General features: G+C 36.9%; 2 protein-coding genes across 4 annotated transcripts in view; one reads left to right on the forward strand and one right to left on the reverse strand.

Moving 5' to 3' along the window:
* The first annotated feature begins 2,193 nt into the window (after positions 1-2,193).
* TBC1D9 (TBC1 domain family member 9) lies at positions 2,194-59,982 on the forward strand. Of its 3 annotated transcripts, XM_058193086.1 has the most exons (22): positions 2,194-3,378; positions 17,158-17,268; positions 23,078-23,196; positions 25,416-25,644; positions 26,615-26,876; positions 29,946-30,153; positions 31,251-31,457; positions 35,367-35,537; positions 36,204-36,354; positions 38,198-38,412; positions 43,137-43,254; positions 43,896-44,181; positions 49,012-49,141; positions 51,636-51,734; positions 51,821-51,889; positions 53,046-53,286; positions 54,623-54,688; positions 54,972-55,070; positions 56,726-56,800; positions 56,906-57,006; positions 57,863-58,333; positions 59,629-59,982. In XM_058193086.1, the coding sequence occupies exons 1-22, from the start codon at positions 3,252-3,254 to the stop codon at positions 59,635-59,637; spliced, it is 3,564 nt and encodes a 1,187-aa protein (XP_058049069.1). In that variant the 5' UTR covers positions 2,194-3,251; the 3' UTR covers positions 59,638-59,982. The 3 variants fall into 3 exon arrangements, with proteins under 3 accessions (XP_058049069.1, XP_058049067.1, XP_058049068.1); XM_058193084.1 differs by having other exon boundaries at positions 2,195-3,378; positions 57,863-59,982; XM_058193085.1 differs by having other exon boundaries at positions 2,195-3,378; positions 54,972-55,058; positions 57,863-59,982.
* A 5,044-nt stretch (positions 59,983-65,026) lies between these two features.
* The window catches only part of ELMOD2 (ELMO domain containing 2), a 104,047-nt gene continuing 96,984 nt past the window's right edge, over positions 65,027-72,089 (reverse strand). The window contains exons 6-7 of the mRNA XM_058193149.1: positions 71,716-71,849; positions 65,027-70,097 (exon numbers count right to left, since the gene is read on the reverse strand). Coding sequence (XP_058049132.1) covers positions 69,946-70,097; positions 71,716-71,849 — 286 coding nt within the window. The 3' untranslated portion in view covers positions 65,027-69,945. The remainder of the gene's footprint in view (positions 70,098-71,715; positions 71,850-72,089) is intronic.

Here is a 72,089-nt window from a genome sequence, read left to right on the forward strand (position 1 = left end):
CACATAGTCAGATATTCAGTTTCTGGGGCAATTTCTTTTATTTATAACTCACACTTCTTTGAAGATCTCCTTAGGTGAAGATTCACTTAAGGACACTGATGAGTGGGGTATCCTGAGGAGCTCAGGCATAGGGATGAATTCCATGCCACTAGTGACCTGGAAAGGGGTCAGGCCAGTGCTGCTATGTACGACATTATTGTATGCCACTTCAGCAAACTTCATACCCAGAGTCATGGGGAAGAAAAGCAGTAGGAATGGAAGCAATTTACAGGAGCAACTAGTGACTTCTATGCCAGCAATTTTGCTTGGGGGAAGACAGAAGGGAAGGCTAACATGTCACCCAATATAAATCAGTTCAACCTTAAAACACTCACAAAAGAACTATGAAGCTGGAACCAAAGTTAAATAGTTTAACCTCAAGGGTATTTTATAATGATTTACCTAGAGATAAACGTTTCCATAATAAAAAAAAGTAGCTAAATAAAAATATTCCAGGATTTCTCTAATGGGAGCTCCCTATCTTAAAGAAGTTTATTTATTTATTTATTTATTTATTTATTTATTTATTTATTAGTTTGTCAAACATGTACAAGATAGCAGGTATGAATATGATCATGGACATGAACAAAAGAAATGAATACAAATAAATGGGGACAGTAGGACACGACGGTAGGCACGCTAGTGCACTTATGAACACACCCTTTATGGAACTCTTAGGAATGGGGTGAGGTCCACGGTAGACAGTTTAAGGTTGAAGCTGTGACGGTTTGAGGATATAACCATGGAATCGGGTAGAGCATTTCAGACATTGACCACTCTGTTGCTGAAGTCGTATTTTCTGCAATCGAGTTTGAAGTGGTTTACCTTGAGTTTGTCTCGATTGTTTACCTGTGTATTATTGTGCTTGAAGCTGAAGACATTGTTGACAGGTAAGACGTTGTAGCAGACAATTTTGTGTACTATGCATAGTTCAGACTGCAGGAGGTGCAGTTTTTGGTCCAAGCCCAAAATTTTAAGCCCGGTGGCATAAGGGATTCTATTGTGAGTAGAGGAGTGACGTACTCCTCTCATGAAATACCTCTGGTATTGCACTGGCCTGACCCCTTTCCAGGTCACTAGTGGCATGAAATACCTCAATCATATTAATGTCTGATATTATTGCACCTTAAAAAACTATGAGTGAAATCTTCTCAAACATATGAACCAGTGGTGAAATACAAATTTTTTTCCTACCGGTTCTGTGGATGTGGCTTGGTGGGCATGACTTGGTAGGCGTGGCAGGGAAAAGATACTGCAAAATCTCCATTTCCACCCCACTCCTAGGGGAAGGATATTGCAAAATCTCCATTCCCATCCTCTCTGTGACCAGCCAGAGGTGGTATTTGCCAGTTCTCTGAACTACTCAAAATTTCCGCTACTGGTTCTCCAGAACCTGTCAGAACCTGCTGGATTTCACCCCTGATATGAACTATTATGTAGGAATCTTAGCAAAGACACAGAATCTTAGCAAAGACACAGGATCAAAAATTGCTAGGTGTTTCCATGCATAGAATCGTAGAAGCTGTTACCTTGGGCTACAAGAACAGCTATGATTCAGACCGCCACCAGATGGCAGTAAAGACCTTGGGTTTCAAGGTCTGCTTCTACCTGGGGGTGGTCTAATTTTTCTCGTCCAGTGACTCCAGTCTAATAATGCTGATTAATTGTATTTGTGGATGACGAGGGCTTTGTGTGCTTATAGGGTTTTTGTTGTTGTTGCAGCTTTTCCTATGTCAATATATTTTATCCCTTGCCAACACCTGCTTTGAAGAAAAAGAAATGACTTCGAGAAATTAATCGGGCTTGTAGAATAACCGACTGGCAAGGCAGTCCGGCTTAGAAACCGAAATGGGCGATTACTTCGGACTCACTACCGTCCCGCCGGCACCTTCTGCGGGCAAAAGAGTGGGGGAGGCTGGCTGGGTGGGTGGGAAACGTGCCTCTTGTTCCGCATTACCCTTCACGAAACCACCAGCTCCTACCGGGGCTCCACAGGAGGCCCTTCACCGGACTCCCGCCGCTTGGGTGGAGCTTGCGGGCTTGGAAGCCAAGGCAGGGATGTGGAGACCGCGTGACCAGCTCTTGGGATTGCAGGAAGCGCCAAGCCAACCACCGCGCTCTGCGCAGGTTGTGCCAGCCGAGGCCACGCCTCTTTGGAACCTGGCGCGTCAGCCCTCCGGAGGCGATAGGCTCGGCCGGGCGATGGAGATCCGCAGCGGAGCAGAGCGGGGCGTTCCAGGGTGTTGCTGGTCGGTGCCATCCCGGCCGGGCAGGGATGGGCGATCTAAGCGATCGCGAGTTTAGCGACCCAGCGGAGGATGCTAGGGCTAACCTCTTGCGGCTTGGCGTGCGCATGAACGAGGACAGCCGGTGGGCTCCTTAGCCGCCTTTGCGACGTCCTTTGTCGGACGGTGTTGGACAGCGTCCCCTTTCGGGGGAAGAAGCTTTATCGGGGCCAGTCCGGTGTCGCTTGGCCGTGCGCCTCCCAGGCGGCGGGTTTTTAACCCGGAGAGACCAGTTAGACGCCGGGGCGATAGGACGCGATCGTCCGAAATCCCGGGGTGTTTTCGCGTCAGTCGTGCCGGGGACACTGCGGGGTTTGCCAGCTCCGAAAGGACTCTGGCGCACTGAGAGGTGGAAGAGGAAGGACCGGTCGATTCGAGCCGGGCAGCTCTCTAGCCGCCTCTGTCCGTATACCTGACCTTGCCTCCTTCGCATATAAACGACGGGGAACAAGCGGTCTTTGCAGGCAAGATTTTCTTGGCTCGGGAGGTAATTCCGAACCGTCGCCCGCTTCCCTCGTCTGGTTCTGTGGTCGGATGCGGTCCTCGCCCCACCGCCGCATCCTTCCCGGGGCTCTATTGGCATGAGCCGGCTGGGAGATGGCGTTACCGCCCGGCAGGAGTGAGGCTGGGCGGGCTCAGCCGCCGCGTCGGCCGCTCTGAGGTCACCGCTCGGCTTGTTCCCGCGTCCCCACCGCCGTGACTCCCGAGCGTGAGAGCTGCTTCTACTACCGAGGACGCGGGGAAGCGCAGCGGGCATGCCGCGGCTCTTTCTTGCTTCCCTCCTTCCCGATGATCCGTGCTTCCGTCGAGCTACTGGCGGCGCCCCACCGGGCTGGGCCGGGCGCTGAGGGAGAACGGAGGCTGCGTTCTTGAGAAGCGTCCGCCGAAAAGAAGCTTCCCCCGGCTGCCTTTGTCTTGGCCGGGAGGATGTGGGTGAACCCGGAGGAGGTGCTGCTGGCCAATGCCTTGTGGATCACGGAGCGGGCCAACCCGTACTTCATCCTGCAGAAAAGGAAGGGGCACGGAGGAGATGGAGGCAGCGGAGGGATCACTGGTAAGAGCGGAGGGCTCCCCTCTGGGATAGGGGCGCTCAGCTCTTCTTTATCCAGAAGACAAGTAGTCCTCCTGAATTCACGGGGACTACTGGTGAATAGGCCCTTGTGAATTCCATAGCCTGTGTTGATCTAGCTCATTTTGGGGGGGGGGTGTCTTATTACCATTGATGGTGGGGGGGAGGGGGGCTATATATGAGGAGTTCTTGGTTCTCCCTGAGCTCGGTTTTTTGCTTGCAGAGCTTACATTACCAACAAGGTAACAGTGAGGTAACAACTGGACAGCAAAGCCCACTCACACTCACACTGATGTTACACAGTCAAGGCATAGCATAGCATAACCATTACCATACCACACCACACCATACCATACCATACCCCTTTACTGTCACTTTGAATATACACTAATTGGCATACGTTAAAATGAAATGTCATTGCATACAGCTCTCAAAGGGTGACCACCTCCAATATACACCACATAATCATGACAGAATAAATATATAAAGAATGGAATGTCTGCAACCTAACAACCAAGCCCAGACAGCACCAAGCACTTCACAATTCAACCCTGAGCTACTGAGCTGTATATTATCTATAGGCTATATAAGATTTCAGCATTTCAGGTTGAAAAAGTACACATCTCTTAAACCAGAGGTGGGGAACTATGGCCCCTTTATGACTTGTGGACTTCAACTCCCAGAATTGAAGTCCAGAGGTCATAAAAGGACCATAGCTTCCCACCCCGTTTTAAATAAAACTGAAAATGACTGCTATGTTTTCTTCCATTATGTCTTTTGGATATATTTGTACGCTTTGCTAGAGCTTCTGCAATCTAATGCCCTTCAGATATGTGGGTCATGAAACTCCCAGCCAAAAGCTCTGGTAGGGACTCTGGAAATTGTCATCCCAATATTTTTGGAAGGCATTAGGCTATGGAAGGTTGTAATTATGTACAGTAATTACTTGCGGTATTATTTTGGGCTGACAATTTTATTGCTAATTATTAGTTCCTTTGTCATTTCACAGAAAAACATTGGGCGGGGAATTTATGACAATTCCATAAAACTGTTGGGATTATTATTGACCTGTGTAGGAAATCTTTAAAAGCTCTTTTGACCTCCCTGAGAGGTACTTCCAAGTATTTATACAAAGCGTTTGGTGTACTTATTCTGCTTTGAAATTCTTTTGTAGTTTCATCTTCCAACGTTCTCTGTGAAAGTTCCTTGTCTGTTCTCTTGCTGTAAATGTGGTGCATCGGGTATAAAATTGCCTAAGGTCACAGAATTAAAACTGCCTTGTAGAATAGACAAAAATCAATTCTGAACATCAGGGTTTAAAATGGTTTAGGCAGTGGTGGGATTCAGCCGGTTCGCACCACTTCGGGAGAACTGGTTGTTAACTTTCTGAGCATTTTGGCAAACTGGTTGTTGGAAGAAATCATTAGGGCAGGGAACCAGTTGTTAAATTACTTGAATCCCACCACTGGGTTTAGGATATTTTCTGTTTCTGTTGGCTACACAAATAAATAAGGGGTACACTCTTTTTTTATTTCGGTAATTGCAGTGTCCCAAAAGTGCTTTTTCAAGAGCAACTGGACTTTCTGGTTTTTCTTTGAAGACCTTTCGCTTCTCATCCAAGAAGCTTCTTCAGCTAAGAAGCAAAACGTCTTCAAAGAAAAACCAGAAAGTCCAGTTGCCTCTTGAAAAAGCATCTTTAGGACAATCATGACCTGGATGACTGAGAATCTCCACGGTCATGAAGTTGCCGTGGTTCAGATCCACTTCTACACTTGGTTGGTGTTACAAGCAAGAATCCATTACTAGAGAACTCTTTTTGATTTAATGGTTTATTTCGGTGGTCATCATGGCTACCATGTTTAGAATTTCTATTGAATAATTTTGCTTCCAGCATTGGGAAGTCAGAAAGATAAATACATTTCAGTCTTCTTGTATTTATGTTCAGTCTTACATAAATAGCCATGATATTACTAGCTTTACAATACAGAAAAAAAAGGAATACAATTGTCTAATTTTAGCCCAGGTAAATTATGTAAGAGTAGCAGAGGCCTAAAGGAACGTTAATACTGTTATTCTACTATTTCAGGTAAGGTACCCTGTTTTCCCCAAAATAAGACCACCCTGGATAATAAGCCCAACGGGCTTTTGAGACCATGAGCTTAAAATAAGCTCTCCCTGAAAATAAGCCCCCCCCCAAATAAATCCTCCCCGAAAATATTTAAATGCATCTGCAGCCGGTCCCCACCATTTCCTCTGCTTAGGCTTAGGGAAACAGAGCTGGAAATCAGGTAAGACAGCAAGAGGCGCCCCAAAATAATAAGATCTCCGTGAAAATAAGGCCAAGTGCTTATTTTGGGGTTCAAAAAAATATAAGACTTGGTCTTATTTTTGGGGAAACACGGTAGTACACATGTTTTACGCATATGAGTGCTTTTTTTAAAGGAATTTTAATTTGGGCAGCTTGGAAACCTTTGAAGGAACATTCTTAATTTGTCCTTTTCATTTTGATATTACATTTTCTTTAAAATGGCTAATTTATCATCCCTTTCACTCGGTGTGTTATTGTTATTATAGGCAGTTATCAGAATGGAACTCATGGGTATGCTTTAAACTGTTTCTTTCTTGTTTCTTGATCTGATTTTGTTTGTATAAAAACCTTAATGGTAGCAATAAGATCACAAAATATTGCTGTTTTTTCTTTAAATCCCTTACCGCTTCAAATCATATCCTAAAAATTAGGATCATCATAAATAATTCAAGAAGTTCTTCAAGGTGACTTCAAGTTCTTACTAGAAAAAAAAATGTTCAGTTTATAGCAGTTGTCCCTGTCTTAGATACCTAGCCAAACTGAACAGTGATTCAAACAGTGCCATGCCTATAAATTAAAGAACACCTCCTCTGCTGACTGCAGTATTGTATTTTGTTTTTAGTGTTTTATTAATGTATTGAAAATAATATAGAATTCTACAGATGAATAATTCAGTCTATTTCTGACCGTTATTGCATAATATAAAAAGACTTGGAAGACTCTGGCTTGGTTTCCTTTTGAAAAAAAAAACATCAGTGATATTCTAGGAGAACATACGGTAATTGTTAAAATAAGAGTTTACACCTAGATAAATGTGTTTCTCTGTTATATGAAAATGTTGAAATATTTGAATGAATGAACAAAAGGAAGGATCACTGAATCTGAGAGGTTTAATGTTTGAGGGGAATTTTTCAGAATTTCAAGTGAAATAGATCCTGAATGTATAAAGTGCATTTTTCATATAATTTTCAATTAAAATGCAAAGGCACTTGCTTTTCATATAAAAGATTCCAGACTTAGCCTCTGATGGTTTCTAGTTAAAGAAGATTTTGGATAGTAAAAAAGGGGAAGGTGGTTTACTTGTTAGAGCTGATACCTAGAGACACAGTATTCAAATCTTTCCCATAATCTTTAATAGTACATTCAAAGTAAAAATCAAACAAAGTTTTAAATTATGTACGCTTTGTGTTTCATGGAATAGGATTGTATTTTCAACATTTGGATTTTTAAAAGGGCTGTCTATCTTGTACATAAAGTGCATGTACTGTTCTGGTTTTATTGTAGTGGATAAAACAAATGAATAATAATTGTACATATTAAGTTTGAGGTAAACTGGAAATTAAAATAAGAGTTTGACATAGATATCTCATTGTTTCTATTTTAGGGATTCTCAGCTGCTTTCAAATATTGAGTACAGGCAGTCCTCGACTTATAACCCCAATTGAGCCCCAAATTTCTGTTGCTAAATGAGATGGTTGTTAAGGGAGTTTTGCTCCATTTTATGACCTTTTTTGCCACAGTTGTTGTGTGAATCACTGCAGTTGTTAAGTTAGTAACAGTTTGCTAAGTGAATCTGGTTTCCCCAGTGACTTTGCTTTTCAAAAGGTCACAAACAGGGTTCACATAACCCAGGGATACTGCAAAGGTCATAAATATGAGTCAGTTGCCAAGCATTTGACTTTTGATGGTGTGGCCATGGAGATTCTACAATGGTCATAAGTATGAAAAAGTCATAAGTCACTTCTTTAAGTGCCATTGTAATTTCGAACAGTTACTAAATGACCTGTTGTAAGTCAAGGACTACCTGTAGTTTATCTGCCCAAATCTATGTTCAATTTAGACTCGGACAAAGGCCTCTATTTAGAGGAGCCATTTCTTTAGAATGAATGGTCATATATACTTCCATATATTTATGATAGCAGCTGATTCTCATCGTCTGGACTATGAAGTAGTTTATTATAACCTGGGTATGTTCCAACAATTGACAGCCTGTGAAATTATGCCAGAAATCTTTCAAATGCATTGTGTAGGTATGAAGCAGTAATTAGGACTGAACTGTTTCCTTCTGTCTGTCTATGGAGATTCTCAGTCATCCAGGTCATGATTGTCAGAAAGATGACAACCATGATTTGATGATTTTCAAAAGGCACCTGGACCTTCTTGGTTTCTTTCGTTGAAGATGTTTTGTTTTTCATCCAAGAACATTCTTCAGTGCTGACTGAACGGTGGGGGGGATGGAAGGATTTATATTCCTTGCAGTCATCTGGTTGCTATCACTCTGGGAACATAATCATGTGAAGTTTTCAACACATGAAAGAAAGGTGAAAAAATTATATGATCTGAAGAGAGTATATTCTGCAAATAAATGAAATATCATATTTTTTCCCATTATGCAGTCAGCATCATTTTAAAAGAAATTACTGATAAACACTTAAGAGAAAAATCCAAAATTGTTTGGAAGGATCTGCATCTCTGTAATTCAACTATTTTCCCAACCGTAACTTCCCATTTTCTGTGCAATCTGGATAGCCTCTGAAGTTGATTTTAAAAGAGAATATGTAGGATTGAGAGAGAGAGGAGCAGAAGAAATCACTTCCTTACAGTTCTGCTGATAGACAGTTATCACAGCAGAAGCTGACACTGTATATTCACATATATTCAGTTCCCTTTTCCTTGCTGTTTTGAATTATTTATATTGTCAATTGACAATATTCAGTGCTCTTCAGTTTATTTGACATACAAATATATGACTGCTCTAATCCCTCCTGCTTCTGAACAATTTTTTACCCAGGGAATACACTAATTCTGTTCTGCTCTCTCTAATCTGCTAATAAAATTTTGAAATGCCTGTAAACTTTAGCAGAGAAATTCAAATTCTATGTTTCATAAGCCATTTAATCATGAATGAAACCTAGAAGATCATAGTTATTCTATACATTCCAATGGCCTTTTAGCCTTATTAGGCATGATATTTTCATATTTTCATTGCATGATGGTTCCATTCCAAATTATTTTTATTTTTCCAAGTTCGCAACATTTGAAGGCAAACAGTAGATGTATATGCAAATTGCCAATCAATCAAATTTTGTACATATTTCTGTGATTTGTAAGGCAAATTATTTTATATCAGCTTTCAGATATATATTTGAAATCATCAAAGTGGAATAAATTGCTGAAGACCAAATAAGTATAAAGTCTGGCTGAAACCTCTAAAGCTTTACGCTTTAAAAGAAAAGTGAAAGAGCTTACAGGAAATATTTTTTGTAACTTGTTTGTCTATTTCTTGTTACAAAATGTTGCTTCTGCTAAATGGCACATTTTGCAAACAGTTGTTTTTGCTTCAAGTAAAACCCAAACTAGCAGATTTGTCAGTCCTAAACATCATTATGTTTTCCTTCTGACTTCCTGATTGACTTTGCTTGTCAGTTCCCCAGAACACTGCAGCCGTCCTAAATACATGCCAGTTGCTGAGCATCCAAATTTTGGTCATGTGACCCTGGGGATGCTGCAACAGTAATGTAAAAAATTTTCATGTCACTTTTTCAGTGTTGTATCTTCGAACAGTCACTAAACAAATGGCTGTAAGTTGAGGAATACCTGTAATAACTTCCATATTATTTATTCATAAATAAATAAATAATATTCATATGGAATACTGTATTCTATGTTATTTATTACTTATGAACACTTAGTACATTAGGAAGTTTCATGTACAATCCCATGAAAAGATGTCTTAAAGTTGCCAAGGTTGAAAAACATTGGATAAAATTTTCCCCACCTTTTATTTGTAGCTGCAGGTTTCTCATTACATGACATCATAATATTTTGTTTTCATCATTCCATACATTAGTAGTCAATAGGACTTTGGAATGCACATGTGATTTAAGACAGTTTTAAGTTTACTGTTTATTAAAACTAGAGTAGATATTATAGGGAGGGAATAGATTATTGCTACCCTGTTTCCCAAAAATTAGACCTAGCACAATTTTTCAGGATGTTCATAATATAAGCCCTATCCCAAAAATAAGCCCCAGGTAGGATCCAGGGGTGAAATCCAGCAGGTTCTGACAGGTTCTGGAGAACTGGTAGCAGAAAATTTGAGCAGTTTGGAGAACTGGCAAATACCACCTCTGCCTGGCCCCAGAGTGAGGGTGGGAATGGAGATTTTGCAATATCCTTCCCCCAGGAGTGGGAGGGAATGGGGATTTGCAGTATCCTTCCCCTGCTATGCCCAGCAAGCCACACCACGCCAACCAAGCCATGCCCACAGAGCCGGTAATAAAAAAAATTGGATTTCCCCACTGTTAAGATCATCAGCCAGATGGACACATTTAGTACCATATTTCCCTGGAAATAAGACCCAACCATAAAATAAGTCCTAATGTGTGTTTGGAGCAAAAATTAATATAAGACCTGGCTTTATATTCAGGAAAACATGGTACTGTGTACTTTAGACTTTCAGATTTTAGATTTCTTCTTTGTAAAAAATATGTATGAAAATACTTTTACCTTTTTTTAATATCCTTGGATAGACATCCTTCCTTTTATCTACAGAATTGTCTAACGATGCATAAACTGATACCTTGGTATGAAATTATATGTAATAATAATTAGCTGTATGAATGTACAGCTTAGTAATTTTTTCTTTGAATACTTGGTGAATGTGTCTATGTGTCATTTGTTAGTTTCTAAAAATAAAATGTTACACACTAAAAAAAATAAATGATGCTTTTGAGCAAGAAAAACATGTTTATCAGTCATAACCTGGATTTTGTGTATACTAATTATGTGTACAAAATAAACATTACGTGCAGCCCACCCTTTGTAAATAGGCTTGAGAAATTACAAATAAGAGTCCACATGCCTACTAAGCCTACTAAGGCTGCTGCAAAGTTCAGCCTTGGACACTCATTTTTATCTGTATTGGAGGCAATCACTAGGACAGGAAGAATGCAACAAATGTTATTCTTTCTCATTTTTCTCATATCTTGGAAAAGAACCTGAACTGTCCAGTTTTTCATTCCAATGAAGATGAAGCTTCCCTCCAGTTAAGCTTAATTCTTACTGATTTCAGGTATTAAGTAGGTGCAAACCTGCTTAGTGGCGTTAGATAGCATTCCATATTTTCAGTGGAAAATACAATGTGGCCACTATGTTTGCCCTCTGAGCAGCATAGAGAGGGTTCATGTGGTACTAGCTGGACGCTCGTGCTTTGCTATGAAACTATGTGTTCGGGTGTGATAAATTGACACTTAAAGCATGAAACTTAATGTACTATGTGTAACTCCATAGCATCAGAGGTGTTAATATAAGGCAAGTGGCAGTTGGAACAAAGGGGGAGGGCTAGTAGAATTCCCAGCCCGCAGGCCTGATGAGTCATGTGCTGGCCACGCCTACGCCTGGTTTAGCAAAGATAATATAAGGCAACTGGCAGTTGGGACAGAGTTCCTGTCAGGTGGGGAGGGGGACTAGAACATCTAACTCCTTAGCATCAGAACATGTGAATATAATACTGTATATGAAATAATAATGTTCTGATGGTCATTTCAAAAAATCCTTTCTTAGTAAGCACCTAGAAGCCAAGAGGAGCATAGATGCCAAATTTCAAGTTTGTAGGCTTTACTGTTCTGGAGATTTCATGATGATGCGTGAGTGGTTTTCACTTTTATATATATAGATTAAACTGCTGTCATCTTCTCTCCTCCAAAAACATGCATAGAAATGGTAACAGTGGATAAACCTGCAAAGAGGCATGCTGAAAGAATCTGCTAATCTCTGTTACACCTACTGCACACAGCAGTAAATGGTTGGATTGGCTCCATCCTTTTTAGCCTTTCAGAAAGCTTTAAAGACATGTCTCAACTCTCAGGCATTTGGCCTGGATGTTAGATGACTGAAAATATGAGCTATGTAGATAGCCTCAGTTATAGTGTGTTCTGTTGCTGATAGCTTTAGTAGTGTGTTTCCAATTTTAATGAATTGTGAACTGCCTAGAGTCACATGAATAGGATGAGCAGCCATGTACATTGTTTAAATAGATTAAAAGCAATAAATTATTTAGCAATAAATTATTTAGCAATAAATAAGTGGGTTGAAATAGCCTTCATTTCCACTGTTGTTATTTTTTTTTAAATTCAAAAAAAATGCATACCAATTTTGAATCACCATGTAGTTAAATTTGGCAACAAGGTCTTGGCCAGGCGACAAATGAGGGCCTCCGGGAGCCTTTCCTGATCTGGACTGTATATTCTTTTCAGCCAACATCACTTAGTTTGTTGGAATCTAGCAAGGATGCTGAAAAGGTTTTGGCAGTTTTTATGCCAGTGGCTGCCCATTGAAGTATTTTAAGAGGATTATGATCTTATGATACTTAACATTGTATTTCATCTTCAAAATGATTTTACCATTTTGTAGGATATTTTGTTATTATTTTGTAAGTTGCCCAACATCTAAAATAATTTATTCAATCATTTCTTGAGAAGCACTTGAGGCCAAACTAAATATTATGTTAGTTACATGTATACATTTAGACAGAATGCTTAAATGGGAATACTGGGGGAAAAGCAGGCAGGGTATTTGCTCATAATATCCTCTTGGACAGGATCCCTTCATTAGTTCTTCATTGTAAATAATTGCTTCTTGTTGTGATTTTTGCTGTGAAAATGCTGATCCTTGGGCACAAATAACTATCATATAAATAACTTCAAATCAAGAACTTGTGGGTTTTATGATATTCTTTACATCTGTACTAAAAGTTATCAATGCTCAAAATTTGCTACAAGATGAATGTACAGTACTCAGTGTCTCAGTGATCAGCAAATATAGGAAAACAAGGGGACTGTCCCCTGTTCTTGATTCAGAAACGTAAGGAAAATCTCTCTACACTAGGAATTAAGAATATTGGGCAGAAATCCAATATTCTTCGATTCTTGGAAATTCTGTCTTGTCTTCCCATGGAGCCTAATTTTCCTTTTAGCCACTGAGATCAGATTGCAGCCATAAAGCTTGAAAATTACTTTTTCAAGTGAAAGCTGATATTTTCATAATATTGCATAAGTGAATTAAATGTTTGGTGTTCACTCACAAGCATGTAATCTAGCTCAAGATAAATTGTCTTGCTTGTATTTCTGGAACAGCTATTGACTTACTTATCCCATTGATTTCCAGTGGGTCGACCAAAGTTTTTCTACAGTTACGATATATAGTAGGCTAAACTGCAGCCTGTGAATGTCACCTATAATTGTTAGCTTGTGGGCGGGCCAGTGACCATTGTTTTGGTTAACAATTCTGTATGTGCCCAGGCAAAATGCGCTGCTAGATTTGGCAAACTACAGAATAGCAATTTGTATGGCACAAAATAGCTAACACCAGACACCTTTCTTGTTCTTTTGACTCATATATCATAGGGATATATATAATATCTTGATCCCAAGACAAATATTTCACATGAATCCACCCCCTAACCTTCATGGTAAGCTAGCTCAGATACCATCTTTCTCCTCAACTAGGCTGGATGCTTGAGAGTGAGTAATAAAGAGTGAAGGGTAAAATGGATGTTTTTCCACACTGTAGCTGTAACAGTGGGTTTGAATGCCACAATGGCCTCCCCTTACCTCCTCAGGCACCATCAAGTATCTTTTTCTGGTTGGGGAAGAAATGTTGGTGGGCAGCAGGATTAGTTGACTTGGAGTATGGAGGTGATGGTTGTAAAAGCAGCAGCAATGATGTCTCTCTTATTTGCTCCAACTACACTTGCTCTACAATTGTTCATGACAGCCAAATATCAAAGAGATTAGCCCATGGAGCTGCATTAACCTCTGCTGCCTGATTGATAGCACTTGGTCTGTCCAGCAGCTTCAAACTAGAGTTTTCATCCGCTCAAATTAGCTTAGTGAATATGTTGGGAATATAGTTTAAAATATGTGGATAAAATATCAGGTTGGGGGAAAGTGCAATGAAGAATCACAGGCTTGAGGCTTCCTGTTTGAAGAGTAACAACTTTCAATAGAGCAGAGATATGCAAAGCCCATTTCTGCTCATTGTATATGAGAAATGTGTATATGCGTAGGGGTGTCTGTTGCAAAGGTCATCTTGCTGTTGAATCTTATCTTTGCAATTTGGTTTGATGCCCAGTGTGATTCCTTTGTAATTAGATAAAAAGATAAAGACACTCTTGAATAGAGTTTGACTGTTAATGACTCCATGGAGCCGTTTACATTGTTTTTTAGCAACAATATGGAAAAAGGTTGTCATTGCTTTCATCCAGGTTGTTAATTTCATAGCCTAGCCTAGCCTTACCTGTAGCCCTGGAATTCCTGGTGGATTTTCATCCATATTTTTCCAAATCCAGTTGTGCTTAGATATTTCAGGATAGTTTAGGTTGGTTGTATGTTACCATCTACCATGATCTAAGAAAAATTTATATCGGGGGCATTTACTTTTCCAGACAAGCTTATGTAAAATTAATAAAAGAGAAATATATTTACTTATTTTCCTTGAAAATTTTTTAAATAGAAGCTTCGGCTCTCATCTGCTAGTCCCATATCACTATCTGTTGGTTATGTTCTCCCTCCAAAATGGCTGATAGGAAAATGTGGTCTGTGGGTTGTTCTGCTTTGCCATAGATGTGATGAGTCCTCAATTGATATCATTACTTCTCAATGGTGGCACCAAGTGAGAAAAGAAATCAGCCCTTTGCCCAGGATATGTTTTCTTGTGCTTTTTGCTGGCTCCTAAAAATACAGTAAATCTCTGATAAATCTCCACTCTAGAGAATTGCTGCCAGTAAAAAGTAGCTGTAACAAAAGCTACAGATATACTATTTAAAGAGAGCAGGAGCAAAATATGAGAAATGTTGTCTTTGCCAACAAGCTTTTATTACTGTAACTGACTCTGAACTTGACTCCATAATAGATTGGTGGTATGTAGTAGTATTAAATCCTTTGGTGGGATGTATGGTGGGATTTTGTATTGTATGTCTCAACATGCCAAGAAACTATAATGTCTGCATTCAACTACTGCATTGCCAGAATTCAGAAGTACTGAGGAACTTCACAGTCTGAGGAACTTCACAGGAACAAAAACACATTTTAAAAAGAATTCTATTAATTGCAGATTCTCAGACAATGATAAAAAAAAATTGCTGCAAAATTAATTCTTTGGACATTTAGGTGGTAAACAATATAGATTTATGATGGTTACAATCCTTTGCAGTCATTTGATTGTGATTTGCAACCTTCCCAGCTGGCTTTCAACATGCAAAGTCAATTGTGAAAGCCAGATTTGCTTAACAACAGTGTTGTTCACTTAACAACCATGTGATTTGCTTAACAACCATGGTGACTCACTTAATGACTATGATAACAATGGCTGTAAAATCAGGTCCAGTCAAATGGTGACTGACTTAATGACTGCATCACTTAGCCAAAATTCTGAACCCAGTTGTGGTTGTAAGGCTAGGACTGTCTGTAAAAATAACATGCTCAGTTCTGTGGTTCAAACAATTTCATTGTTGTCCTACGCCAATAAATGTATATTAGATGCTCTAACTGTATTTGATGTTTTTAAAATCCATGTGGACTGAAGAATCTATCAGAATTGCATCATTTGCTAACCCAAATGATAAACTTAGATAATATCAATTTAATATTTGGTCACGCAATTACTGTTTTCCATAAAGCAAGCAGACGACAGAGGCCCTGTGCTAGATTTAAACAAGAAGAAGGATGTGGCAACAATGACAGAAGAAAGAGAAGAAAATTTCAGTAAGAACAAGGTTTAAGAGCTGGAGAATTAGGAAGAAGTAGACCTATAAGCCCCATATACTTATCAAATCATTACAACAGCTGACAGTTCATAAGATGGTTTCTTTTGTTTATGCCTCAATATAAAATGGTTTCAAATTTTGTTGGAATAAGAATCTTACATGTTGGGTATTTTAAGAATTTCATTTAGGGAAATGAAATTTGGGGAAGTAGCAAGTTCTAAAACAGAAATCATCTGAGGCTGAATGATTCATTCATTTACATACATACATCTATACATGTAGTCTTTGGCTTGGTACTGGATTTTGGTTGCTAAATGATGTGGTCTATGGGTCATAAATCACTATTTCCAAGGTTGTCGTAACATAAATGAACCATCCTTAAATGAATGGTTTTAAGTCAAGGACTATTCCGGTACTGCTTCATCTAGTGACGTAGGATAAAACTCTTCCTGTATTGCTCATAGTTTGAATAGTCTAAAAAAAGGGAAAGAATGATAGGAATCAGTGATGAGTTGTTAATGAAGCCACTTTTGAACTTTTTGCAAAAAACCTAAGAGAAATGTAATTTTGATTTTGGGATTTGATTATTAGAATTATATGGGATTATAGACATAACGTATATTGTTAATTTTAGAATAAGAGTTGTTTGTATTTTTTATATCTGTATCAAAGAAAGTCAATGCCATTTTTTATTTTTTCTTTACTTTTTCCTTTGTTTTTTGTACTTTTATCTTGCTTTTTGTCTGATTCTCTTTTTTTCTACTTTCTTTTTGCCTTGCTCATTTATTTTTTATTCATGTTTTTGAAAGTTAATAAAATCGTATTAAGAAAAAATTATATCTTACCTTCTAATTTAATTGTATAAAGAATAATAGTGTAAAAAAATATACAGAGCTATTCCATAAGTTATTCCTCTGGCCCAGTACTGTTCATTCTAACTCATTCATTCCAGTATCCAGTCTTTGAAAAGCAGCTTGAAGATTACTAGTGATTTTCTTGGCTGTCGGTCTTGAAATGCTGATAAGAAGAACTGCTAAGCCATCCAGCCAGTGATGGGATTCAGCCAGTTCGCACCACTTCGGGAGAACCAGTTGTTAACTTTCTGAGCAGTTTGGCGAACTGGTTGTTGGAAGAAATCATTAGGACAGAGAACCGGTTGTTAAATTACTTGAATCCCACCACTGCATCCAGCTACTATTCCTCATGTGCATTGAAATGATTGTGTAAAATGAGTTCCAAAAGAGGACTCCAAAAGAGGGTGAGAGCAGAATCTGCCAATGGCAAAGTAACCAGTGTTGAGAAATCAGACTGATCTGGAACTGATCATGGACTAGTTCTGAAATTCTCATGTATATCTGTGAAGATTTTCATTTGCCTTCCATTTGAAAACTTCAGAAATTTGTGGCAGGCATACCCATTATCATATGGACTTCATTAAACATGTTTGTTAATTGGTCCAGATTTTTCAATAAAACAAGCCCAGCTTACTTTATATCTTTTATTCTTCAAGTTGCTCAAAGTATAGATGCAATTTTACAAGGCCAATAATCTAAGTACTGGGCTCCAGTGCTCGCAGTTTAAATATACCTTTGTATCTGCTATTTAACTCTTTCCACAGCTAGAGTATGCTTTAATGTGGCACACCCTTTTTAGTATACAAGTAATATTTGCATAATTCTTTTTTTCCCAGGACTTCTTGTGGGAACTCTTGATGTTATGTTAGATTCAAGTGCAAGGGTAGCACCATATCGTATTCTGTATCAAGCACCAGATTCTATGATATACTGGACTATTGCTTGTGGTAAGTATGTGAACTGTTTTCAAGGTATTGCTTTTTTGACCAAAGATTATTGAATGTAACTAATACAGTTAAATGTATCAGTTTTCCTTCATAATGGTTATTTGATATTGAACACTGGGCCTTATCTAACAAAACGAAATTCAATGGTAAGGAAAGCAAGGTTCTACATTTAGCAAGAAAAACCAAATTCATAGCTATAGTGTAGGTGGTACCTGGCTCAATAATAGTAATTGTGAAAGGGATATTGGAGTCATAGTGGACAATCACTTAAATATGAGCCTGCCAAAAAAGCCAACACTGTCCTAGGCTATATTAGTAGAAGTATAAATCAAGATCACATTAAGTGTTAGTACCACTCTATATTGCCTTGATAAGTCTACATTTGGAACATTGCATTTTTCATTGCCATTATATAAAAAAGATGTTGAGACTCTAGACTCTAGAAATAATACAGAGAAGAGCAGTAAAAATAATTGGGGGACTGGAGGCTAAAACATGTGAAGAATGGTTGCAGGAATTTGGTATGTAGGGTGACATGGTAGCAGTGTTACAATATCTAAGGGACTGCTATAAAGAAGAGGGGACCGACCCATTCTCCAAAGCAACCTGCAGGCAGGACAAGAAGCAATGGATGTAAACTAGTCAAGGAAAGAACCAACTTAGAACTAAGGAGAAATTTGTGGACAGTGAGAACAATTAATCAATGGAACGGCTTGCGTCCAGAAGTTGTGGGTGCTCCAACAATGGAGATTTGTAAGGAGAGATTGAAAAAATATTTGTCTGAAATGGTATAGGGTTTCCTGATTGAGCTGGGAGTTGGATTTTCAAGTTCCCTTCCAACTTTGTTATTATGTTATGTGGTTCCTTGTAGATGTATTATGCTTTGGTTTCTGTAACAATTAGCCAACTTGCACAGTAAATGTGGATCATTTTTTATTTTCTGTTTACTTTTTTTAAAGTAGTTTTCCATCTAATTCTGCAGGTAGATGCAAAGATGAAATGCTGACTTACAGTTCTATTTGTGGTGCCGTTGTAGTTGAAGGGGTTTTCTGTGTCCTCTGTGCAGCCCTAGTAATTCTGGATTCTGGCCTTTATTTTCAATAGGGTTGATATTCCTTGAATGAAAATACATATTTATTCTTTGTAAAATATGGTCCACCAGATCAGCAGGACTTCTCATGCTTATTTTGCTGAACGACAAGTCCTGTATGATTGGCTTGCCTTGTCTTTGGATAACAAATAGTGGACATAGTTATGAGGTTTTGGACTAGGACTACAAAGACCAAAGTTCAACTGTATTCTCAGCTATGGAAATTAAATAAGTGTTGTTGTAGGGATAAAAGGAAGGGAGACTTCTGTGAAAAGTGCCAAGTTAGAACTGGAATAAAGATGGGTTGTGTGTACACTGAACCTGATAAAGGGGAATATTAAGTATTGAATGGAGACAGGAAAAGGGTTTGAGGAGCATTGTTGGTATATCATTAAAAATCTCAAGTTTCCTTCATAAATATGAGGAGTAAATCCTAGTTTCTGTATTGGAAGCTGAAGTTCTAAATTGTCAGATTCATCTTCATGGACTGGATATCAAATTTTTGAATGCTTTCACTCAGGCTTTTGATAAGTTTTTAAAAAATGTTTAATTGCTACTATGAATTTAATCAAACTTACTTAGGTGTTGCTGATATGCTGTAGGTTATAAGTAGAAGATTCCATATTTAAGGGCCCATTTATATACAATTTGGGATAAGTTTATTGCATGCAAATGGGGCATTCAGTGGTTCTGTCCTTCACCCAGATTTTGATTTTTATATATATACTTCTCTAATAATTTATGTTGTGACAAGGAATTAATAACTTACTATTAAACTATAGGACTTTCCCATTAAAATATTACAGGTGTGAGGGAAGAGTTATTTTGAATCTTTGAGCATGCAAGCATATAGAAATTGGAGAAAGACTTAACTTGGATTTCAGAACAACATCCAGTGTTTAACAATATATTTTCATACATTAATTTCAAGCATGGTTCAGTGCACTTATCAGATAAGAGGTTCTGCTGCTCTGGTTCAATTATGCAGGCTTTTCAGAGTGATGCATGTTCCAAGAAATGCCTCTCTGGAAGGGAGACAGAATGATGTCATTCTTCATCAACAGACCAGGATCACATATAAGCTTATGCTTGCAGTTCTTCAGAAACAATATCGTTCTGCAAGCTCTGTAGGAGGTTAAGAAACAGTTTATTTCCGCATTACATCCACCAGTGCCTTTCTGACAGAATTCTAATAGGCTTTTCAATGATTTATAGAATATGTATTGCAGCATTCATATTCATTTCAAAATACTGTAATTGATTGTGAGCACAATTCAGCTATGAACACACAGACTCGCCACACTATATTCTTTCTGGTAAGTATCATTAGGAAGATAAGAGAAAAGGAGTAAGCAGTAATAAGCCAAAAAATGGAAGCCATGGAATAAGAAAAATCGAATAGAATAACAGAGTTAGAATGGACCTTGAAGGTCTTCCAATCCAACCCCCTGTTCAAGCAGGAGACCCTATACCATGTCAAACAAATGGCTGTCCAATTTCTTCTTAAAAACCTCCAGTAATGGAGCACCCATAACTTCTGAAGGCAAAAGCTGGTTAATTATTCTCACTGTCAGGAAATTAATCCCTAGTTTTAGATTGGCTCTCTCCTTGATTAGTTTCCATCCATTGCTTCTTGTCCTGCCTTCTCTTCCTTTGGAGAATAGGTTGACCCCCTTCTTCTTTGTGGCAGCCCCTCAAATATTGCAACGTTTCTATTATGTCACCCCTAGTCCTTCTATTCACCAGACTAGACAAACCCAATTTCTGCAACCAGTCTTCATATGTTTTAGCCTCCAGGCCCCTAATTGTCTTTGCTGTTTTTCTATACACTCTTTCCAGAGTATTATAGTCCATATTATCTTTTTTATAATATGGTGACCAGAATCTGTAGTTTATGCCACCATCAGTCTCTCTCTCTCTCTCTCTCTCTCTCTCTCTCTCTCTCTCTCTCTCTCTCTCTCTCTTTACATTTTTCAAACAAACAATACTTCCTCCAGTTAGAATATTATTGCCATCAACACAAGAAAGTCTTTTACATTTATAAATAAATACCTGAAGTCTAGATGGAGGTATCACACACCTTTGCTTACATCATGTTCAGTGCTGAACCACGCAGTGCACATTCCATTGCTTCTTATGTATGCTTTCCTTCCATCATTATAATTCTTGTCCGTTTACCCAACCAACCTTCACTTCCGTATTTTTGTAAGACCTTCCTTGTAAAGCATATTCACTGTATTGTATCCTTTCTTTCAATCCATAAAATAAAACTTTATCATATTTGTGCATTCCTCAGTGATCTAGGATGACCGATATTCTGCGAATTCAGCAATTAGTTGACTCAGAAGGACTCAAAAGTACCAAACCTGCTTCCTTGGTGAAAATACTATTCCACCTTAGGGCAGGGGTGAAATCTACTTATCTTCCTTACCGGTTCGGAAGTGCACATGCCCTGCATGCGCGCTCGCTTTCCTGGTTTTAACCAGGAAGTAATGACACCCAGGTGGGTGGGCAGAGCTTTGCTTCGCCATCGCTACCGGATCGCTGAACCAGCAGCCGCGATTGCTACCGGATCACATGATCCGGTCCGAACCCCTGATTTAGGGTATAAATGGAAACACCGATGTTTCTGAAGAAAGAGCAGCTCTGTCTTCTTGTGATTCAACTTCAGCCCCTTTGGTCCCAGTCAGGCCTCCACAGCCTTCAGACATGGGTCTAAATTTCTATGGCATCTCCAGTCCTGCCTATAATGGACATTGTACAGCTGGATATCATCCACAGGTTGATAATACCTCATCCTGAACTACTGGATGACTTTTCCAGGTGTTTCATGTAGATGCTAAAATGTAGGAGTGAGAAAAATGAATCCTTCAGATCCCTACAACAACATCCATTGAGCTGGTTACCATCATTCATACCTATAACATCATTTCCCTTACCGTTAGTTTCACTTACACACAATGTACCTATTTTTTATTTATTAATCTCATTTGTGAATTCATGCTCTTTACCACTTACATTCCAAGTCACAATTTTCATATGCCCTAGTCATCACTATGTGGTTGATAGAAGCTGATGATAAAAAGCTAAAATGACTTTTATTGGGATTGCCAATAATAATAGAATCTTGCCAGTTTTGCCAGTTTTGATGTTGTTCTTCCTCCTTGTTCAGTGAATTATGGAGGTGCCTGCCTGAGCAAAGTCATATATAGCATTCCTTGCAAAAGTTGAGGAGAGTATCAGTCAGTTTTGGCTCCTGTTGGCTTGTATGTCACAAATGCAGTTAAAGCCCAGTTTTACTGCTGATATGCTCATGTTGTTTTGGCAAACTAAAATCTCTTATCTACAGACTGCCTTGCAATCTATTGTACTGTACCGGTGGCCTTCCAGCTGCAATTCAAGGTGTTGGTTACCACCTTTAAAGCACTCCATGGCTTAGGACCGGGATATCTACAAGACCGCCTTCTGCCACCGATTGCCTCCCAACGACCTGTGCGCTCCCACAGAGCGGCCTCCTCAGGGTGCCGTCGACCAAACAATGTAGGTTGGCGACCCCCAGGGGGAGGGCCTTCTCTGTGGCAGCACCGGCCCTGTGGAATGAGCTACCTCCGGGGTTACGACAACTCCCTGACCTCCGGGCCTTCGAACGTGAACTGAAGACTTTATTATTCCATCGAGCTGGACTAGCCTAAGAAATATTTTAGTGAAATTTTAAATGGGTTTTAAATTGGTTTTTACCGTTTTAGTGATTTGGCCATCAAATATTTGGTTTTAATTGTTATTTATTATATTGGTATTGTTGTATTTTAATATGGCTATGAACCGCCCTGAGTCCTGCGGGAGATGGTGCGGTATAGAAGTTTAATTAATTAATAAATAAATAAATAAATAAATAAATAAATAAATAAATAAATAAATAAATAAATACTGTTGCCCTGGCTTCCATCAGCCAGTATTTGTATGCAGTCTACACAGAGAATACCTCCAAGGAATTAAAACAATTTTTAAAAATCTTAATGAGAATAATACTCATTAAGTATTAAGCATTAATACATTTTTGATATTACATGACGTTTGGTAAGAATATTGCTTAATAATTTGTAAGGGAATAGAACCAGACTTTTCTACATACCTATTTCTGATTCCATTTCCTATCTCATGAGGTCAGAAAAAGAATAGGAGACATTCTCTTGTTCACCTCTTTCTGTTTGTATTGGGAAAATATTATATTAACCGTTTGCCAGGCAGTTATTTCTCGGGACCGAGTTTGAAAGAACATGAACTCTGTTTGGGACAAGGTGAAGAAACGATGATGCCAAAGAGATACCATTCAAAGATGCCTTTCAGCAGGAACATCCCAAGCTTTAATTTCTAGTATCAAATAATTCGCAGTTCTTCAGGGTGACCACACTTAAAAAAATGTGGCTTGGTTAAAATTTTAATGAGCGAAACAGGGTTTATATTCTGAATTGCTGTGAAATTGTCAACCAAGGCATGGATCCTTGGTTTTTAGTATCATCTGGCTTGTTTAAAATGAGAAATGAACCTTAGTGAGATGAGAAAAAAAAAGAGGAAGATGACCTTTCCAGGCAAGAGCTACAGCAGAAGACATCATTTAAAACCATTTGATAATGACTGGTAATAGTTGTACTAAAACTTTCTGTGCATGAGTTCTTCATAATGGAATAATTTTAAAAATACCTCGTGTTCCTGCCTTAGGTTGCTCAAGAAAAGAAATAACTGAGCATTGGGAATGGCTTGAACAGAATTTACTACAAACTCTTTCTATCTTTGAAAATGAAAATGATATAAACACTTTCGTCAGAGGAAAAATACAGGTATTGTATTTTTTGGTCTGTTCAACATATATGTGACTAGGAAAAGCTAGTATATAATTTTATTTTATATCTGATTTTCTTGTGTGTGTGCATTTTTAAAAATATGATTCTAATAATAGTGTATTATTGTTTGCACTATCAGAGTAATGCCAGTATTAGCAATGCCAGTATTAAATGATATTCGTAGGAAGAGGTTCAATTTGGTATTTTAAACACATGCCAGTTCCATCCCAATTTCTAAAATGTTGATGGAGTAATACTGTCGCTTTCGCTCACACATAACATTCGCTCACACATAACATCCACACCAGGGGTGAAATCTAATTTTTTTTGCTACTGGTTTTGTGGGCGTGGCTTTTTTATTTATTTATTTATTTACATTTATATCCCGCCCTTCTCCGAAGACTCAGGGCAGCTTACAGTGTGTAAGGCAATAGTCTCATTCTATTTGTATATTTACAAAGTCAACTTATTGCCCCCCCAACAATCTGGGTCCTCATTTTACCTACCTTATAAAGGATGGAAGGCTGAGTCAACCTTGGACCTGGTGGGACTAGAACCTGCAGTAATTGCAGGCAGCTGTGTTTTAATAACAGGCTTCTTACAGCCTGAGCCACACCGCGGCCCGCTTGGTGGGGGTTCATGTGACTGGGTGGGCGTGGCTATGTGATTGGGGGATCAAACAACAGAAACTCACTAGCAATGTCCTGCTGGAGCAGGGTTGGACTAGATGACCTCCAGGTCCCTTCCAGCCCTGGATTATCCTCTGAAGCTGCGTCTAGTGCCAGGTTTGTACTCCTTCCTTCCTCTCTTCCTTCCTTCCTTCCTTTCTTGCCTCCTTTCTTTCTCTCTCTCTCTCAAAAATGAACCCCTCCACACACACCCCATTTTCCCTTCCAGCAGGCTTGCTAGGCAAGCCAAAAAATGGGATGGGGGTGGGAAGTCCGTTTCCTCTTCCAGCAGGCTTGCTAAGCAAGCCAAAAAATGGGGTGAGGCAGAGTCCGTTTTTCCTCCCCAGAAGCCTGGGAGGAAAACGGACTCCCCCCCCCCCGTTTTTTGGCTACCACACAGCTGAGCTGCGCGATCATCAAAGGCTTTTTTTTTTTTTTTACTTTTAAAGCATTTTTTCTTTGGCTGAAAAGATGCTTTAAAAAAATCCCTCTGATGATCGTGCGCCTGAGCTGGGCATGGGCGGGGGGGGGCAGGGATTATTGCTACCGGTTCTCCGAACCACCCGCCATCATCGCTACCGGATTGCGCGATCTGGTCCGATCCAGGAGCATTTCACCTCTGATCCACACATACCTTATAGAGTTTGACTATCATTTTTCAAAAGCAGATCTGCCATGCAATTTGGCTATTTTTATGTAGAAGAATGAATCCAGTGTGGTTTAGCAGAGACTAATAAGTTATGAGTAACACGTGGATTTGTACTTTCTCATCCAAAAATTTATTATGTGAAGGATTAATAATGTGAGTCTCTTGAGCTGGACGGCACTCACATGCCTATGAATAGCCTTAGCTTACCTCCAGAATCTTTTTAATAATGACCATAACAAGCATCTTGCAACGTTGTTAAATCTTATGAGACCAAGCTACTCTATTTTCCTAGGCAATCTCATGAAGCTGTAGCATTTGTTTGTTTGTTTCCTGAAACATAATATGTTTGTTTGTTTGTTTCCTGAAACATAATAATAACATAACATTTGTTTCCTGAAACATAATATGAAATTGTGCAGTGGTTTTCCATATGAATAGGTTGCTTGTATTTGGAATATGTACTAAAAGGGAAAATTATAATTACCGTATTTCCCCGAAAATAAGACCTTGTCTTATATTTTTTTGAACCCCAAAATAAGCGCTTGGCCTTATTTTCAGGAGGTCTTATTATTTTGGGGCACGTGGAGCAAGATGGGGCTTCTCTTGCCGTCTTACCTAATTTCCAGCTCTGCATTTAAATATTTTCGAGGAGGGCTTATTTTTAGGGGAGGCTTATTTTAGCGCATGCGCTCAAAAGCCTGATTGGGCTTATTATCAGGGGATGTCTTATTTTTGGGGAAACAGGGTTTTTTCTCAAATTGTTTTATTTCTAAATTAGTGGATCAGTATCCACTAATTATTATAATAGGGATCATAATTTAAATTTAAATACTAGAAGTGAAACACAAAGGGCATAGTTGCTTTGAGAATTCCAAGTGGTCTTGTATGATCTACTTCAGGGTGTCATCGCAGAGTATAACAAAATCAATGGAATTCGAGAAGATGATGACACGGCTAAATTTAAGGAAGCAACAGTGAAGTTCCATAAATTGTTTGGGATGCCAGAGGAGGAGAAACTTGTGAATTACTATTCCTGCAGTTATTGGAAAGGGAAAGTGCCACGTCAGGGCTGGATGTATCTCAGCATTAACCATCTGTGTTTCTATTCCTTTCTTATGGGTCGAGAAGGTAGGAATGAATGTCTTCTTATTGAATTATTAACAGGTTCATTTATTTATACAAATGTACAGTATGTATGATTTAATGTTGTCCTTATTCTCATGTTCAGGAATTGGAGGTAAGAAAATAAGTATTAGAATAACAAGCATAAGGAAAAGTGGCTTAATAAACTAAACACGAAACTGAACATGTGCTTCAATTATGAATATTACCCTATACAGTATGTTATACAGAAGGAGCAGCATACAGTATATACAAAATGCTGCAGCAAAAGTTAATTCATACTTAGCTGACAACATTATTTCCAAAAAAGTTGAGGTTTTGCTCCAAGTAACTGCAGATAATTCATGGACATGCATGAACCCTTTTTTATTGATGTTAACTTTTTTAAGAGGTTTATAGCTTTGAATTTTATTGGCTAATAAGGGCCACTGATATTTGGTCACCAGAATAATTACCTGTATTTTTAGCACCTGAATTGATTTAGCTCTATTTATGACTAGTGGATCTTTATTTAAAATTTATGCTGTAGGAACTAATAAGTGTTTAAGTAATTTAATATTTATATCTTGGTTGCTTTTTTGTTAAGCATTTTTGGTTTAGTGTACAATTATAAAATGATTTGATTCCTTATCAGATGTGTGTAGTGATAGGTTTTTTTATCTGTAAAACAATCTAACTACATTTGCCAGTCAGATAGTGTAATAAATATATAGATTTATCAGACACTGATACAGATGGTAGACAAATCCTTTCAACTGATAACTCCATAGTATTAGCGACTCAATCAGTTGAAAGCACTGAGACTAACATTTGAGCAAACTTTCAAAGGACTGCACCATAAATCGGTATTTAATTGTAGTACGTATGTGAGTCATTTATAATTATTATAGACTTTTTAGATTTTATCATCTGATTTTTGAATTTGGAACTATTGAATTGTTATTGTTTCTGCTAAAGCTGTATTTTTCTTTAATAGCTAAACTTGTCATCCGATGGGTAGATATCACCCAGCTTGAGAAGAATGCAACTCTGCTATTGCCTGATGTGATTAAAGTTAGCACAAGATCCAGTCAGCATTTCTTTTCTGTGTTTCTCAACATCAGTGAAACCTTTAAACTAATGGAACAACTTGCTAACATAGCTATGAGGCAACTTTTGGACAACGAAGGCTTTGAGCAGGACAAGTCACTCCCCAGACTTAAGAAGAAGTCTCCTAAAAAAGTGTCTGCCCTAAAGCGGTAGGATATGGGATCAGTTGCTATAGTGCAGCCCAAAGTAAACAGCTTGCATGCGGACTTCGCATTATGCTTCAGCCCAGATGTACATTTTTACATGGGTTTCTCTCTCTCTAAAGCCCGGGGAGGAGTTGGAGGGAGGGTTTTATGGGGAACATCTATGAAATTGAAGGATTTGGTTGAAAGAACCAGCGCACAACAGCATTCTATTTTTCCTCTTTTTATTCAAACTGCCAATAAAACCCAGCAAAAGCAGCTTTCATTTCTTCAGCCTCCAGGTTCACAAGAATGGTTTACAGTCATCACATTGCCTACTATTCCATTGGAAGCAATGCCTTCCCCTTTCACATAAATAGTGTTTTAAAAGTATGAGATCACTTTTCTCTGAACTCTACCTTCCTACTCTAACCAACTAAATGTGTACAAGGATACGGATTATAGTACATGTTTAACATAACATAGTTCTTCTTTAATATTGATAATTGGAAGGGGCCACTCCTTTGCTAATGCAATCATAAAGTATGATGTCACAGCAGTTCCAGTTGTCATCATTAGGGAAATTCCTTGCCATTGCAGTGTTCAGCAGTGTTCATATGATTGCCATTTGCAACCTCCTGCTGGCTTCCCTACTGACCTGTTGGAAGCTGGCAGTGATGGTTGCAAATGGTGAATATGGGTAGCCCTTGACTTACGACCACAATTGAGCCCAACATTTCTGTTGCTAAGTGAGACACTTGTTAAGTGAATTTTGCCCCGTTTTACAACCTTTCATGTCACCGTTGCTAAGTGAAACACTGCAGTTGTTAAGTTAGTGACACTGTTGTTAAGTGAATCTGGCTTCCCCATTGGCTTTGTTTTTCAGAAGGTCACAGAGAGTGGTCACATGACCCTGGGATACTGCAACCATCATAAAGATAAGTCAGTTGCCAAGAGTCTGAATTTTGATCACATGACCATGGGGCAGGGGTGATATCTACTTACCTTCCTTACTGGCTTAGAAGTGCACATGCCGCGCCCGTGCACGCTTCGCTCACACGTGTGCATGTATCACATGCCCATGCAGACCTTCTGCGCATGCACAGAAGGTTAAAAACACATTAGTTCCTGGTTAAAACCAAGAAGTAATGACACCTGGGAAGGTGGGCAGAACTTTGCTCCGCCATCGCTACCGGATCACCAAACCGCCGGCCACGATCACTACTGGATCGCAAGATCCAGTTAGAACCAGGAGCATTTCACCCTTGCCGTGGGGATGCTGCAATGGTCGTAAATGTGAAAAATTGTCATAAGTCACTGTTTTCAGTGCTGTTGTAACTTTGAACGATCCCTAAACGAACTTGATGTTATGTATGTTGTAAGTCGAGGACTACTGGTATATAACTGTAGAATGCTGCAAGCCATTGTAATTGCAAGCCACTTGCCAAGTACCTGAATCATGATCATGTGACTGTAGAGACAGTGCTGTGGTCACAGCTACAAGGAACAAGCACAAGTCTCCTCGTTCAGCACTGTCATAACATAGAGCAGTCACTTAACAAGTGGTCGCTGAATGAAGACTACCTGTGTTTACTATGCTACCTATCCATCTACTGTTCCACATTTTAGAATTAAGAAAGGGATTATTTGCCTTTTTTCCCCCCTTTTTCATTCAGTCAAATGAAATGACCGCTGATCCTGATCTGGCTGATGATTCTTTCACTTATAAAAACCTTTGGTCTTTTCCCCCCCACTATCTTCAACCCCATCCTCTGCAATTAGATTAGATCCATGTCAGTCCTTTACCTCTTCAGTTCTCTCCCTCCAAAATTATGCCCTTGAATGCTTCATGGACTTTAGTCCATTCACAAAGTAATGAGTCTTAAGCAATGTAAACCTTGCCTAATCCACTGTATTGATACTAGCTACCTTTTCTCTGGTTTGAAACCAACAGTATTCTTTTAGCAGCCACTTAAGCTTCTCTGTCCATTTTATTAACTATTTTAGTTGCACCCTTCTACTCCATTTCCGAACTGTTTTTTCTTAAATCCTCCATGATCGTCTAAAACAAGGGTCAGCATCCTTCCGGCCGGAGGACCTGATGCTGGTGCCACCATTTCTGGGGGATGCAGCAAGGTGGCTGGTGAAACCGTCTCTAAAATGTCTCCCAGAGGAAGTAGAATGTGTTTTCTCTTTCCTGCCTGGGTTGAGTAAATGTATTTTTGGGATCACGAGCCAGATGATTTTGAGTGGTAGGCCATATCTGGTCCACAAGCAATAGGTTGCCGAGCCCAGATTTAAAGACTTCCTCCTTTGTCAATTCATATGTGATCCTTAATTTCTTCAATAAGAAGCATAGAATTCTAAATTAACACCTTATCTTTGCTTTCAGGAAAGTGAGTATAAATTGTTTTGTTTGGGTGTCCAGCAAAAGGCTCATCAACTCAAGCTCATCAGGGTACTCTGCTCAGCTAAAGATATTATATATTTTTCTGATGTCTTATCTTTTCAATAGTTGCCAGTAGAATAGTTCTTATTATTGCTAGGACAATTAAGGCTTTTATTGTAAATGCCTGGAGGAAGAGTCAAAGCAGAGCGCAGTGACTACTTAGACCAGCTTATTACAATCTCTACCCTCCATACACATCAGGACAATAGCTTGTAGTTCTATGGCTTTAGGAATGTAGGTAAGAAATTGTTACAAATTTGCTTATGGGTACAGGTAATCCTCACTTACTGACTGGGTTAGGGTTAGGGTATAGTATACTACTACTACCACTACTACAAAATAGCAATAGCAATAGCACTTAGACTTATATACCACTTCACAGTGTTTTACAGCCCTCTCTAAGGGGTTTACAGAGTCAGCATATTAACCCCAACAATCTGGGTTTATTAGAAAATCTAATAAACACCTTAAAGCAATTTTATATGTTTGTTTTAAGCCCTGTTAATATAAATGTTACTTTTTCTATGTAAAATAGTTCTATAAAGAATATACTTTGTTCTTCATTTTTAATGCTAAGGCAAGAACTATATGAGATGTGTGCGTGTAATTGGAATATTGGCATTGAAATCTGAAATGCTGTTTTTCAGGGATCTGGATGCCAGGGCAAAAAGTGAAAGGTACCGTGCTTTGTTCCGGCTTCCAAAGGATGAAAAACTAGATGGTCATACAGATTGTACTCTGTGGACCCCATTTAATAAAATGCACATTTTGGGTCAAATGTTTGTGTCTACAAATTACATTTGCTTCAATAGCAAAGAAGAAAATCTCTGCAGTCTTATCATCCCACTTTGGGAGGTCAGTACAAAACATGCTGGTTTTATTATATTGGGATTACTATGAGCATTCAAGATATCTGATCAAGGCAGGGACCTAGCCCACAAGCATGGCTTCATCAGTGATACCTGCAGGCTTCTTTGGAATCTTCTCTGGCATTAGAATGTAGTGCTAGGCCCTAATCCAGCTGGTCTCTTCTCCCCTGCTGGTCTGTTTTCGATTTTGTAAATCGAAGAAGATTTTGTGCTTCTCTTATGGTGGACCTCTCAGGGTCTACCACATCCATGAGGTAGCCCATGCGTGATTAATGACTCACATGTTTGTTTAACAGTGTCATCAGAGCAAGCAGAGCATGTGGGTCGTTAAGCAAGGCTGTCTCACTTAACAGTTGTCACCACTTGCAACCATAATTGGTAGGCTCTATTATAGTTGTAGATCAAATATTATTTGTACACATGGCTACTCACTGTTTAGTCAGTAATCCATATATTGTTACCCCACTTATTGTACCACCCATGGCATCACTCAGTTGTCACAAATTTTAATTTTCTCTGTGATCAAGAAATTATAATTTACTATTGGCAAGGTCTAACTTGGGCCAACAAGTTGTCATATTTCTTGTAATAGCTGTGATTTTTTTTCAAGAAGAAGTTGAACACATTCATGTTTATAGATTCATTTATAGACATATTATATAACAGAAGATATCTATATTTTAGATGTACTATTTTATCAATAATTAACAATTATGAATTAACTATTATTAATATTTAAATTTAAAGTACATCTAAAAACTAGTAAATGTTAAAATACAAAGAGTAGAATAATATGACTATGGAGACAACAAAATATTACATATTTGGATTATTTAATCTTTCCTTATGCAATACTTAATACAAGTATGCTGAAAGTTTATAATGCTGCCTGGGTTTCTAGAATTAGCTTCTATAATCCCTGATTACTCATAACAACTTTATAGCTTTTTTCAGTATTTAAAAACTGCAATTATGCTGGTCTGTGACCAAATTAAAGATTCTGTTGATGGAGAACTGCATCTTCCACTGTATCAATTCATTTAGATTTTATTTTGGTCCTTCTATTTCCATGTGTATCATTAGGTGACGATTGTTGAAAAGGCAGATAGCTCAAGCGTCTTACCTAGTCCATTATCTATCAGCACTAAAAACCGAATGACATTCCTGTTTGCCAATTTGAAAGACAGAGACTTTCTAGTGCAGAGAATTTCTGATTTCCTACAGAAAACTACTTCCAAAATTTATTCTGAAAGAGAGATTTCTGGAAGTTACAACAGTTCAGATGATGAGGTGAGTAGATAGTCACTTTAAGTTTAAATTGATTATATAATTATTAACCCAGGTAAGATGATTACATTAAATTTTGATTTGCATTTTTCCATTCTTTTGTTTTGTTCTAGGCCTTTGGGTTGATCTTGTTTTCTGGTGATTGCCTGTTTTCCCTTTTGTTTCTAGTGACTGCAAGTCCGTATTGTTTTCTGAGAAACATTTTTTGGGAAGTGTTTTGTCATTGCCTTCTTCCTAGGGCTAAGAGAGAGAGGGAGAGTGGTGGAGAGTCATTCAACTGGATGTTCTGTGATAAAGACAGGAATAGAACTCATGGTCTCCATGAGTATCTGTCTTGGTGTCTTTAATAACTACATCAAATTAGTTCTGTATACTTGCCCTACAAACCATGATTTACCATTTTTTATAAGTTGGGCTGGGTTTTGTCTTAACATGAGCTAGACGAATGCTAAGGTACATAATTATAAATGCCAAATCATAATATTTGGTTTTGCTTGAAGGTTTTTCAATCAGTCTGTACATCCAATCCAATATAGTAGAGAGCAGATAATCTTTCATATTTAATCTCAGGCTTAGAACCATTTTTCCATAATACATATTGCTTCTGTTTAAAAAGACTGCTTTAAGATTAAATCTAAAGAAAAATACTCAAATTCACAAGCTATCATCTTTTCTGAGTCCACAAAATACCAACCGTTGAGTTTTGAATATTTACCAGATTGCAAATAAAATGCAAGGCAGTAAAATTCAAAGAAGTATATTGGTCAAACGTGTGTATAACATAATATTTCTAAAAGCTGTTTTGTGTGGATTAAAAATGAATTTAAAACACAGAATTAATCTTTAAAGATTTAGACCATTTAAAATGTTTGATTTACTTAATTGCCTGAATGATTTGTTTACAGATTTGTGGCTCTTTCTGTGTGTAGCTGATTTATCAGAAGCTGAAAGTTATAAATAATACTCTCTCAGTCAGGGAGCCATCAATAGCCCTCTGTTTCTGCTGTTGTCTCAACCCAACCACAAGCATCTGCCTAGCTTGTGATGCAGTAATTTAAATACAGTTCACAAAGCATGGTAGCAGATTAGACACTTATGAAAGTCTATTTTGAAATGGAAAATGATCAGAGCATAAGGGTACTTAAAGTAGAGTTCTTACAATATGTAACCGGAGAACTTTTAATTCTCTTAGTCTTAAGATGTTCAAGCTTGTCGTGGAAATGTCACACTAATAGTGTTTTCAATTTGGTGATCTAAATCAGGGGTCTCCAACCTTGGCAACTTGAAGACTTGTGGACTTCAACTCCCAGATTCTGGGAGTTGAAGTCCACAAGTCTTCAAGTTGCCAAGGTTGGAGACCCCTGATCTAAATTGAACCATGATCCTTTTACTCCAGTTGTCACTGATAACTGTAGTTCACATATTTGTTAGAGAACCATGAGCTAACTTGTTTGGTTAAAATCAATTCAGCACTGAATTCAAAGAAACCTGTGCTAGATCTCACTTCTAAATAGTTTTATAAGTAGTGAGACATTCATAGCAATTAGTGGCATACAGCATCTGCAACATCACAGTATAGTATTTCATTGATTTCCAAAATAATTTAAAAATATTTTAATGCTGTCTAATTGTTATGAGATGGAAAACTTGCAACATTCCAGCTTTCATCAAATTTTAGCTATTTAAAAATTTTGTCCACTTATTTAATTTGTAATGTTTATTTTATTTTTATGGCATCCACAATGCAATACGGTGGTATCTTCCATATGAAAGGTTGCTGAACCTTTTGATTTGTAAGTCTTTTTTTCCCCCTCTGCACCAATTATCTTAGAATTTCATGCAGTTTAAATACAAATCCGAAGAAACAATAAGTGCCTGTCATTTACTACAATTACTTTTTCTGAAAATTCCAATTGGACTGAAGTGTTTATTTATTTGCTTATCATTAACATAAGTTGTTGGAAAGCTGTAAGATGAAAAAAATATTTTTTCTTAAACATTCTTGTTCTAGCTTCTTTGTCTTCTTGATGGTCTTGGTTGTTCCCACAGTTTTCCTCCCCCAATTGTTTTCAGGATCATAAGTGGATAAGTAATTTAAATACTACAGGATGCCAAAAAAGAAACAATTAGAAGAAAGTATGGCATTACTTTCCCTAACAAGAGAAGAAATAATAAGGTTGTGAGTCCTCTATAGCAGGGCTCCCCAACCCTCGGTCCATGGATCAGCACCGGTCCGCAGAATGCCAGAAACTGGGCCACGCAAACAAGTCAAGCCCATCCACAGGATGCAGGCAGTACATGAAACCACGGCCTTTTGATCCATGGAAAAATCTCTCTCCAAAGAACCAGTCCATGGAGGCTGTGGCTTTATATCAATTACAGTATGTTTCATAAATATAATGGCGCTCAGAAAAGAGGTGGGGAGGAGATGTTCTGCTGCAAATTGTTCCACTACAGAGCAAAAAATTTTTGCGAAATTACCATAACTTCATTGCTCTTATAATTTGTTATTTGGAGAATGTTTCTGGATATTTAATTTTTGAGAACAAGTTATGGTAGAGTTATTAGGGTGTAGCTGTACGGTATATTAGAAAACGTTCAAAAAATATTTTACAAGAGGATTAAATATTTTGCTTAAAGGGAGAATATGTGTTTCTTCAAGCTTTGTTTTAATGCCAGAACTTTAGTGCTAAAATCCTGTTTCTGCAGTTTATCTGATTCTCAGGGATTTTATATGGATCCATATTTATAAGCAATTACTGTGCAGCCCTCTTAATTTGGATTAAAAGCTGCAGGCAACTGATACAAAGGGTGTGTGGGAGGCAGCCTTCCTGCTTTTGGGCTTCAAACACATTTGGCAAAAGTGCACTTTTTTCTGCCGCAGTGTCTTTCATCCTCAGCTGCTTGAATTACTCTGGCTCAGCACTAAAAGTGGGAGGAAGGAGGGATGGGCAGTGTGATAAAAATATGAGCTAAACTGTTTCCTACCTTAAAGCTTTTAAAACATGGGCACTATTATTGGCTACGATACTGCCACTGTGCAAAGCTTATCCTATCACAGGTCCAATATTGGTCCTCATGTTTGGTCCTGTCCATTCCTGAGTTCTCTATGAAGTATGTGGGTTCCCCATAACCACCCCTCCTCCCCAGTTTCTAATTACATGAAGAGACTGAAGAAGTAGCAGTGTTTATCCTTGAGAAGAGAAGAGCAATAAAGGATATGGTATCACTCTTAAAATATTTGACAGGCTTTCACAGAAGAAAGCTCAAGATCTATTCTTTTTCATGCCAGAATGCAAAACATGGAATCATGGATATAGGAATAGGAATAGGAATAGGAATAGGAATAGGAATAGGAATAGGAATAGGAATAGGAATAGAATAGAATAGAATAGAATAGAATAGAATAGAATAGAATAGAATAGAATAGAATAGAATAGAATAGAATAGAATTCTTTATTGGCCAAGTGTGATTGAACACACAAGGAATTTGTCTTGGTGCATACGCTCTCAGTGTGCATAAAGGAAAAGATACGTTAGTCAAGACTCATAAGGTACAACACTTAATGATAGTCATAGGGAACAAATAAGCAATCAAGTCATATTAGGAAACAGTCACCATAAATCGTAAGGATACTAGCAACAAGGTTACATTCATACAGTCATAAGTGGAAGGAGATGGGCGATGGGAACGATGACAAGATTAATAGTAGTGCAGACTTAGTAAATAGTTTGACAGTGTTAAGGGAATTATTTGTTTAGCAGAGTGATGGTGTTCGGGAAAGAAAGTTACAGGAATGCAGATGTAAATTGTGTTCCTGCATTCAGACAAATATTAGCTGTTTGTCAGGGATGCTTTAACTTGGAATCCTGTACCAAGCAGGGGTTAAAATGCGTTGTGATTCCCTTCAGGTTTATTCAAGAGCAAGTAGCGTCCTTTCATCTAGCCCTCAGAGAAGCCTGAACTCTGAGGTGGATGGAGACCAGCACTTCAACTTGAATGGAAACAGTGTCCCAACTGTAACACAGGCCCTAATGACTATGTATCGTCGGCGTTCTCCAGAGGAATTCAACCCTAAATTAGTAGGCTGATTATTTATTTTTGGGGGCTCTTAGTTGTATAGCAAAAATACTGTCCTTGTACATTTTAAAATACGTGAATGTAAATTATATCCACACCAGTTTCTTGATTAGGATGGTGGGTGAAGCCAGTTTCGAAAAATATTTAACATCTTAATTAATTTAAACTTTGTAATATAATATCTGCCTATTTAATATTTTGAAGAATGAAAACCTAACTTTACTACAAGTGAAAAAAATAAGAAATAAGATATATTTGACAAAAATATATTTTATTGTTCTCTGAATTATTTATGTGTTTTTATTATGGCACGAATGATGCTGTACAGTGATGGTGAAAGTATCTTTTGGTTGAAAAGGATTATCACAAGTAATTGGTCCTGAGATTATTTCCATCATCTGTATCATCAACTTGGATAGTTAATTAATTATGTGGCATCAAAAATGTTTTGTTTGATCAAATAAATATGCTTTTGAAATTAACACACTAAGAAAGCTTTATTGTAAGACTAGCCAGATATAACATCCCCAAATAAAATTAAGGAACATAATTAAATATCAGGATGAGAAGAGTTATTTCATCATATTTGAAAAACAAGATTAATAGATTTTATTACACAGCATAAGTTTCCCTGTGTATTTTATCGTGTCATATCTATTACTTTTAAGGCAAAAGAATTTTTGAAAGAAGAAGCTTGGAAAATGCATTTTGCTGAGTATGGCCAAGGTATCTGTATGTATCGTACGGAGAAAACAAGAGACCTTGCATTAAAAGGTATTCCTGAAAACATGAGAGGGGAACTCTGGTTGCTCTTGTCAGGTAGGTAACATACCTCTAGAAGGCTTTATCAGCAATTGGTTTCTTTGCTCCTGGGGAATTCATCATGTACAAAGTAGGAGATCCAAATGTTGGCTGCAAGCAAGTGGGAAGTAATAGTTGCATTGCTCAGCATTTTTATTCAGGAGAATATTTCTCTGATTTCATCAGAACTAATTTGGTGATACCAAAGGTGCTTTTTTCAAGAGACAACTGGACTTTCTTGTTTTTCTTTGAAGATGTTTTACATCCAGGAAGCTTCTTCAGGTCTGACTGGATGATGGGGAATGGAAGGATGTATGCTCCTTGCAGACATTTGCATTCTTTTAGTGAGACGTTAAGGCCACCTGGAGGTTTATCTGTGTCATCAAGGTCACCTGACTGGTGCAAATGGGTGTGGAGCCTTCTCGGAACTGTTGAAAGGACTGTGTTGTACACTGGAGATAGATGAGGTCATATCCCTCGCCCTCTGTTGAGAAAGGGCTGTTCAATTTTGATATAGATGGCTTCTTTGACCCCTCTTTCAAACCAGCAATCCTCTCTGTCCAAAATGTGGACTTTGCTGTCTTCCAAAGCTTCTTGAATAAGAAGCGAAACATCTTCAAAGAAAAACCAGAAAGTCCAGTTGCCTCTTGAAAAAAAACACCAAGGACAACCATGACCTGGATGACTGAGAATCTCCATAGACAGATAACTTGGTGATAGATTTGTTTAGAAATAAATAGAGATAGAAATAGAGATACAGAATCTAAATAATTAATTACTTTAAAATGTTAAGACCCACCCTTCCCAAATTATGGAATGAGTAGTGTAATTTAAAGCTCTGGATAAACTTGGTAGTATTATCAAGAGAAAAGCACACTTTTTAATATGTGTTTACATTGGCTGATGAAGTAGAGCTCCACTGTTGCCTTTAAATGAATTCATATATACATATATGTGTGCACAATATGCACTTGGATAGTGGATTAGTGTGTGTGTGTGATATTTTGGTTCATTTGGAATAAATATTGTCACCCAACAAACTTATTTTAGGAAAAGAAACAGATTAGCCAATTCACTGGTAAACCAGGTATCTGGCAATAGTTAGTATTAGGGTTAGGATTAGGGTTAGGGTTGTAAAATCTAGGATTTTAATTAAAACATTGTCTTTTCATAAAGTTGGGCTCCCAAAAAACTCTTTAGATGCCCAGAATTTTGGATATATAACCTTTTAAAAAATTTTAAAAAATTTATATAATTAGCATCCTTTCCTAAGATGCAGAGTGTTTCTGTTACCTTTAAGATGTCAAACAATGAATTATATATTCCTAAAAGTCAGCCAATCTCTTGAGCAGGAGAATGGTCTGTGTAGTTAATTGTTTTTTAAAACATTTTTTAATTAAGTTGTAAAGTATTATAAAATGCAAAATACAAAAGTAAATAAAAGAGCAGTGAGAGGGAAGGGAAAGGGGAAAGAGAAGTGAGGAAAGGTAGCCAAAAGAAAAGAAAAAGAAGCATTGACTTCTGACTCTCTCTGTTGCAGCAGAATAGGGCATTAATTCCAAATCACTGCTTTTTGTTTTTCCATAATAATATGAACAAGTCATTTCTATAAAGATCTATCAATCTAATCTATAAAACCCAAAGTCAAAGTTCTATTCTTTTCCACATCAAGAACAAAATTCAGAAGCAGTTTCCATGTGGAAACAAAAGTACTTGATCTGTTGCTGTTAATTTGATTCTTGGCCTACATCTATAATCTCTATCTATCTATCTGTCTGTCTGTCTGTCTGTCTGTCTGTCTGTCTGTCTGTCTGTCTGTCTGTCTGTCTATATTTGCCAATGTACTCATTTGCATTTCTAGGAGCAATTAATGAAATGGTTACCCATGCTGGCTATTATGAAGACTTGGTGGAAAAATCTATGGGGAAATACAATCTTGCAACAGAAGAGATTGAGCGGGATTTGCATCGCTCTCTTCCAGAGCACCCAGCCTTCCAAAATGAGATGGGTATTGCGGCTCTGCGGCGAGTCCTAACTGCATATGCATTTAGAAATCCAAACATAGGATACTGCCAGGTATCATAAAATAGATTCTTTCACTCATTTTAATGCTTTTATTGTTTAGTTCAGTGTTTCTCAACCTTGACAACTTTAAGATGGGTTCCCCATCTTAATTCACCAGCCAATAAATGCTGGCTGGGGAATTCAGGGAGTTGGAAGTCCACCCATCTTATAGTTGTCAAGGTTGAGAAACACTGGTTTAGTTGAATTTTCAGCTGAGGACAGATCTTGAAAATTCAGACTGTTTGTATAACACTGATATATGCTAGCTAATTTAGATACAAATTAATCCATACATTCTGCAGCTTTGCTAGAAATGTACCACTGATAGTAGACTTTGATTCAAGAGGATGGGCTTCACAAAGGCAACACTTCTTTGTATAAGTATATATAACATCCAAAATACTTTTTATTCCCAATAGACTGTGCTGTAGGTCTTAGAGAAAACTGATAAAAGAAAAAACATGGGTTCAGTTTTTGCATATTGCTTCATTGTTGTCTCTGCATAATGGATCTTTTTTGTAGTTTGTTACTTTGCAAGTTTTCAAGGAGCCCTGTAACAAAACAAATGATATTGAAATGTTTAACAATGATTTAATTATCCAGTTAAAAGGGCTTTATTGAGGTTTGCTGGAAGAGGTACCAGAAAATTTAAACTTTGCCTGCCTTGGCACTTTATCTAGATCTGGTGTCTCAAAGTCAAATAATAATAATAATAATAATATTTTAATTTGTATACCGCCCTTCTCCCGAAGGACTCAGGGCGGTGAACAGGCAAATAAAATACAAACAAAAACATACACCTTAATTAAAACAACCCTTAAAAAACTGATTAAATTAGCCAAAAAATTTAAAATAACCTTATACCCCATAAAAATTACAGAATTTAAAACCCACAATTAAAAATTAAAAATTTAGAATTTAAAATCAAGCCAGTCCAGCCAAACGGAATAAATAAGTTTTAAGTTCGCGGCGAAAGGTCCCGAGGTCAGGTAGTTGTCGAAGCCCGGGGGGAAGCTCGTTCCACAGGAGCCCCATAGAGAAGGCCCCCCCCCGGGGGGCCGCCAGTCGACATTGTTTGGCTGACGGCACCCTGAGGAGTCCCTCTCTGTGGGAACGCACCGGACGCTGGGAGATAGAGGCCGGCAGTAGACGGTCCCGTAAGTAGCCCGGTCCTAAGCCATGGAGCGCTTTAAAGATGGTAACCAATACCTTGAAGCGCACCCGGAAAACAACAGGTAGCCAGTGCAGTCTGCGCAGGATAGGTGTTATGTGGGAGCTTCGAACCGCTCCCTCAATAACCCGCGCAGCCGCATTCTGGACTAGCTGAAGTCTCCGGGTGCTCTTCAAGGGGAGCCCCATGTAGAGAGCATTGCAGTAGTCCAGGCGAGACGTAATGAGAGCATGAGTGACCGTGCATAGGGCATCCCGGTCCAGGAAGGGATGCAACTGGCGGATCAGGCGAACCTGATAAAAAGCTCTCCTGGAGACGGTCGTCAAATGGTCTTCAAAGGACAACCGACCATCCAGGAGCACGCCCAAGTTGCGTACCTTCTCCATCGGGGCCAACGACTCGCCCCCGATAGACAGCCGCATCTGCAGCTGACTGTACCGAGGTGCCAGCATCCACAGCCACTCCTTCTTGGAGGGATTAAGTTTGAGCCTGTTCCTCCCCATCCAGACCCGTACGGCTTCCAAACACCGGAACAGCACTTCGACAGCTTCGCTGGGGTGGCCCGGGGTGGAAAAGTACAGCTGAGTATCATCAGCATACAGTTGGTATTTCACCCCAAAGCCACTGATGATCTCACCCAGCGGCTTCATATAGATGTTGAACAGGAGGGGTGAGAGGATCGATCCCTGCGGCACCCCACACATGAGGCACCAAGCTTCAAAAGTGTTGCATTAGCTTTATGCAACTTTAATTTGAGGGCCACAACTCTTAAGCTTTTTAATAGATTGATGTAAAATTTTGTAGGAAATTTAAAAGATGCAATTATCTTTGGTCAATACCCTATTATTTCACAAGCTGAAGAGCTGCTGAGTTGCAATTTCTGTCTTCTATTTTTTCCCCAATTAGTATTGCGATTTGTGCTAAGAATGACTGGCTGAAATTAAGTTTTCTTGTCTGAGAGTGAATTATAACCTGAGTTTCCACAATTCTCATCTAATGTCTAAATCTTCCATTACAACACCTTGCTATCACGGTGGTCCATTCAACTTAGATGTAGTAAATGCATTAGTTTTACAAGCAGATCTTTCTGTGAAAACTGCAAAGAGACCATATCACTTTTGTTACTGAAGTTGTAGCATTTTTCATTAACCAAAATATTATTATTTTGATTATTATTTTTTCAAGGTCATAAATAGGATAATATAATCTAGAAAATCATCCCCACTTATAGCTGCCCAACGCCTCTTTTCCTTTTCCTTTTCCTTTTCCTTTTCTATTCTTGCTGAGTAGAGAGATCTTCCTTAATTCTTTTTCTTATTCTCTTGTCTTCGTGCATGGCTGAATCTTTTCTCTTTCTTTCTTTTCTTTGCCTATCAGAGAGTCTCTGCTTGGTTGTGGCTGTCTATCCCATTACTTGCCCAGCAAAGAGGATCACATGGGAAGGTGCTCATGCGCCTCATGCCAAACCCCGCCTCTTTTCCTTCCCAGGAACCCCAACTTCCTAGTCAGTCATTCCTGAGCAAGCCTCACTTTCTACTGCCTTTGCCTGAGAGTCCAGCCCAGGGATGGGCTTCAAAAAATTTAGCAAGGGGTTCTCTGCCTGGTTGCTGGGTGGGCATGGCCATGGTGGGGGGGGGCGTTTTTGCCCTCCTGGGCTCCAGAGGCTTTCCTTGAGCCTCTGGGAGGGCGAAAACAGCCTCCCCAGGCTCCGGAGACCCTCTGGAGGCCAGAAATGTGCCTTCCTGTTTCTGGCCTTCCCAAACTTCCGGTAGACCTGTTTTTTGCCCTCTGCAAGCCTCCGCATGTGCCCTGCACTTACCTGCATCAAAACAGGTCATTTGAGGATTCCTGGAAGGGGCAGAGTGGGGTGGGTGGGGCCAACCAGCAGTGGTATTTGGGGGTTCTCCGCACTACACAGAATCTTAGCTAGAGGTTCTCCGAAAACCCTGTGAACCCCCAGCAGCCCACCCCTGGTCCAGCCCCACTACAGAGTGAAAGAGTAGACAAGAGTTCCCAGGCAATGCCATTGTTCATTGTGAGATGTCTTGTGCACCAAGGGCATGGTTCAGTCAACCAGGCCCAGTTGTTGCTATGACACCTGCTGGGGTTGGGCAGTGGTGAACTGGTAAGCTGCCACTGCAAGGCTACTTGACTTATTGGATAATTTTCTGTGCCTTAATCTGGTGTCCCTGGTCATGTTGGGCAGGACTTTAGCTCTCACACACTATGATTTTAGGCTACAGAAAATAACTTAGAGGGCTGCATGTTTCAGTCCCCTGAGTTATAGGATTGGTTAGAAGTACATATCAGTTATATAATAAAAATTCTGGGTAGTCTTATGATCCAGGTAACAGATGTTTTAAAATAGAAATTACATCTATTGGAAGAATGTGTGGAGCAACCAGTGGGTCACCTTATTCACAACAGCAGCTCTGAAATATTTCTGTCATAGAGCATTTTAAAATGTTAGGACTACCTTAACTCTAAGGTATATTTTCTTGGACGTATATGGGCATTGTTTGAGCCTCCCAAAATATTCAGCTTCTTTAAAGGGCAGCTGGAATATAGGAAGAGATGTTCACACTGAATTGAAAGTGCTTTTTCCCCAACTTTGCATATCACTTGTATCTTCCTGTCTAGCGGAGGAAGCTCTTGTTCAGGATTCCAGTCAGCCATTTATTCCTGGAAGGATTTTGAAATCTTTATTATCTTATTTTCTTTTCTGCCCAATACCTAACATTCTGTTACCGCTGAATATGCTTTGTCTCCACGAGGCAGTTTCTGTGAGTTACCATCTTTATTATTTTATTTTATGTTTTAATTTCATTTAATTTTCACTCTGGTTCCCTTGAACCAGAGCCTGCTGATACTATCATCCCATTTCTCCACTGCCTGTTTAGATGAATGGCCCTCAATACTTGAAAGTTGTCCTGTTAGAAAGATTAACATTGGACTAACTGAATGCTTTACTACTGACACTAAGAAAATAAAACCTGTGGAGTCCTCTCTGAGCTTGATTGTTTGCTTGCAGACACTAGGTAACATCAGCAAATCAATAAGATATTTTTCCTATTCATGTTTTATCATCCCCGTATAGCCTTTTAAAACGTTAGTGAATCCCTCCCGTGATTTTCCTTTGAGAATGAACGTTTTTTATTTATTTATTTACATTTATATCCCGCCCTTCTCCGAAGACTCAGGGCGGCTTACAGTGTGTAAGGCAATAGTCTCATTCTATTTGTATATTTACAAAGTCAACTTATTGCCCCCCCCAACAATCTGGGTCCTCATTTTACCTACCTAATAAAGGATGGAAGGCTGAGTCAACCTCGGGCCGGGCTTGAACCTGCAGTAATTGCAGGCTACTGTGTTCTAATAAGAGGCTTCTTACCAGCCTGAGCTATTACGGCCCTTGGCGTTGGCGACTTTTGTTTTAAATCTCGTGGGAAATATTTTTTGCAATCTTAAGTCATAGCAAGTTGCTCCTCATATGTCTATTGCTATACAGAATCTGTTACGAAAAATGTATCAAATTAGATAACTATGTGTCTTAATTATTTTCTAGGCCATGAATATTGTTACATCAGTCCTGCTTTTGTATGCAAAGGAAGAGGAAGCATTTTGGTTATTGGTGGCTTTATGTGAGCGCATGCTGCCAGATTACTACAATACAAGAGTTGTTGGTATGTTAATAGAACTAATAATTGGGAAATTATTTAAAACTATCAAAAAGTTACATTTGAGCTGCAGGTTTGGATGTTTGAATCCATTGATATGGAATAATAGTAGAACTAGTTAAGTAAGTAGTGATCTGTTACATTTTTTGCTTTATTTCATATCATAGTTAAATATAAGGTACATTTATTTTGTTCCTACTGTGTAAAATAAATCCATGTTTTTTACAAACTGCAGATATTGCTAAAGTTGTGGTGATTGCCTGATTACTTAAATTGGAAAACAATTATTTAAATAGGCTACTTTTAATAATAACAGTATTTTTTATTTACAATTATGCAAATCAGTTAATGCATGTTTTTTAAAAGGCCTGTTTTCTGAATGAGAAAATAGTGTAGTTTATAGGTAGACAACCTCTTGTCCACAAGATGATTTGGTCTAGAATAGTTTCCACAATTGTTCCCATTGGTTATGTTGATTGAAGCAGATGGCAGACAAAATTCAAAACACCCACTGTAAGTGAACCATCTTAGTCCAAGTCAACATGCATTAACTGGAAAATGCTTTATTTCTGTTTTCTTGGATGGGCATGAATACATATTCTATTGACTTCAGTTTCGCTTATCAGATACTTGATTATTCCTTACAGGTGCTCTGGTGGATCAAGGTGTGTTTGAAGAATTAGCTCGGGATTATATCCCACAACTCTATGACTGCATGCAAGATTTGGGAGTCATCTCAACCATCTCCCTTTCATGGTTCCTCACACTCTTCCTCAGTGTAATGCCTTTTGAAAGTGCTGTTGTGGTGGTAGATTGTTTCTTCTATGAGGGTATAAAGGTGATATTTCAGTTAGCACTAGCTGTGCTAGATGCAAATGTAGAGAAGTTGCTGAACTGTAAAGATGATGGTGAAGCGATGACTGTGTTGGGAAGGTAAGTACTCTAATTGTAGATTTTCCTTCCATTCAATTACATTCAGAACAAGTCACTTCCCCCCTCCTTCAAATTAGTAATTTTGCATTGCCAGAAGCTTTTCATATAACACAGCTTAGCTCTTAGCTCTTAAGTGGAGCCTTTTGGCTTTTAGTGTCCTTTCTTACTAATTAGTCTCTGCTAGCCACTTTATTTGAGTGTTTGTTTTCTTTTATTCTTTTGTAACTTGATTTAATTATAAGAGGCAGTTTTCTACAGAGTTAAGTAATTCCTTTAGTGCGGCATTGTCATTCCTGGCTGCAAGTAATGCCCAAAGAGAAGTCTTGCCCAGCCTTTTTGCTAGAGGTTTTAGAATAAAAAATTCCTGGAATTTCATACATGCAGAGCAGAACTCAAATATACCTCCTTCAAATGTGTAAACTATGTTTTCTTTAATCTTTTTGTTTCTGTTGTATTTAGTAGAAGATTTAATCACACATAGGCACCTATCACTGTCTCAAGTTTCAACTATCTGTGCATCACTCTGGAATGGTTTAAACCAGAAAGCTATTTAAATGTGTTTTGTAAAGACTAAGCTTCAGCGCTGACTTTTCATGTGATTGTCTAAAAATAAAGCATATATTGTTTCTTGAACCACAAGTCAATACACTGCATATATTTCCAAAATGATAGAATGTTGGCAACAATATTTAGCTTGCAGGGAAATCCCTTAGTGTAGATTAGACATACTTAGAATAAAATTGGCCTGTTATTGCCAACTTGGCCCAAATCAGCTGAAACTAACTGCTACTGTCCTTATTGTTAGCAGGGAATGCTGTGGTTAGGTATGACAAAACACTTTCTCTGTCTCTTTACAAAGTGTCGGAGAAAGCTTTGGTTGAACAAATCCATGATGGGTGATGCATTTGTAGCCCATTTTGACCATGGCATATGGAAGACTGTGATTTGAAATATGGGAGTATTAAATGAGCATGAAGTGACAAAGAAAAATAGATACACATTTGCTTTACAAACAAAGAAGGAAAATATAATAGATCTGAATGAAATTAGTGAACACAACTTGATGACATAACAGAAATTTGGAAATCCAAGAATGAATGATGAGTAGGGACTGCATAGAAGTCCTGTTTGTTCTGAATATATAATTTAAATATGACAAAGGAATGAAAATAAATATAAAATTGTTAATTGATGTGATTATTTATTAAAAGAATTGAGAGAATAAGTGAAGCTAGAATATTGATTTGAAAATAAATATATTGGAGACCAAAGTAATTGTAATTGACAGAAAAAAATGGAGTGAACAACCTGTATGTAAATGGTAAAAGGCTAATTAAAGATGCAGAAATGAATACAGAAAGGTTAAGATATGTAAAAATGTTAGCAAATAGCATGTGGTTTGGAATGAACATTTGTCAAAATAGGCAAAATGACTGACCGAAATATTCTTTTGTTTACTTTGTTAAATGGCAGCAAGAATGGTATAGATCAAGGGAAACAGAAAAGTAAGCTTCATGTGATGGGAATGAGTTAATAGTTAAGTAATATGTGGTAAGAAGGGATAGAATCCAGAATGAACTAGTGTTCTAGTGACTAATACAAAGTATGCTGAAGTGGCTGGTTATATAAGAAGAATATATTAGTAAAAATGGAATAAGAAAGCAAGTTAATGAAGAAAATAGGAAGGAGGTAAAGTTGGGTTTATAACTATAGTTCTTTTTATTGTTCATTCATTTTAAATTCTTCAGTCTACAATTACTTGTTGTACTTCTCCACTGTGTATAAAGTTTACCACAAAAGAAAACAGCATGATGGGTATACATGTACCTTACTTTGCCCATTTTTCTTACTTTACATTTTTCCTTGCTTTACATTTTTCTCTTCCTCTTCACTACCTCCTTCCATCATAACATTCAAGCATCATTCAGATGCAAGCTTAATGTGTATTATAAAGGTTATTAAGGTATACCTAGTAAGGTATACTAGGACCTACCTAGTGGCAAGTAATGCCCAAAGAGAAGTCTTGCCCAGCCTTTTGCTAGAGGTTTTAGAATAAAAATTCCTGAATTTCATACATGCAGAGCAGAACTCAAATATACCTCCTTCAAATGTGTAAACTATGTTTTCTTTAATCTTTTGTTTCTGTTGTATTTAGTAGAAGATTTAATCACACATAGGCACCTATCACTGTCTCAAGTTTCAACTATCTGTGCATCACTCTGGAATGGTTTAAACCAGAAAGCTATTTAAATGTGTTTTGTAAAGACTAAGCTTCAGCGCTGACTTTTCATGTGATGGGAATGAGTTAATAGTTAAGTAATTCCTTTAGTGCGGCATTGTCATTCCTGGCTGCAAGTAATGCCCAAAGAGAAGTCTTGCCCAGCCTTTTGCTAGAGGTTTTAGAATAAAAATTCCTGAATTTCATACATGCAGAGCAGAACTCAAATATACCTCCTTCAAATTAGTAATTTTGCATTGCCAGAAGCTTTTCATATAACACAGCTTAGCTCTTAGCTCTTAGCTCTTAAGTGGAGCCTTTTGCTAGAGGTTTTAGAATAAAAATTCCTGAATTTCATACATGCAGAGCAGAACTCAAATATACCTCCTTCAAATTAGTAATTTTGCATTGCCAGAAGCTTTTCATATAACACAGCTTAGCTCTTAGCTCTTAGCTCTTAGCTCTTAGCTCTTAGCTCTTAGCTCTTAGCTCTTAGCTCTTAGCTCTTAGCTCTTAGCTCTTAGCTCTTAGCTCTTAGCTCTTAGCTCTTAAGTGGAGCCTTTTGGCTTTTAGTGTCCTTTCTTACTAATTAGTCTCTGCTAGCCACTTTATTTGAGTGTTTGTTTTCTTTTATTCTTTGTAACTTGATTTAATTATAAGAGGCAGTTTTCTACAGAGTTAAGTAATTCCTTTAGTGCGGCATTGTCATTCCTGGCTGCAAGTAATGCCCAAAGAGAAGTCTTGCCCAGCCTTTTTGCTAGAGGTTTTAGAATAAAAAATTCCTGGAATTTCATACATGCAGAGCAGAACTCAAATATACCTCCTTCAAATGTGTAAACTATGTTTTCTTTAATCTTTTTGTTTCTGTTGTATTTAGTAGAAGATTTAATCACACATAGGCACCTATCACTGTCTCAAGTTTCAACTATCTGTGCATCACTCTGGAATGGTTTAAACCAGAAAGCTATTTAAATGTGTTTTGTAAAGACTAAGCTTCAGCGCTGACTTTTCATGTGATCGTCTAAAAATAAAGCATATATTGTTTCTTGAACCACAAGTCAATACACTGCATATATTTCCAAAATGATAGAATGTTGGCAACAATATTTAGCTTGCAGGGAAATCCCTTAGTGTAGATTAGACATACTTAGAATAAAATTGGCCTGTTATTGCCAACCTGGCCCAAATCAGCTGAAACTAACTGCTACTGTCCTTATTGTTAGCAGGGAATGCTGTGGTTAGGTATGACAAAAGCACTTTCTCTGTCTCTTTACAAAGTGTCAGAGAAAGCTTTGGTTGAACAAATCCATGATGGGTGATGCATTTGTAGCCCATTTTGACCAGGGCATATGGAAGACTGTGATTTGAAATATGGGAGTATTAAATGAGCATGAAGTGACAAAGAAAAATAGATACACATTTGCTTTACAAACAAAGAAGAAGGAAAATATAATAGATCTGAATGAAATTAGTGAACACAACTTGATGACATAACAGAAATTTGGAAATCCACGAATGAATGATGAGTAGGGACTGCATAGAAGTCCTGTTTGTTCTGAATATATAATTTAAATATGACAAAGGAATGAAAACAAATATAAAATTGTTAATTGATGTGATTATTTATTAAAAGAATTGAGAGAATAAGTGAAGCTAGAATATTGATTTGAAAATAAATATATTGGAGACCAAAGTAATTGTAATTGACAGAAAAAAATGGAGTGAACAACTTGTATGTAAATGGTAAAAGGCTAATTAAAGATGCAGAAATGAATACAGAAAGGTTAAGATATGTAAAAATGTTAGCAAATAGCATGTGGTTTGGAATGAACATTTGTCAAAATAGGCAAAATGACTGACCGAAATATTCTTTTGTTTACTTTGTTAAATGGCAGCAAGAATGGTATAGATCAAGGGAAACAGAAAAGTAAGCTTCATGTGATGGGAATGAGTTAATAGTTAAGTAATATGTGGTAAGAAGGGATAGAATCCAGAATGAACTAGTGTTCTAGTGACTAATACAAAGTATGTTGAAGTGGCTGGTTATATAAGAAGAATATATTAGTAAAAATGGAATAAGAAAGCAAGTTAATGAAGAAAATAGGAAGGAGGTAAAGTTGGGTTTATAACTATAGTTCTTTTTATTGTTCATTCATTTTAAATTCTTCAGTCTACAATTACTTGTTGTACTTCTCCACTGTGTATAAAGTTTACCACAAAAGAAAACAGCATGATGGGTATACATGTACCTTACTTTGTCCATTTTTCTTACTTTACATTTTTCCTTGCTTTACATTTTTCTCTTCCTCTTCACTACCTCCTTCCATCATAACATTCAAGCATCATTCAGATGCAAGCTTAATGTGTATTATAAAGGTTATTAAGGTAATGCTGTAGTAATAATGCTCATTTTATAGAACTGGTGCAAGAATAGTGATTTTTGTGAAACATTTAGAGCTATTTAGGTAAAACTTTTAAAAATACTCTAATATATTTTCAACTTTTTGCAGTATGCCTGTGTGAATAAATGTATGAGAAATTGGAAGTGGAATATCATGTACTTTTACACTTGAATTAAAATGTTTTTTATTGTTTTTTCTTGCCACCTGTAGGTATTTAGACAGCGTGACCAATAAAGACAGCACATTGCCACCAATTCCTCACCTTCATTCACTACTAAGTGATGACATAGGGCCTTATCCTGAAGTAGATATATTTAGGCTCATCAGAACTTCCTATGAGGTAATTTCATGAACATATTGGTAATTAAACATGAATAGGAAAAAGTACACTCACCAAGCAAATGATTTTTTTCCCACTCTTCTAACTCAATATTATGTCCCACATTTTTAGCCCAAGCTATCATTGGCCCCTTTACAATTTCAAATCAAAATGTAATAAATACTTATATATTTTGGATAGTAATTTCTCTTCCAGGCCTGTTAATAATTTGTCTAGTTGTGTTAAGTTCGGTTCAAATCCAAATTCCTCTAAATCTTTTTTGTATCTCTATTGTAGCTGGAGATAAGGACACCAATCTATAATTATTCCCTATTCCTTTAATTCTTGGTTAGATTTTAATCTTCCTCTGTTATCCAAAATTTCATTATATTTTACCATTTTACCAATGTCTAATGTATTAGGGTGGATCATTGCCTCATACTGGATAGCCAGCCCAGTATTTTAAAATAGTGCGTCTTCCTGATTCCTTTCCACGTCTGTATCAGCAAATCTTGCAATGCATGTCTATAGAAATATAATTTTTTCTTGTTTCTGGCGCTTCAGATGAAGGCATGTGGAGGGGCTTATTTTAGTGCATGCGCTCAAAAGCCCGATTGGGCTTATCAGGGGATGTCTTATTTTCAGGGGGGAAAGGGTAGCTCTGTCCTCTCTAATCCTTTGTTCTTCAAGATGTGTTGGGATGTCATGGCTGTTATCTAATCTGGCTAGAAATTCTGAGACCTATTCTGTATTTCCAACACATGGAAATGAAGTTGGGAAAGCTGCTCAACACAGAAAGAACAGGAATTACTTTTGAATTATATGTAGACAATCCATAACCTTTAAGAGTATTTCCTTACTTGAAGATATCAACAAAATGACCATGTGGGGGGAAAAGCAGAGGTAGTTTAAATGGGTGCTAGTTCCCTGTTGGCTTTCCCATTACATTTTTGTAGGCAGCTGGCAGAGAGTGTTGAAAATCACAATTACTTAGCTGTGCCAATGCTGCAGTAGCCACAACTGCTGTAAAGATCCTTAAAATTTCAATTATCTGGGAATAATGCAGCCAGATTTTGTATGCATTCTTTTAAATTGGCAGATATGAGGCACTTTAATTCAAAACTTTGTGTGCTATGATACTGTATGTTGTTTGGGTTAATGGAAGATTTCAAACAGACCAACAAAAATGAGAGTTTTAGTAGTATACAGATACCAAATTCCCTGGATGAAATCACTGTTGAAATTAATAGCATGCATTCTTGAATATAGGATTGCATTGATAATGATTGCAGGGTTTATTTTTATTTATTTATTTATATCCCATCAGTATTATTTTTACAAATAACTCAGGGCAGTGCACATATCCAATACATCTTCCCTCTCCTATTTTCCCCACAACAAACACCCCATTAATGGTTTGGACTGAGAGTGACTGTCCAAAGTTGGCTTTCATAATAAAACAGGACTTGTACTTGCAGTTTCCTGCTTTTTAGCCTGGTGCCTTAACCAATACACCAAATTGGCTCTCTGCCAACTGGTTTGTCTCAATTGATGCATAAATAGAAGGGCAACACCAATGCGGATTATCCATGTTTGATAACTTGAATGGAAATCAAGTTTTCATGATATTAAAAAGGCACAATAGCACAGACAAGCATATATAAGGCTCTAATTATTTTCTAACTACATTTAGTATTTATGTAATCTATGCATTAGTGGCTTTAAATATGTGATAGATTTACATCAAAAAGTGAACTGTGAACCTCTTCTACATATCTTTTTTCATATCTTATCCTTATGGAAGTCATACCCAGAACAATAGTAATAATATTGCACTATATATTTTTGTGGTCTCTTATTAAATCATTTAGAAGAAATAGTAGAGGGTTAAAGAGACCTACTGCCTAATCTGTACCTGTGGTAGAGATTTCTGCACCTGCAACAGAATGACCTTGAAATACTGATCTCTTGTATCCTTGCTCTACTCCTTTTCTAGCTGAAGATCGATCGATCTATCTATCGATCGATCGATCTATCTATCTGTCTGTCTATCTATCTATCTATCTATCTATCTATCTATCTATCTATCTATCTATCTATCTATCTATCTATCTATCTATCTATAGTCTATCCTTCCCCACTCTGTCCCTGCTACAAATATATGAAGTTGTGATCTCTGAGATATGCATCTAGAATCTAAATGCTTTTAGAACTGAAATGTTTAAAATATATTGAAATTCTGCCTAATTAATTTTGTCTTAGATATTTGACCTTAGTATTGCCACTAAAATTTCCTGTCCTTTTCTCTTTATATGACTGTTTTTCTGGCATGTCAGAATATATATTTTAACCTGCTATTTAAAAAAGGAAGATGTAACCCCTGATTTTACATTTAGTCATACCTTTAGTCACATCTTAGGTACTTTATTTAGGTAATGTCTAAGTGAAATTGTCTTTTAGTATATTTTGTATCTTAAATTTTGCAGGAAGAATGAATGTATTTTTTTTCTATTAGAAATTTGGCACCATTAGAGCAGATTTGATTGAACAAATGAGATTCAAACAAAGGTTGAAGGTCATTCAAACCCTAGAAGATACCACTAAACGAAATGTGGTAAGTTCTTGGGGGTTTTGTTCTTTGAATTTAAATATTAAAGATAAGTATGTGTGTTTAAAGTTTCGCCTTTTTATATTTTGAAGGTACGAACCATAGTAACTGAAACTTCATTTACAATAGATGAGCTGGAAGAACTTTATGCCCTTTTCAAGGTAACCTTCAAATAGCTGTCTTGTATCTATGTTATTTATAGCAGATACCACACTTCCTTTTTCTTACTAAGTACTACTTGTCAAATTAATAGTTTCTAAACTTTATTTAAAGAGAGCAAAATGTGCTACTGAGAAAATGTTTAATTGAAAAAGCAGAACATTTTCATTTCCCCTTAATGTACAAGGATATGGTATTTAAATTACACTTTAAAATGAGTGAAATGCTTGTCCAGAAAACAAATGTAACTGTTTATTGTTATGTAGACAATATTTTTGGGATATAATCAATAAAACAAAGGGACGCTAGTTAATTGTTTTCACCCTAAAAAATTATCATACCTGCACACTTGCTGTAAAGCCAGATTTGAAGTTACAGATTAAATTGTATCCAGGATACTCACTGGACTTGGAGATTCAACTTTCTTTTAAATCAAGTACTATAGTAAATCTCAAGCAATAATATATCTGAGACAAATGACAATTTTCCCTGTCTGTTTAAAAAGGCAGATATAAACACAATCTATAACCAGAAACACATATTTCGTTGTTTACATGTATAAACTATTATTTCTCTAGGCTTTCTAGGCCAGGGGTCTCCAACCTTGGTCCCTTTAAGACTTTTGGACTTCAAGCAAAGCTGGCTGAAGAACTCTGGGAGTTGAAGTCCACAAGTCTTAAAAGAGCCAAATTTGCAGACCCCTGCGCTAAGAGATAGTAACAGGTGCAAAATGATCCAGTGAGTTCCATACTCAGATGGGAATTTGAACTTGGATCTTTCCATTCCAGACTAACATTTTAGTGCTGGGTAACTTGGGCTTCTAGATTACTCCTTGTCCCAGGTGTATGAAGTGACACCAGTCAGTGAATAAGAGGATAACAGTTTTGGAACTTAATAACAGAAAGACGTGTGATGATAGAAATATATAGATAGAAACATTTCTGGATGGAGTTTATTCTATTTCTGTGTCTATATTTACTTCCAAGAACTGTGACACTGAGTGAATTAATATTATAACTAGAACAATACTAATACCAGGCAAATACAAAAAACATTTTTATATTAAGATGTTTTTAAGATGCATAAACTGTGATGGGAAAAGTTGCTGAAATAACTATAGAGATTATAATAACTTCACATGCCTTGTTTTTCTAACAGGCAGAGCATCTCACTAGCTGCTACTGGGGAGGCACCAGCAATGCTACTGACCGTCATGATCCAAGCTTGCCTTATTTGGAACAGTACCGCATAGACTTTGAGCAGTTCAAAGGGATGTTTACTCTTCTCTTTCCTTGGGCATGTGGAACTCATTCTGATGTTCTAGCTGCACGCTTGTTCAGATTGCTGGATGAGAACGGCGATTCCTTAATTAACTTCCGGGAATTTGTCTCTGGACTTAGTAAGAACAAAATCCAATGGCATTTGGCTCTTTTTTTATCCCCATTACTATAAAATTATTGTCTGGCATGCAGTCATTCATGAGACAGATTTGCATTATAAAATATGTCTGTGATTTTTTTTTTTGCCATTGTTTATAGATAGTGAATATTCTTCAAATCTATTGTTTATAGATAGTGAATATTCTTCAAATCCTCCTATTTGTAATCTATTAGTAGAAATACATCCCCCTTTCTGAGATTAGGTGCTATACTGTATTTGAGTCAATAACTATTGTTTTGGCTCTGACTGCACAATTTATTTAAAGTCAGCACTGAATATACGTGTACAGACAGTCTTGAAATGTATTCTTTATGAAAATAACTCAATTAAAGAACACAAAATATTGAAATGGACCTCAAATCCCAGAATTATTCTATATCTGAATTGGTATATATAGCAATGACTCTTATTTTAAAGGGATATGTAATCAGCTGAACTTGCTTACAGCACTGTATATGCTGCCCAGTTGATCCAATATATCTTATTTCTCCATAAGATCAAAGGTTTACAGATAGGCCTTTGTTACTGTGAGATAAAATAATGTTATTAGTTACTCTAAATCCATGATGGCGAACCTATGCCACACATGCTACAGGTGGCACACAGAGCCCTCTCTGCGGGCACGCAAGCCATCACGCCAGCTTATTTCTGCTGTGCATGCACACGTGCCTCCCACAAGGATGTGCAGGGGCAGGGCACACATGGGGCCCATGCACGGGGGGTTGCAGTGTGCCAGGGTCACATGCACATTGCATTGCACTCAGTGCCGAAAAAGTTAGCCATCACTGCTCTAGATAAATAAGATACTGCATCTTTCTTCACAATACAATTGTAAATTTTGACACTGAATAAAATCCATCTCCTTGCATTGAAATCGTGCCAGGCAAGGAGAGCAAACTTGTTTGGATTTTGCTGGTCACTATACTACCCAGATATGATGGCAAAATATCTCCATCCAAAACTTACAGAAGGGGCGATAACTGCTGGTTAGTGTACGAAAGGGTGGACAAAGTAATATTGCCTGAAGCTGTACTTTTAAATCTAGGTTTTGGTTGTGAATGGTAGTGTGTAAGGCCACATCATTTGAATAGTAAAGCTGTGATTTGCTGGGCTTTAAAGGTTCTTAAAAGCTGTACTAGGAATTTTGCACAGGGGTATTAAGTCTAACAGGTTCAATATCTAGAAGCAAATATCAGTGATATTAACTGTTTCAGAAGAGCATATGTTATGTTAAATTGATGACACTTGGTTGATGAATATATTTAGGATTACTACAATGACTCAATTTCTTCTAGGTGCAGCATGTCATGGAGACCTTACTGAGAAACTGAAACTACTTTATAAAATGCATGTTTTGCCAGGTATGTAAGCATGGGGTAATTTCAGATAGCTTAACCTTAACATATCTTTCATATGAAATCCTATACCATTTTAGGTGATGGTAAGAGGAACTGTAGGGATTGCCATTGCTAAACGATGCAGTCACATGATACCACTGCATCATTTGGCGATGAAAATTCCGGTTCCAGTTGTCATCGTAACTGGAGGACCACCTAGGTAGAATTCCAGCTATAAATGATAGATATGGAGATGCATGTGTAAAATATGAAATTTGTTGATGGTTTCTTATATCTGTTTGTACAGATCCACCTTCTGATCCCGAAGAGCCAGATTCAGCATTCGAAGCAACTCAGTACTTCTTTGAAGACATTACACCAGAGTGTACACAGGGTAGAAAGATGTGTTAGTTTTCTTGTTCCTGATTAAACATATTGATAATTTTGTACAGTCTCCCTTATCTTCAAAAGAAAAAATAACTAGCTTGGCTGGGGAGAGGAAAACAACAGTTTTAATAAGATGTCTTTTAAATTTGCATTATCAGATTCTTACAATGACAGATTCAGTAAGCAAATTTGTGAATTCCACATACAAACTGATGGCTTACCAACAAAATTTATAATATTTGTTTCTAAACCTGTAGCTCATGATAGATCTAAAGATTGGTATCACAAATTGGATCAATATATTTGGATTTATTTATCTGAATCCTGCCTTAATTTTTACAAATAACTCAGCAAGCATACCTTCCTCCCCCTATTTTCTGCACAACAACCCTGTGAAGTGGGCTGGGCTGAGAGAAAGTGGCTCAAGGTCACCCAGCTGGCTTTCATGGCTAAGGCAGAACTTGAACTCACAGTCTCCTGCTTTCTAACCTGGTGTCTTAACCACTAGACAAGGCTGGCTCTTTCGTTGAGAGTTTTTGTTGAGAAGATAATGGTAGATTAAAATATGTTCATGTCAAGATCAATATTCCATGTAGTCACTTTGAAAGAAGTTTAAATATTGAGCATGTTTAATAAAACTATATATAAACATAAATATGAATATAATTGTACAAAAACAAACACAGTTCCTTATTAATGTATTTTCCCAAATTGCTGAAAATACAGTTTATTACAGAACTAGTTATTTATTAATTAAGGTAGAGGAAGAACATAAAACTAGAAATATTAATTATAACTATTCAATAGTAGGAGATACTAAGTGCAGTTCCATGTTCTGCAATTGTTACAGTAAAATTCAATAGCCATTGTTTGTTATAGACTAACGATGGCTTTGGGGTGGCAATCAATAGATAGGTTCTTTCCTTTTAGTATCTAATTCTGGTACAGAGTTGTAGCTGATGCTTTCTCTCAAAGATTTTTCTTTTCTCAGATTTTTTATTAGAATTCTTCCATAAAACATGGATTTAGTATTTAGTCTTGGAAAATCTGCCAGATACAAGCTTTCCTAGTTTGCAGCACTTGGCACAGATCAACCTTGGTTGAGCTTGAGAAAGCAAACCAGGCTCAGGCCTGATTATTATTTGGACCACAAAAAATCCCCAGGCATTAGAATTCTATGGGAAATCGAAAAACATTGAAAAGGATGCAATGATCAATTACGTTGCTGCAAACAACAATAGCAAATAAGGAACCCTAGAAGGTCAAGTTCACGTAGTCATCAGGAATTGACTGATGACTAATTTACAATCTTGACTGTAAATTAGGCTGCTATACCAGTGGTGGGATTCTACCGGTTCAGACCAGTTCGGGCAAACTGTTAGCTCCGACTTTCAGCTGTGAGCGAACCAGTTCACTCCGATTTTGAAGTGGGCCCGCCCGCCCCTCCGTTATACTCACCTATATTTTCATTTCCGAAGCCCAGTTGATCAGCACAGCAGAGTGGATTGCCGCACCTCAGCTGTTTTCCTTCCCTGCAGCAATGCGGAAGGCGAGTTTTCTCCAAACTGCGCATGCACACTTAGCAAACCACTTGTTAAACTGGTAGGATCCCACCCCTGTGCTGTACCATGGCATTTTGAAAAAAGAGTGCTTATATATTCATCCTTTTATTAGTTGTTGCTGTAGAAGGAAGGAACAGACATGGAGCTGAAGAGGGATTTGTTAATGTGAGTTTGAAAACAGAAAAAGGTATGCTGTTTATTATCTTTACCAACCATCACGGCTATTAGGGGAATTGTATTTGGGCCATAATCAGATAAACATTACTGTGTTTTGGATAATTGATTGTAATAGGAAAGAAGAATTCTCAAGAAAATAAAAATTGCCTTAAAATCTGGAGTCAAGAGAATAAACCCAAAGCCAAAACTGCAAAGGACTTACCTAAACTAAATCAGGTAAGTGTTCTTTTGAAAAATGCAAAATTAGCATACGCATGATGCTAAATGTGCATGATGGGATTTCATATCAGTAAAGCATATATATAGCTTAACCTTGGGATGGGATTAAAACTTGAAAGATTTAATTCCAATTGCAGAATACCCAAATTAAAAGGGGGAAGTAGTGGCCTTCCTTGATAGTCTTCTCATGCTCTTTATTAGAGCTGAGCAGCCTCTAATCGGTGGAGCTTCACTTTTTCATTTTGACCTGCCTGGAAGCCTCATATGAGTGGATGAGGCTAAAGAATTAGGACATTTTTAGAGCTACACGTAAGGTAAACAAATTGCCACAACACTTGCTTTCAGGAGGCTTTTAATGGAAGGGATGCAACAAAGCAATCTATCTGGAAAGGTAAAATATTCTATCACTGGGAAAAGTGGGCTTATTGTTCCTTTTTCTTCTACATCTTTTATATCTTTATTAAAGATGAAAGGTTGAGAACTTGGAAGTGTTATATACATATCATGTGCCCAAAAACAGTATGCTTGAATTGGATTGCATGCTAGATAGTTAAAAATCTTTTTTAAACAACTTTGCAAGATTGCACTGGTTATTGTTAATTATTATCTAGAAGCAAGTACTCATCAAAAGCATATGTGTATGTAAAAGTTAAGTTTTCACTATGGAAGTATTTCTCTTGCGCCCCAGCAAATAATCTGGGAACTCTTGACAATGACATTATTGAAACTAGACAGATGTTGTCTAGTCAGTCTATTGGAAGCAAAACAGTTGGGAGCCCCATCTGACAGTTGGATTTTAATAGGATGAACAGCTGCTTACCAACAAAGCATTATATTTATCTTTTACATCTAGGAGCAATTTATTGAACTGTGTAAGACCATGTATAACATGTTCAGTGAAGACCCCAATGAGCAGGATCTTTATCATGCAACTGCAGCTGTGACAAGCTTGCTTCTAGAGATTGGTGAAGTTGGTAAGCTGTTTAGTGTCCAATCTATTAAAGAGGCTGAGAATACCAGCAAAACCATTCAGAATGTGCTGATTCAGAAGAAAGGGAGCCAGCAGTACCGTCTTGACCAACACGATCATTTTCAAAATGGTTTTCTTGATGAAGAAGAGAATATTTGTGGTGACAGTTCGCAGATGGAGGATGTTAAACTGGAAGATTCTTCTCCTAGGGATAATGGAGCTGGTTCTTCCATGTTGATTTCTGATGATGATACTAAAGATGACAGCTCCATGTCTTCATATTCTGTCCTGAGCGCAGGTTCTCATGAGGAGGAAAAGCTGCACTGTGAAGACATCAGTGAAGACACCGTTTTGGTACGAAGCAGCAACCCAACTTCTCTGCCAAGAAGTAGTAGTATTGACAGAGACTGGGCTATCACCTTTGAGCAATTTTTGGCTTCCCTGTTGACTGAACCAGCACTTGTGCGGTATTTTGATAAACCAGTGTGTATGATGGCAAGGATTACTAATGCTAAGAATGTGCGGATGATGGGAAAACCCATAATATCAGCAAGCGATTATGAAATCTCTGCTATGTCAGGCTAAATGGACTGGATAAGTAGGGATTTTTAAAAATTCTTTTAGGTTTTTGAAATATTTATTATAGCTTCCACAGGTCCTGGTGTTCACAAATTTTTTTAGTTATTGTTTATGTAAACATGTTGGGATGTACAGTACATCTATTTTATTTTGAACTATTATTATTTTTCGCTAATGGGAAATATCATTAAAATGCTTGTCTGAATCAGTCGAAGGGAAATCATTGTCATTGGTATACATATTGTTAGTCTTGCTATCCCTGGATAAATAATGAAAAATTGTTCAGTTCTAATTTAATGAACATTATGCGTGTATGTTTTTCAGACAGATCTGAAATCTCTGAATAAGGAAGGAACCTGAATAACTTAGAATATTGCAAGCACAGAGTATGCTGTAGTGTGTCTATAGAGTTTCTTTATAACATTTTCTTTTAAACTTGGCAGAAAAGCACTGTGTTAGTATAGCTTTTATGCATACAGAGTTGCTTCCCTCCAAACTTAAACTAAGTTAAGGGGGAAATGGACAGAAACTCCATGTCTGCACTGCAGCTGTTGTGCTTGTACAAAAACAGATTAAGAAAGAAATAGAAAGGGATGCTGTCAACTTGTTTAGGATTGAAAAGTAAACTGTGCAGCTTACCTGGTAGGTTTCTCCATATAATTTTTTTAAGAAGGCTTGTTATTTTTTAATACTTTTTAAAACATTCTTCAGGGATACTGCCAGGAACTTTTCTTGATACCTGTCAACATCCTGACCTAAACAATTAATGGTACCCCTTTTTAAAAAAGATTAGACTTTTTAAAATTCTGTAGATAATTCTGTCTTATTGATACTTTAATCCTAAACATCATAAATTTAGCGTACTGTAGATGACAAATCCATAACCGAATTGCATAATCCTTCATTAAAACAGTTATTAGCAAGAATGTAACCTGTAAAATAGCTGCAAGAAAATGTAATCAAATGTTTGAAAACCTTAATGAATGAAATTGTCACTTTATTTATAATTAACAGAATGTGTTGAATGACAAATGGAGCACCTGCACTTTGAATTCTTGCTTATTTTTCAGAACCATTAGTTGGACACAACCCAGTAGTAGAGAACATGCAGTACAAGAAACACATGCCTAAGTAATGACTGAATGCCAATAGAGATGTGTTCTGCTCTTTACAACCTGTCTATTCAAGGAGGAGAAGAAATAATGTTTTAAGTAACCCTACACAAATACACTACATGGGCCCAATACCCATGTTAGGACAGAATTGTGTCTGGTCTTTTTACACATTCATAGGTGATTGAATATGAGTAATTTTTATCTACTTTAACTTTGTTCACTGTCTCATTTTTTTCTCTTTATGTATTGTATATTATTGTAATTATCCTTTTTAAAATTAAAACATTGATTTGATTCTTACTTAGAGTACTTAACTGTCTGCAGTGGTTTTTTTCAGAAGGGAAAGCGGAATGTTAGATTAAAATTCTGCTCATCTATTTTCAACAGAATTTTAAGTTAGAAATTTAAATTTGGCAGTGGAGAGTGACAGCCTCCACAGCAGATAATTTGAGAGAAAAATGGAGGGAGGAAGCCCGAGATACATCACTGAATGATACTGCACATACATTAAATTTGCATATCTCCTTGTAAGATCCACTACACAAAGGTGCAATTATCTTTTCAAAAGCAGTTTCTAATACATACATAGCTATGTTTAGGTGCTTTTTAGTGAGCATATAGCTTTAAGCCGAAAGGATAGAATAAGAAAAGACCAACAGAAAAAAAATAGGAATTTTAGTAGTTTATTGAATTACAGGTTATTTGACTTCAACTACTGAGCTGAAACAGAAAACTGTTTCAGGGATGATAGGTAAAATTGTACATTTATAGATACTCACTATTGCATAATATGTATAGCCTGGGATTAATAAAGTTAGTGTTTGAATCAAAAATTGTGGAAAAGTAAGTGACCCCAAGGATCATTTAGTCCACCCCCTCTGGTATGCAGAAAAACCAACTAAATTATTACAATAAAGCTGTCCAGCTTTTTCTTAAACACCTCCATAGGTAGATTGTTCCATTGTTATATACATCTTACCATCAAAAATTTTTCCTTATGTATTTATAAATTACACAATTTTATCCATTATTTCTGGTCCTAGTTTCTGTGGCAATGGCAAATAATTCCTGACTGTTTTTCTTATGGTACTCTTTAATACTGTACACCTGAACACAGATATCACATTGTTGTGGTCCGCCAGCATCCTGTGGAGCTGGCAGCAGAGTCGGACAATGAGAAGGCTGGGGAGGAACATGGGCCAGTCCTGGAGTCTGGGGAAGCCTCGGATGAGGGCTCTGCGTTGGAGGCAAAGATGGGACCATGACCATCTGGGAGTTATGTGCTGACTCTGGAGCCTCCAGACTCTGACGTCAGCGAGGCAGAGGAACAGGGGGAGCCTGTACCCAGTGTGTGCATGCACAGACCTCCCAGAAGGCAAGAACACTTAAGACAAAAGGGAAACTTTGGGAGTAAGGCTTGGAGATGATTGGCCTCTCCCATAAGACATAAAGGAGGAGCAAAGGCACATGAGCCTTTGCAGGAAAAAACTTTGTTTGTGCTGGTCAGTTTAAATTCTGAAGCTCTGTTTTGTCATTCTGTGCGCCGTGTGGCCTTGCAAAGCTAATTGCCAATTAGGTCTTTGGCAGTGTGTCAAGGGAGATAAAGATGGGTGCTTATCAGCCTTATCCCGAAGGACTGTGGCAGACTTGTGTCGCACTCTTTACCAACTATTTGTGACTCATCACGGGCTGTGAATGAACAGAACTGAAATAAAAAGAGGGCTTGGGAGACTAATTGTGTGCTTTTTACTGTCTCAGGAAACCTAGGTCAGAACACACGTCTCTCATGAGTCATCTTTTCTCCAGAACGAGCCTTCGTAGGATTTATTTTTAAGTCCATGTATCATTCTTTTCTGCAACTCAGTTCTAACTTGTCAGAACAGATCATGAAAATGTGAAACCATATTCACATACAATACTCAAGCTGTTATTCTACACTATTCTGCACATCAGGATAAAATAGAGAAGAATAACGACTTCATCTGTTTTAGTTTAGTGCTTCTTCTAAAGTAGCCCAAAACAACATTAAATCTAGTAGCTGTTTCATTCGGCTAGCTCATGCTCAGTTTCTTATCAGTGAATACAAGTCTTTTTCCAATTTAGTGCTTCTGTGTCATTTTTCTTTGTGTATGTACACCTTGCTTTAAATGTAATAACTTACATTTCTTCCCATTGAATAGCATCATGTTCCATTCAACACAATCTTCCAATCTATAGAGATTAGATTGCAATCTGGTTCTATTATACTGTGTGTTAACCAATTTTGTTTATTTGTTCTAATGTTGAACTCAAATGCATAAGAAAATAACATAAATAGGTCTATCCCAAGCAAGAAAGTATACATATTATAATTATTTTGCAGATATTATTGTGATCCAGTTTCATTTTTGATCTGATAAACAAATATTAATTTAATGCTGCATTAGTGTTCTTCATTAACCATGTAAGCCAAACAACCACATTTTGCTTTACATGTTGTGTGAATCCAGGTGGTATGGTCGTTTGTTATTTCAGTATGCTGTGTGAACTAGAAACTGAAATAATAAACTATAATTCAGTTAAAAATAGTTAAATGTATTATGCAATCATAACTGGTATGGTGTAATTAATACTGTACTTATATATCAGGTTTTTTAAAAAAAAAACTATTCAGCTTAGTTCTATTTGACTGCAATCCTTTTATTGACATATTTGTATTTGTATGGGTAAGGGAAAAGTATGTAACTATTCAAAATTGTTGCACTACAAATCAGTCACAAAAAGGACAGATTAAAAGCCATGCCAAAAAATAGAGCTAGCAATTGGAAATAATAGTGCATTTGCATTAAAAATATGAAATCGCTTTAATTCTATCAATTATATATCTCTTACTAGTTCTTTCAAAATATGATTTAATATGATTTAAATGTTAATAAAACATTAAAGGTAATTAGCTATGATTTTCTTAGATGTAGAAAACGCCTTTAATACCTTAATAACCTTTCATATTTACAATTCTAAAAAAAAAAGTATGATTTTTTTAAACATGGATCCAAACAGCCCAGATTTTCACAGTGACAATAATACAAAGTTGCTTCTTTCTCCTTTATTTCTATTGACTTTAGAACCGCTGACAAAGAAGATACAAAATAACAGAATTGGAGGCTACCAAATCAAGAGCATAAACTAAAATCATAAGCAGATATTATGCTTATAGTTACTCAAAGGATTCTTTAGAACTGATAATGGAATATATATAGCAGCATGGTTTATCAAACATAAAACGTAAAACAATTTGTATATTAAAAACGTAAAACAATTTCTGTATTAAAAAACATAAAACAATTTCTATATTAAATGTAGCTTCTTTTGCTGCGGCTTTTTGGTATCAAATTTACACATATTTACATATATACGTTCAATGCAAGGAAGCCATTTTGTGGGTGCTGTATTTTTCAGCAGGAGGCTTATTAGATATCCATGCTATGATCGAGTTAAGTATCAAGTAAAAACATTCTTCTCCGTCTCATTTTAAGTTTTTGAAGTATCAATTTTTATATTGTACAATGCACTGACTGCAGTTTGAGCAAAATGGCTATTCCGTTGTCTCTGAGAACAATATATCACACTGGAGATCTGACTTGCATTCTCATGGGGAGCAACTGTCTGGAGCATTTGTGGGTAATCATGTCCTCTCCTTGTCCAGAGAGACGTTACAAAGGGTCAGCCTACTTCTTCATTACACCACTTTTCTTGCAGTTATCTTCAGCTTGCTAGTTTTCACTTTCCCAGAAGTCCATTTTTATCCTTTCCTATTTGCATGTATCTGGATTGATCTGGTCTGGGAAATGTTGAATCCAGTGCTTAACCTACAGGAGCACAGTTTCAGATTACGCTACAGTTTGTAATTGGAGAGTGGGTGCATCTAGCCATCTCAAATTATAGTCAATAGTGATCCAATTTAAGATTTGATTGACAAGTTTTCATGTGTGTTGATACATATTTGTGGCTCTCAAATTGTGGCCAGTATGTATTAAGGTTTTGTGCCTATGCTGGTTCTAGTTAGAACTCCTGTTCCTGCTGAAAGGAACTTTTAATCCATGGCTTTATGTATTTTATTTGGAAGAAACATAGCTAAAAGAACAAACGAGGCATATTCTAACAGGTTTGAAATATGCAGAAGCAGCTCACCTTCTGATTCCTTCTTCAGTAAAATAAAAGATATTTTGCTTCCCAACTCACTAAAACTGTACTTTTACTTCAGTTCCAGTGGGACTCTTTGTGTCCACCTCAAATACTGCAATTTATGGTTCCAAAATACACTTGTCCACAATTGCAGAGAATCTGATCACGAATGGATTTCTGCCATATAGAAAGGCAATTCCTATTGTAGGTGACTGTCAGAACCCCATTTCTAGTCAGGATGTTTAGTGTGGAGGAAGACCGACAGTAGGACCCGGGTACTTACGAGACCGCCTGCTGCTACCCTATGCCTCCCACCGACCCGTACGCTCTCATAGAGAGGGTCTCCTCAGGGTGCCGTCCGCCAAACAGTGTCAGCTGGCAGCCCCCAGGAGTAGGGCCTTCTCTGTGGGAGCTTCGACGCTCTGGAATGAACTCCCCCCTGGCCTACGTCAAGTGCCTGATCTTCGGACCTTCCGTCGTGAGCTAAAAACATACTTATTTATTCAAGCGGGACTGGCATAATAGTTTGATTTTAAATTGGGGTTTTATTAATATTCTTAAATATTTTAAATTTAATTTTAATTATTAGCCGTTTTTGTAATTTCGATATGTTTTAATTTGTTTTAATTGTACATATTTTGTATTTTATCTCCGGCTGAGTCCTTCGGGAGAAGGGCAGTATAAAAATTCAATAAATGATAATAATAATAAATAATAATAATAATAATAATAATAATAATAATAATAATAATAATAATAATAATAATAATAATAAAAGCTTTGGGCAACATATGCAGAATAGGCAAATGTTTCCTTAGAATGACAGCATTTCAACCATGTTTAAGGCCCGCTATGCTTAGAGGCTTAAAAGCAAAAAGGATTCTGGTAAGAAAGGTGATATGGTGCTTCATTGTTTATTGATTTGTGAAGTAATTATATTTAGAACAAAATAGTAGGGAAATTTGAGGATTAAATCCAGTTTATTTTCCTCTTCTTTTCTCTACTGCTGTCAATAGTGGAAACCTTATTTTACTTTTGGAGGTTCTTTTAGATAGTTTGTAATAATTTTCCAGGGGATCTGCCTTCATGTGAAGAAATACTGCCTCTCTATACATGGAGGAGATAGGACCATTATACTTAAACCCACTATCCCTGAACACGAATCATTGCAATTTAAAACAAAGAGGGATGAGTGACTAGAAGAAAAATATTTATTTAAGTTTATATACATTAGATAATGTACATATCAAGTTAGAACACAGGCAGTAAAAATGACAACTACAGCATACTGTATCAAAACAATAGTTTCAAATTATTTCATCTTAATATTCTCACTCCAATGTAAAGAGCCGTAATTTTATTGCTTTTATAACCACACACAGGAGTGGGCACAATTTGCCTTAAATTGGTCTCAATTCACCAACTTTCTCACAGGAAAAAAAGAAAAGAAAGACAATTAGAACATAGAAAAAGCACATATATTTATATCCCATTTTTTATTCAGGAGTTCAAGGTGTTACGCTTAAAGCTCCCAGAGGTAAATTGGGTTGATGAAGAGTAAATAGCCCTATGAGGCTCAGTGGTTTAAAATTGATGAGAACCTGGGTTCCCTGTTCCCAAACCTATGCCTTAATACGACATTGTTTTAATACCAAAGTAACGATACAGGCCAAATGCAAATAGAAATAAGAAAAATGAACAGCACATAGCACTGAATACTGACATGCATTTGTAATAATGAAAGGTCAAGCAGCAGCAACATTCAAAGTTGCAATTAAATATTTATAGCCTTGTGAGCCAGCCATTGCTTTTTATAATACTCTTCTCTTACTTGAGGAATCAATTTAATGTTTTCTTCTAATTTTCTAGGGCAATTTTACTATATTTTTATATTATTGGTCATTTTCAGAGATCAAGCTATTCACAAATTTCACAACATAAATTTATTTTATATCAGATTCTTTTTTAGGAATGCCCACTTCAAAACGAAAAGGAATTTACAAAAATTTTCCTATCATGTGATTATAAACTCACTCATAAATATGAACAAAAGATATCCAGAAACGTTGTAATAGATTCCCATCCTTTAGGGGAATAGAGAACACTTGGGCATTGAAAGCGATTTAGTTTTATCACTGCTCCACTGCATTGTCTCTTAGTCCTACCCTGAATATATACGCAACAATGATGTGTAAAATGTATTAGTTGACCTTGCCTGGTTTATTTATGGCAAAGGCAGTAAATTAATCTCATACTATAATTCAGCCTCAAACTCTGATAATCATTCCAGACTATTTAGAGAATAGTCTTTTAAGAAATATGTAATGGGAATGCTTTGTGCAAAACGAAGGAAAAAAGGAATTGCCTGAAATTTAACAAGAACATACTCCATACTGCAATCATTACTAACCCAATTTCATCACATTTTCTTAAATTAAAATGGCATATTTCAATTTTTATAAAAGCTTAAAATCACCATATTGAGTCCATATAGATCATTCTACATATATACTTCAACCCCTCATAATGTCTTTGCTTATAATTTACTCCAGTCCTATTCAAACAGAAATGTTATAGCTGTTTAGCTTCTTCCCATGCCGAGACATTGAAAAAGAGACCAATGCCTGAAAGACTATTCACAAGAAAGATATATAGTGGAATGGAAAAGATGGATAGAATATACGCAAAACAAATATCAGACTAAAAAGTATCAAATAGCATATGAATGACTAGAAAGTTATAATTGTATTTGTATACAGTATTTCCTTTTTTTAAATCTTTTTTTATATGAAATAAGGGAGTTATGATTCTAGGGGAGGGATGGGAGTTTATGAATAATTAGCGTATTTTATCTTATGATTGGTAAATGCTATACCCTGTATTTGCTCTGAGAAGCCGGGGAGGGGGAAGGGGGGTTGGGTGAAGGGGGGGAGGGAGGAGGTGGAGGGAGGAGGAGGATAATTAATTGTTAAAACTGTGGTAAAACTTTTTAATAAAAGAAAAAAAAAAGAAAAAGAGACCAATGTTTCTTACTCTATATCAAGTAATAATTGATATCCTGCTACATCAAAAATCATTTTGAAAGCCTTGATCAGATGGACTTTGCATACCACTGATAAAAATCCGCTTACTGAAAATTCTCAATTAAAACTATTAGCAGCTGTAAAAACCTCATACTAGGTGAAACAGGATATACGTTTGTGCCTTGATTTAAATTTTACTTAATATTAATTTTTTTCTATTTAATATAAGCACTTTTTTGTATCATGAACCTAATGATAGATTAAACACTGGTTTCTGCTTAAACTACTTTAACATTCTCTTTATATTTTATTAAACATTATTCATTAATATGTGGATCTTAAGAAGGGAATACGAAAGCACTCACAAGGAATGTCCCAATTTTGAGGTTTTGCTTTTCATAAACCATATTCAGCCATTTTCTGAAAACAGCCACATGCTGTCAAAATTCTATATATGCCCCATTCTTACAAAGGGAGACAAATATTGCTCTAAAGCCTGTCATGTATTTATAACAATTGCCATGTCCCAGAGACACATAATTGCCCTTTGTGTCTTTTCCAGCTGGCTTCCAACAAGCATGGTCAATGAGAGATGGATTTATTTGCTTAATGACCATGTGATTTGCTTAATGACTACAGTAAAAAAAGTAATAAAATTAGGCCCAACCCATTTAATGACTGCATCATTATCAATGGAAGTTACAGTCCCAATTATGGTTGTAAGTCAAGCACTACCAGTAACAGGTTGCAGCCCTTCACACAAGAGTGGGAACTAATTCATATAGTTAAACTATAGCAATGTTTCTGCAGTTGCCCAAATATTGCAAAATATCAGGGACAAACTTCGCTTTTTCCCTTGAATTAATAGTGACTACAAGACAACCAAATTCTGAATGCCTGTATGTAAAAATAAACTCTATTTGGGAGACCACAGTGGCCATTTCAGCATTCATTATTTTATAAAATCTAGCCTAGAAAAAATGATATTTCCTCCTAAATATTAAATAAATAATATTGAATCCCCTCACTATTACTAGCCTAAAGAAGTTGATGGCACTTTTAACCATTGGAGAAAGATAAGCCCATAAAACTGTCAATTAAATAACCAGTAAATAAGCTTATGAAGGCTTTTTGTAAGTCACAACTGTGTATAATTCCAATCAAAAGCAGGCTAATAAAATAATAAGGATAGCATGAATGCTAATTTATTGCAAATTACCAGTAAGATATATTGTAGTCTGAAATTTCGGGTGAATTGACTTAGAACTTTAGATTCCAATGTCTTCATGCATTTTACAACAAACCTAATCTTTATATTATGAAAAATTATCTTATAGTTAAAAAAAACATTTCAATCAATAATGGATTCAATTCCGTCATATGCCATGAACAGTATTCTTATACAACCATGAGATTTTTAATTCTGTTTCACAAGTGGAATCCCTGATTTATAATAAAGCAGAACTATATATATAAAATGAGAACTCGGGAGGACAGTGCAGACTATTTTTTTAATGTCCAGCATGCATTTTACATAGTATCTAATGTTTACTGTTAGACTATTTACTGAATCTGCACTACTATTAATCGTTTCATAGTTCCCATCACCAATCTCTTTCCACTTATGACTGTATGACTGTAACTTGTTGCTGGCAATCCTTATGATTTATATTGATATATTGATCATCAATTGTGTTGTAAATGTTGTACCTTGATGAACGTATCTTTTCTTTTATGTACACTGAGAGCATATGCACCAAGACAAATTCCTTGTGTGTCCAATCACACTTGGCCAATAAAATTCTATTCTATTCTATTCTATTCTATTCTATTCTATTCTATTCTTTCAGCAATTTTTGAGATAAAATGAATATTTGCAAGATAACTAAACGCTAAAAATAAGTCCTCTGTTTCTTTGTCAGAGTCCAATCCATAATAAATTTTGCCCAACTTGTCATACACAATCGTATTTTCTTAAAATATGTTTCAAATACTTTTATTCTGGATTGATGATATCATTTGCACATACTTTTTTATCCTAGTCAGCAAGATTAAATATGCCCAATCCCAGTATTAAATGTTGTAATAGGCACATCCTAGAAGCTCTAAGGATGATACTCAATTGCTGTAAGTAAAAGGCACTTTAACAACCTTGATCATTCTGTCCATCTCAAATGTCAACAAGACTAAATACAAAGTTTAGAAAAAAAATTTAAAAGTCATTATAGATTTTCAACGTGAGTACAATTCTATTACCTAGATTGTCTGAGAATTATATCCAATATGTAGTCCTCAATAAGGTGTATTGAAAAAAGAATGCACTAATTATTGATTATCTTCTATTAAATACTTTAAATTCTAATACTCTAATTTATATACGTCCTAAACCTAAATGTTGTTAATTGAAAAAACTGAGGGACGGAGGACAGAGATTGATATTTGATAGCAACTGTAGTACAATACAGGCAAAATTTATTTTATTTTATTTTTTATGGCAATGTATGAAGTTTCTTTTAAAACAAAAGGTTAATTTACTAGTTTCTATCTATACACATCCAAAGGGAGATAAAACAGTTAATGAATATGACTAAATAAGGACAATAAAGACAGCTATCATTCATTCAAGTAACATACTACTTATTGATATATATTCTTTTCCAAATCATAATAGACTACTACAGCTTCCATATTTGAAAAGAACAAGATATACAATATAAAAAATCTAGAACAAATTTTCCATTAATGAAGTATCATAACATCTTTTTCTGTAAATCAAACATCAATCAAATTTGAATATGAAGCTATTATTGAGCAACATGATAAAGTTCAACGATTATTTTACACCTTCTACCAAGTGTAGAAAAAATGTGAGGTCCTATGATCCAATGAGGATCTTTATATTAAAAAATTATCTTTAGAGTACAGTGTTCAGTCTTAAATAAGTATTGATTGTCCAAGCATATTTTCTATAAAAATAATAATGGATGTATAAACCTTTGAGCAATAAATGGAGTTTTTGGTTGAATACCAGAGTTTCGATCAAGTGCATAATATTTATGTACAGAACTCAAAGAATCACACATTTCTAGTTTTCAGTTTTTAAGGCAAGGACCACATCATAATCCAGGAGTTGTCTTTTGATTTTGTCATGAAACCTCTCTCTATACTGGTTGAAGTACATAATACTCTCTGGTTTCTCTTCAAACCAAAAGTTGTCAAATTCGTAAGCCAAATAACCTGTGAAAACAAAAAAAAATTCAATTACTTGTTGTGATAATATAATATTAGAAATAAGTAAAATATTTGTCCATTATTAAAACTAGCTACTTAAGTACATTTGAATAACTTTGCTGAATCAAGCCAAGGCCTGTCACAAAACTGGAAAGAATTGAGACTCAGGATTAATTATCCTTGATAGATGTGTCTTGTATTAATTTATCTAAAAAATGTTTAAAGCTAGCCATATTGCCAACACAGCTTGTGATAATTAATTCCACAAATTACTTCTGGGATGGGTGGGTGTGAAGAAATGCTGTATTTTGCCTGTTCAAAATCAGGAAATCATTGGATTATACCCATCCAATTTTCGGAGATAAAGTTGTTCACTTTTACTATGTTATACATGTTATAACTCTTGATCGTCTTCTCCCTGGTTACTCCCCCCCCCCCCAAGCTAAAGAGTCCTAAAAATGCATTTTTTAATGGAAGATATTTGATCTCCTAAATATTTTTGATTAGTTTCTTCTGCACTTTTTCCAGTTTTATAATATCACTTTTCAGATGTGGTAACTAGTACTGCACACAATGCTATAGATGCGGCATACTATAGTTTTGCATAAATGAATTGTTTCTAGTTCTGTTTAATCTCATGCAATGCTTAGAATTGAAAAATTATTTTAGATACATCTAAAATTTAGACACCATGAATTTTAAAGAACATTTTCCTCTTCTTGTGAAACTCCTACAGGAAGTCCTCAACTTATAACCTTTTATTTAGCAATGATTTAAAGTTACGATAGTATTGTATGTGACTTACAACTGGTCCTCACACTTATGTCCATCACGCCATCCGAGTGGTCATGAGACCAAAATTTGGAAGCTTGGCAACCACCATGCATTTATGGTGGTTGCAGCATCCCAGGGTCATGTGATCACCATTTGTGACCTTCCCAGCCAATTTCCAACAATCAAAGACAATGGGGAACAGATTCATTTAATAACTTCATGATTCACTTAACAACTGCAGTAATTCGCTTAATAACTATGACAAAAAAAGTTATAAAATTGGGAAGGATTTATTTAGTAACCGCCTTCCTTAGTAGTGGAAATTCTGCCCTCAGTTGTGGTAGTAAGTTGAGGGCTACCTGTATTTTCACTTCAACTTTCAGTGCAAAAGGGATTGACAACTACACTACTTGGTACTGGGGCTACACCAGTGGTTTGTAAGAGTTTCCTGATAAAGATCAGTCTTGCTGGTTTTTAGGAATATGTTCAAGACTGAACTACTTTGGGAGGCATTCTCTTAGCTTGTATATGATAATGTATGTATATGATATAGTTTTTTCATATTTTTTAATGTTGCTCCTTATCTTTATTATTATTTCTTGTTTGGAGTTTTAAACTAGGTTGGTAGCTGAGAGACATCTGGCTGTATCAAGGTAGAAATCTGACTTATTTTGCAATAAACTTTGCAACAAAAGTGTTACACATTTTCCAAGTATTTCTATAACAATTTAAACCAAATGGTACTTAATATGATAATAAAAACTACTAATTACTAAGTCGACTGGAGAAGAGCATCCTCCCAAAATATAAAAGCCAGCCATCTCTGTAAAGGACAGTTGCAAATACTCACAGTAAAATTGATGGAAATCGTTCAGCTGAGGAGCACCAGGAACCAAGTTGTAAAAGTGGCTTTTTAAAAGTCCTTTTACTAACAAACTGTAAGCCATCTCTGTCAAATTGATTCCAACGATTGCATAAGAGTATCTGCAATAAACAAATTACTAAATAAATGTTGCCTTCTTAATAGAATGAAACCATCTCAATCACCTTTGTATGTTATTTGGGGTGTCTCAAGAGTTATCCTTGTCATCAACAATCTAAGTGATCTCCATGCTAGGGCTTCCTATTGCTAACTTTGGTCAATCTATCAATTAGAGATAGTCCTTGCTTAATGATTGGTTGCTTAGTGACCATTTGAAGTTAGGTAAGATGCCCCTCCCGAGC

Source organism: Ahaetulla prasina, chromosome 8 (genome assembly GCF_028640845.1).
Source record: "Ahaetulla prasina isolate Xishuangbanna chromosome 8, ASM2864084v1, whole genome shotgun sequence".
NCBI lineage: Eukaryota > Metazoa > Chordata > Lepidosauria > Squamata > Colubridae > Ahaetulla > Ahaetulla prasina.

Bases quoted from the DNA above. Each gene is read 5' to 3' on its own strand.
- TBC1D9 (XM_058193084.1), top strand. From the start codon at position 3,252: ATGTGGGTGAACCCGGAGGAGGTGCTGCTGGCCAATGCCTTGTGGATC. The intron at 53,287-54,622 runs GTAAGAACAAAA...AATTTCTTCTAG, and splicing joins GGAATTTGTCTCTGGACTTA to GTGCAGCATGTCATGGAGAC. The intron at 55,071-56,725 runs GTTAGTTTTCTT...TCCTTTTATTAG, and splicing joins TACACAGGGTAGAAAGATGT to TTGTTGCTGTAGAAGGAAGG.